This window comes from Calypte anna, chromosome 9, assembly GCF_003957555.1.
Source record: "Calypte anna isolate BGI_N300 chromosome 9, bCalAnn1_v1.p, whole genome shotgun sequence".
NCBI lineage: Eukaryota > Metazoa > Chordata > Aves > Apodiformes > Trochilidae > Calypte > Calypte anna.
Genome location: NC_044255.1, coordinates 11,759,351 through 11,831,439, shown reverse-complemented (window position 1 = coordinate 11,831,439; position 72,089 = coordinate 11,759,351). Strand labels below are relative to the sequence as shown.

Genomic DNA, 72,089 nt, shown 5'->3' with positions numbered 1-72,089 from the left:
AGGTTCTGCTGGTATTATGTCTAACCAGCATGTCAGTGCAACAGGGTTCTGTACTTGAGGTCCTGGTTACGTGTTCCTGCTCCTAAGTACAGTCACTCCTGTGTAAGTGTACAGTTCCTCCTGAGGGCTGGGATATTTCTGGCACAGTTTGAACAGCACAATCTCCCAGAGTATCTGAACGTGCACAAGCAGGGCTTTTTGGCTGTCCACTTTCTATTTAGCTATAACCTGCTGTACAACTGAGCTGTTGCGTACATAAACAATGAGCTCACTCAAACAGTTTTTACATATTGTAAGTTGTTAATTTTTTTATCATTCTCAATTCCTCTATCTGATATTTCAGCTCATCCTCTGCCTCCTGTGGCTCTCCCAGCCAGGCAGTGACACTGAGCAGTGCTTGCCCTGGGGAGTTTGAACAAAACCTAATACTGTGAAGGTTGTGTAACCAGATACCTACATTTCAGCAGCTAAATTCTGTCATTTTCTACTTCTGCAGCTACTCCTGCTTTTCAAGTTGTATAATTTTTTAAAACTTGTATAAAACTGTTTTTTATGTCACTGAGTATGTACAATGGAACCAAGGCACACTGCTTTTTTGTGTCAGCAAATTTCTCATTTGTTTGGGAAGCAGAATTTGTGGCTCCTGGAAAATATAGGTCTTTCAGTGGACTGAGGCTGAGTTTGCTGGCACTCTGTTTATGTCTGTATTCTCCTTGTTGCCAGATTAGGATAGAAAAGGAATACAAACAAAGTTGTTCAACACAGACAAGGGCTCACTGTGTCCTGTCCTCTTTTTGCCACTGAACAAACTTTGGAAAGGCCATGAGAGGGTAGTGAGCTAATATTTAAATGCACCAAGAATTAAAGGCAGCCATTGAAATGAACAAGAACTTACCTGTGTGTTGCAGTACAGATTTTTCCACAGGGAAAAAAAAAAAAAAAAAAAAAAAAAAAAAGGAAAAAAGCAAATAGGTAATGGTTTGGTGTTAGAGAAAGCAAGAGACAAAAAGGTAAAATCCCTGTTGAATAAATCAACTAAGTTTATGTATGGTTTTTGTCCTCCCTTAACAGTGTTCAACTTTCTAAGCAGTAAGATTGGTTGAATGAAATATTTCTGCAAAAGTGCTTTATAAGGAAAAGTAATAAAAACGAAATTATAAAAGGTCAGTGTTTATGAATGCTTTACAGAAGCTATTACAATGCAGTGCCAGAGTGAAACATCAACTAATCAACACCATTTAATCTACAAACACAAAATCTTTATGGCAAACATGAGGTTTTGGCTTTGTGGGGGGTTTTTTTGGTTTGTTTTTGGTTGGTTGGTTGGTTTGGTTTTTTGTTTTCTGTGGATTTGCACTTTAGTAATTATGTGAAGACATTTAGCAGAAGCTTTTAATCAAACAATTCCAAGTCACTGTCTCAAACAGGAATATGCAGCAGTTAAGTTTTTATCTTTTCAAGAAAATGTGATGAGCTGTAAACATCTGAGATGTAAGTTTGACTTCAAGCTGAATCTCGGCAAAATCAAAGGCAATTAGCTGCCTGGTCTGGAAGGCACCCAGCACTACTTGCAAATCTGGGTCTCAGCTCAGGTCCAGCTCCAGCAGTTTCCATCCAGGTACAAATTAGGGGAATTTTGGTTAATGTACATTTAAGATGAGAATTTGAGAATTTAGAAGTGCAAATATAAATATACCTGCTGATAATGGAAAAAAGCAAGAGAAGGATGCTAAAAATATCAGGGCTTGAAGTCTCAGTGTAATCAAGCTGCAGTCTGGAGGGGCTGGATAAAAGCGAGTGATGAGTGCTTGGAATTGTGCTTTGGTGCTGCCTGATTAAAGGTACGTGGAAAACTGTTGCGGTTCCTGAAGCTTCATTCAATCTTCCCTGCTACTGTCACCTTCCACTCCACCTGAGCTATTCATACTGATTTAAGTGTTTTTGCTTCAGCTAGGAGGAAGAGTATGGCATATCCACCCGGGCCACAACAACTGATGCTGTCTGCCCTTTCTGCTGCTGAGGTAAATCTCTATTGATAAATGCTTTGCAAATGCTTTCCTACTAACTCCCACAGCAATTCCACTAATAGCTGGTTGTTGTTACATGCTGTCAGTGTAGCATCAACAGGTTGCTCTGCTGAGGACCAAAATGTTTTGATATAAATCATGTTTTTGGCTGTAATATGAGGGTATATAAGAGGAATGCAATGAGTGTGATATTCTGGTTAGAACTACTGATCAAATGTCTATTTTCACATTAAAATGACAGAACTTTTTCTTTTTTCCTGCCCAAAAGCAAGAAAAAATAGCAGAATTATGAACAGGTTCTTGTTAATCCAGCAATTTTGTGCTTAAGTTTTTCATATTTTTCTATATGTTTTAATTCTCTAAATTACTAGAATTAATGACTGTATTAGATTTAGTTAGACAGTGCCCTGTTTACTTGACATTTATGCATCTGTAGAGCAGTATCTAAGTTTCTTCCAAGTTCCATCAATTCCTTGCTAATGGAGCAGAAGCCTGTGCAAAAGATTACTTCGGTTTAGAAGTTTACATATGCAGCTCCTGAATGAGTTTTTGTGCAGGACTGAGAATTTATTCCAAAAGTTTAAAATCTGTAGAAAGCTAAAAGGTATTCACATGAATCACCTCCTTAAAAGCAGTCTTCACTTCCTCTATCACCAGGGAAAAGGCACAGGGTCCCCAATAGCACTGCTATATGCACTATCTTGTGGCATCTGGGTACGATGGGGGTGTTGTGTGGAGTAGCTGCAGATCCTGTTGCCAGTCTCATAAACTGTTCCTCAATGACTTGTCAACACCTACCTCAGGCACAGCATACGTGGAGTATATTTGCTTGTACCTGTTTTCTGAATCTGTGCTGATTGCCAAATACTTTTCCCTGGGTTAGGGGGAGACCATATCACAGAGAGATGCTGCTTCCTTGCTGTCATCAATTCATCATTTAAATTAGGTGTTTTGAAAATGTTTAATTACCAAAGTGTCAATGCCTTTCTCTGCCCAGTCATGCTCTCCAAAATGATGGGAATCACAGACTGAAGTCTGTATAGAGTTAGAAGTGGATGGACAAACTCAGAATGAAGTCTCCTCCATAATGACAGACTGATAAATCACATCTGATTCCCTCTACAATGCAAAGAAGAAAAAAGCAAAGGAATGACCTAATTTAGCAATTGAGATGTATGGTGTGACAGAACAGTGTTCCTAAAAATGCACATAAAATGTAAATCCATCTTTCCTGCAAGTGCCTGGGCAACAGTTGATTTCTGTGACTCACTTAAGAGAAATTCCACAGGAAAAAGGTTAGGCTTTCTCTGGGATGAAAAAGAAAAAGAGTAAATTATATAAACGGTGATTGTAAAGCAAATCCCTGCCTAATATCCCTTCTCTGTCCTATATGAAAAGCAAACACAGCAAAATTTCAAGTGCTGCAGTAAGTTCTGTCTTTTGGAGGTGAAGAGCACACACAGCCACAAACAGCTCGGCTTCATGGGTCAGCCTGGGAGTGCTGGTCCTCTGCTGAAGAAGGAAGGAGTACATCTCATTTGAGGTTTTTGGCATGCTGGCTGAAAATCACAGATATTTAACCACTACCTTTTTCCTTACTCCAGTCCGAGATTGAGTAATCTACAGCAAAGTCACAGCCAAAACATCTTCCCTGCTGGGCTGCAGGGAGGAACAGCCTGACTGGAAAGTGTGCAGATGGGCTACGTGCAGCTTGAGTCCAAATGTACAGCGTTTGTTTATGGAAACTTATATTCAGCTGCACCATCAGCTCTTTTAATTACAGTCCTAGATCTTAAGGGGAATGAAATGCTAGGATTATGTTCAAGAACTGAAGAATTCTTTCTAACAGTTCTCAACAGAACTGTTGCATATTGATACACAGCAAGCCGGGCTGCTTATCAGCAGCAGGCTGAAAATATGAAGAGCAGGATTAAATTAACTACTCTTCCTAAAACAACAAGAATCTTAATCCTTTCTGATACTGGTATGGAAAAAGACACACAAGGTACCAAGAAGAGAAAGAGACCACAACTGAGCTTTTGCAGAAACCTGGCCTGTATGAGTTTTCTTGAATTTCTGTGATTTAGAGGGCAATTTTTTTTGCCTTTATCTTGTCTTCATTTCCTTTGGAAATTGCACCATAGTGCTCTCTCTGGCTTTGGTAGCTACTTCAAGTGTGGTCCAATTTAATGATTATATTTTGGTTTGGGAGCAAATGATTTCTACTCTTTAGATTAGAAAGCTGGAGAGGTTATTGCTATTATCTCTAGGGGGGGTGATACCCTTAAAACTGGGTAACATGAATAGCCTGTGGCAATACTAATACCTCACAACAACTTTATATAGTGATTTGAGGAGTCTTGATGGCTCAGTAAATATTTAATAATAGTCTCAATATGATCATTTAGATTGCTAGACCAGTGGTGCTTGGTAGGCATTTGCAGATCATCACTGGAATGCTGTGCATAACACCACTCCTTTGGAGTCAAACAATACCAAATTTACCGAAATCATAGCAATAATATCAAACTAATAATAATCTACTGGGATTACTTAATGTTCCCACCTGAGGAAAGATGTGCACCAAACACTTTTTTTCTTGAAAAACTTTGAAAGATTTTTATAATATGGATATTCTATTAAGGGAGGCAAGGTTGAAATAAAAATGTCCTTGCCTTTGGATGAGAAAATAATACAATTTTTAGTAGTTCTTAGTTTCTTGCACACAGTACAATTTCACAACTACTTTCATGGACAGTTTTGAAAACTGGAAACCATGGCTTTTATGTTATCTGGCAGCTTGTCATGTTTAATGATGGGTTGGCAATTAACCAAATTACAGACGCTCTCTATTAATTCCCCTCCTCTCCCTGATAAAGAAAGGAGAGAAAATAAGGGAGAGAAATTTATGGGTTGGAAACTAAACTACACAGATTTAATGGAACCGTAATGATAAGAAAAAAATTACTTATATACAAATATACAGAAAAACAATACCCTGTTCCTCCCCTCTTTTCCCCCAGTAATTCTCGTATCACCACCAAGGGTGCAGGACAGTCCTGGAGAAGTCCAGGCTGCACTCCTGGAGTCAGCAGCAGTTGGGAGCTGGAGGCAGGAACACACAGATTCAGGCAGGCATGGATCAGGAACAGAGGCAGAACAGATGGAATCCTCCCAGGATGCTGAACATCCCCAGGTGAAGAAGGGCAAAGAGGAAGGTGAAGGGACTTGATCCCCCATGATCCCTCAAATTTATACCAAGTATTACACGTTTGTGGTGGAATTCTCTGGTCAATTTTGGTCACCTATCTTGTCCACTCCTTCCTAAAGGAGGGTCACAGGTGTGACCCCTTTATTCCCTTTTTCTTTCCAGAGCATAGGATGTTCCTCACAACTGAGCAGTGGCCTTGGTTCTGCAGACCATTCTTCAGCCATAACCATAAACATCGAGTGTTATCCATCCTAGAAGCAGAGACTGACTGAGAAACTTGCTGTTGGTTTCAGCAGGTACAGCTGCTTAGAGGAGACTTAGATAAAAGCAAAATTACAAGACAGACAATTATTTCTATCCTGGCCCAAACCAGGAAACAGTATGTTGCCTTGAACAGTACAGTCTTTGGAATATCTAGAAGTAAAGCAGCCAGATCACCTCTGAAATTATACGCCTAAAGCCTACAGGAGCAAGATGTACAGCCAAGGTCAGGTGTTGCCAGCCTTGACAAGTCATCAGAATTATCTTAGCTAGAGAATTAATCTTCCTAAGAATCTAAACTATAGGAGCCCAAACTGCAGTCTCTGAGAAATTATTCCAAAGATTCAAACTAACCGTTTTTTTGGCTTCTGTTGAGTTGTGTACAAGGAAATAATTAAATTTCCAAATCTTTTGAAAAAATCCCTCCTGAGGAAATATTGGAAGATCTCAGTTTATTTCAGTCATTCCCTGAACAGCAGATAGGCAAGGTGTCTTGAATGCAGAGTGGATCACAGTTACGAAAACTGTGCTGTAATTCAAAGCTTGCCTGCTCTGTGCCCCTTCCCATGTAAGCTGAGAACAGTCGAGCTCCCAGCCTTAAAAAAAGGCATCTTTGCTTTTGCTCACTGGCCTAAGAAGTACTCTGAGAAAAAGCAGCCAGATTCAATGCATTTCATTTTGATGGTACACGGCCTGAAACCTAAAACCTTTTTATTGCTTCAGTGACTCCTGGACATTTTAGTGTTAAAGGTCTGAATCTGCTCCACTCTCACACTTGCCCTACAGTCACTGAGTGAAGTGATTAAGTTCACCAGTGTGAGTTAACCATTGTGACCCCTGCTCTGTAGAGAAACTGTTCTAGTAGTGATCTGAATGTAACCTCCTTTCATATCCCTTTTTAACAAATTAAGCTATGTGCACATGCAATGCAAGATGGAGAAAAGGATGAGAAAAAACCACAAAACCCTCAAAGACAGTGTTTGGCTCCTAAATGCTCATAAGCTTGGAAGCCCTTTCTCATACTGATTCAGTCTTCAGATCTTCTTGCTTTCTTGCATGTGTCAGGGCCACTGCTCACACACTACATCAGCTTTCCTCGTAACTATATTTAATGGTTCATTTACAGTATTTTTACTTTCCATGCCTTGTTTTTCTTGGCTGCCACCTCTTTTTGCCAGTAAAAGGTTTTCTTGTCAAGAGGCAAAACAGTTTGTTATTGCAAAGCTGTATGATATTTTTGACCAACGAGAGAGGCACTAAATTAAGATCTGTGGCTCTTAGTTTTTTCTCACCTTTGCTGTGGTCACCCTTTCACACAAAGCCTGCTGAAAAGAGGAACTTAAAGCTCTGTGCAAGGGGATTTCTGCAGCAGCAAAATAACCATCAGCCCATCTTGTTTCTTTCTCTCTCTAATCCAGCACTCCAGAAATTCAGCCAGAAGCTGTTCTGGGACCATCTGGGATTCCTCATTTAGATCATACAGGAAGTAGGAAATAAGACTAATTTAACGGCAATCTTGTTATAAATCAAACTAAATTACTAAAAAGACATACCTGTCAAAATTAGGTTTTGTCAGACAGTAGTTTCTATTTACCTTGTACAAGTCAGCTGGAGAGAATGAGATCATTGTGGACAGGCAGAACAGTCATAAAATATCCAGAGCAGGGTCAGGAAAAAAAACGTCAACCAAGGCCATTCCAGTAACAGAGAATATGAAATCTGATGTCTTCCCGAAAGGGAATACTTGTGGGACATGCTTCTCTGCTCCAGCGGTTTTCCCAAATTGCCGCTCTCAGAGTCTCCACTAGACGTGTGTGAAATCACAGAAAAAAGTAGGCTTTAGGGTAACTGTTGTAAAACACATCGTGGCCTCCCCTCGTCTGTTGATCATACACATGTAACAATATTCAGAGGCTTACTTCAGATGATGGTTTGGTGACATAGACATAAACACTTGTATAGATTTCCAGCTTCAAACAATTTCATATTCACATTTTTTCACTAGTTCCTCTAAATCACTCAGTAAATGTTTGAAATTATTTTTCTTTCAGACAGCTTTCTTGAATGTCAGTTTCTTTTCCATTATATTCTTTTCTGCATCCCTAAACTATAACAAAAGCAAGATTTTAAATTAGTCATTATGATTAATTGTCTGTTTCAACAGCTCTCATTTGAGGCGCTGGGAAGCATTTTATAGTGTATTGGGTGATGGGACTGAAATCTTTACAAGATCAACGCTGATCAACAGGGTTTACAAGATAGACTCTGCAGGATTTAATTCTCAGTTTCTCATGCCTAGATGGAGCTCATAAAAATGAATGCAATGAAAGCAAATAGCAAGTGGGTCAGACTTTGTGTCCACCAGAAGCCATGGTGGAGGCCTAAAGCATCTGGTTTAAGACCAGGTCAGCAGGATTTGTTCTCTTATGATGCTCACTTATTACTATAGTGCAGGACAGGACCTTGATGCTACAACAATCATGTCATAAATGCCAAAGGACCAGTCACAGAAAAACCTTGCGTGGCATGAGCACTCATGTCTTGCTGCTCCATCTCAGTAAAGGAATGTAACCCTCCTTGTAATTTCACAGCCACTCATTCAATCTTTTGAGTAATTATGGGATGACAGCTGATTATACCCTGGAAATGCTTGCTAACACTATTAATCTTTTGCTCGTATGGGCTGTTTATAGCTATAATTATAAATGACTGTATGAAACAAAGTAATTTCTCATTGGGTGGCTTGGGAAAGAAACCATGACAATAGCCCAAAAGATTCACTCAAGACCTCAATAGTGAAAGGTGCACAGCATCCACTGAATTCAGTGGGGGTTCAGCATCTCTGAGGAGTGCTCAGCACATCTTGGCAATGGTCTGGATCGTGCCCATAATGACAAGACTGGGTCAGCAACTCAAAGAAATGTTCTTATTGAAGCTGAGGATAAATTAAAGGGAGGCAACCAAAGACAAACTATTTTCAGGCAGTGAGAGTAACATTTATGCTGATTCCTTGGAAATTTACGTATGGAAGATTTCTTATTAGGGTTGAAGTACTTAATAGACCTTTATTAAAGGCTGCATATACAAACTAACTCAGGCAATGTAATGCACGTTTTATGCCATATTATTCCCACATGGGCCTTTTCATTCATAATGATGTATTTTTGAAAGAAAATATACATATTTCTTTTAATTCTCATGTTTCCTTGGCTTGTGGTCAAATTAAAACAACCACAAGCAACTAAATGAAGTATCTCTGAAGAACATTTTTTTCCTATGACTGAAAAGGAATTTTTTTTTAGCTTTCTATTGCTTTGTAAAGTTAATTTCTGTTAGTATTGTTCTATAATAACAAGTGTCTATTTTAAACTTCCATTATGTTTTTTTAAAATTCTGTTCTTGCAGTACTGCTGTTGGTGAATAGTTGACACTTCCTTCTGACCCCTAGCTTTAGCAGAACAATCTTGTTATTTTTCTTTCGTTTTTATTACTGTATGATGAAGAAGATCAGCGTTGCAAGATTAGGGAAGGAAGTTCATGTGACCTGCACTGGTCCTGTTTAGCAGGTGTGGAAAAGATCTTCTGGGGGGGCTCCACAATATGAGATTTTGAGGTCTGGGTGATCACCTCTGATGATCTCTCAGGATGAGAAGAGTTCAAGAACATATGAAGCACAGCAGTAGAACAGTCTGTGGGGTTTTTGAAGATAGTGAAATGGAAAGTAGCAAGATGATGTGAAGAATGTCTCTTATAAGAAACTTCTGTAGTTTAGAAGGCTATGAAAGGCTTCTATGAAAGGACCTTCCTCCCTCTGATTGCAGTGGCAATGAGATGAACTATGACTTTTTCCATTTCACGTGGCACCAGTTAAGTATTTTTTTGAAATAAAAAATTATTGGTGGTTTAGGGAAGATGGAAATTGCCTACAGACAATTAGGAAAGACATGAGGAAAAGGAGGTAGGGATAGGCACGTACACCCAGGGAGTTACCGAGGCTGGGAAAGAACTCTCTAAGCACTGAAGGAATGGAGATTACAAGCAGTTCAGGAAATTGTTATCTCCTTCAGAGGTTTTGTAGAATTTTGCCCAAATGTCTGCCAGCTGAATCCTAGATATTATTGTTGATTGTTTCCTCTCTATTTTTTCTCACTATTGTAGAACAAGAAGGCTCCCTGGGCTCCCATGTTCAAAACCCCACAACTAACAGCAATGAACTCTCCATTCCTCCTCTCCTAATTAGCAAAGAGAGCCATTTCTCATTACTAAATTGCTTTGTTGAAGAGAAAAAGGAAGGAGTTATTCTTTACAAAAAATGCTTGATCCAATCAAAAGTGCAAGGAGGGAATAGTGACAATAGCAAGAATGTGAGACTGTTTCTTGGGACATTTGTACAAATTTTCTCTGGAGCTAACTTATGTAGTATAACGTACATATATGCACATTAAATTTCATGCACCTTTTATTTTGATTTGAGAGATAGTTCCTACTTACAAGTTCAGGGATTTAAGTGCTGAGTACACTGTGACAGTAATACAACACTGAAGCAACTTGCAACAGCATCAGGAGAGATGAAGACCCTGCTAAAACACCAGCTGCCATTTCAGGCCTTGACTTTGGTATTTCTGGACAAAAGTAGCATTTCTAACACAAGTGTCTGTGGAAGCAGGGCAAGACAGAGCCCTTGGGCACTGCACAGCTGGTGGAGCTCAGTTCTGAAGTTTCACAAGCATTTTTCCTTCCATTGGCCAATGCCCTACTGAAGCCTCTGGGGATAGGAGATGTCTTAGCCACATCTGTCACTTTAAAAGCAGTGTTTTGAGTAGTTTTCAGCTCTGCTTTCTCTCTGGGGGCAGGGCTTGCATTTTCTAAGAACACTTGAAAATTAAATTAGCTTTCAAGAGACCACGGAAAATGACAAGAAAATGTAAAAATTTCTCATCAAAGTCTGGGTTTGGACTTTTAGGTACAAGCTGTGTTTCATCACACTTTCCAGCCATTATTTTCCCCATACCTTAGAAATCTGTCTTTGCACGCTCTTTATTTTTTTTTCATTAATGCATATTTACAGCCTTCTTTCTTTTAATTCTTCACATATGCTGTTTCCATGTACTTTTTGCTAACAAAACGCCTCTCAGGATTTCTCTTGGATGCTCCCTCCTCTTTATGCCCATTGGATTCTCCTTAACAGTGGTGCTTGAGAACCTGCATAGGCGTCTCTGCTGAAGCCAGCTGCTGCTTCTGACAGAGATGAGGTGCTGAGCTGTAGTTCCTCAGAGCACTGTGAACCTACATGACACTCAGCTACCGATTTTACTCTCATTTCTCAGCACTGAAGCTTCAGCTACTTCCTGTCCCGTCCATGGGAGCTGTGACATCATCTCCGTGGTATTCTGAAATGATGCCCAGAGGTCCTGTCTTTTTCCCCTCAGACTTTACTGAAGAAATCTGCCATTTCTTTAATGGATGACAGTATTAAGTTTGTTCTGCATGTCTCTTGTGATTTAATTCCTTCTCAATGAGTTCTTATTTTTTCAACTTTTAGTGTTGTGTTCTGGATCTGAGGTGAAGTTCGATCTCTGTGGACCTCTTGTGTAATGCTGGTTTACCTGTTTTCTATCTTAAAACTGTAGCTGTGGCATAATAATAATTTTTTTCCATCTATGTTTTTCATAGGCAAATTTCTTCAACTTGTTTTTAAATTAAAAAAAAAAAAAATAGAGAAAGAAATACTTTCAGTATCATCCCAGTCATGGCATTACTCCCTCTTGGTTGATGCAGTTCATGTGCCTATGTAAGAGCAGCAGTAGTGTAGTTCCTGGAAAAACGAGATGTGTGCACACATTCATAGATGTGTGCATAAATGTGGTCATACTGACTGCATTTAATATTTTTCCTTTGGTGAATCTCTGTGTGCCTGACAGAGATTGCAGGAGAAAGTAGGTCATGAGCCCAAGAACTGGAGGGTCTTTTCTGTTTCTGCTATAGTTAGCAAACGCAATGTCATCATTGCATGATTTACATTTTCAGTACCTCCGAACTGCTGATATCATGGGCCTTCTCCATTTTCCGAGTGCCTTCAGACCAAGGACCCAGTCTTTCCCTTTGGTTTGCTCTACATCCCTCCCTGCTGTGTGTGCTGCCTGGTCCAGAAAGAATGAGCTCTCCCAATTAACCGTAAAAGCATCTGGGCACATAATGCAGGCTTTGATTTCTGCTCAGGGTTCCAGACAAAAGCATGCAGTTCTTATGGTTGCAGTAGCCAAGGTCAAGTTTTCCCTTCTTTCTTCCCTTTTATTCTTTCCTCTGTGGCTCCAAAAAGCACATCTGTTAGGCCCATACAGACATTCAGGATAAAAAATGAGGTGTCTGTTTGATGATTATATAGGTGGATCCCAAATACATGAATCCTGCTTTCAGCACTAATCTTTGTTTTGGATTATGCCCTTGGTTCTCAAATAATATTTCCAAGGTGTAAATCCATACTGATTCCAAAAGGCTGCCATCTGCTTTTATAATTGTACATGGCTTTTAAACATTTAAGATATTGTTTACAGTATTTGTTTTAATATTTCTTATATTGCAGGAAGAAAAAGACCAGATGTCGGCCAGTTCACCTATGTCATCACCATGCTTGCCTTTGGTAACTTGGTGATTTTTTGAGTGCTTTTAATGATCAAAGTGTAATAGTTTTTAGTGTTAAGACGACACAAAGCAACTGTTTCTTTATGGAAATCTCAGTGCTAAGATGATAGAGGGTCTGATAGGTGTGTCCTTCACAAGCAGAGCAGGTGTACAGTGTGGTCCCAGTGCCAACGATGTTCTCTTCATAGACAAAAGGGTCAGGTAGCTTTTCTTGGCCCTTGGAGTTACGGCTTCAGGTGCTCAGTCTCTGGAACACCGTTAATTTTTCAGGAAAACGGCGGCCAACACAACTGGCAAGTTGTTTGTAGGGGAGTGAGTACAACTCCCCACACAGCCACACCGCCGGGAGCCTTTCCAACAGCTCTGGCAGGTACGGAGCGAGAGGCAAGGCGCAGTGCTCAGCAATGCTCGACCCGAGGCCGCTGCTGGGCCCGTGCCCCTGAGCGCCGAGCCCAGTCCGGGCCGGCCGCCCCACGCCCGCAGCGGGCGGCAGGCGCAGCACAGCGCACTTCAGCGCGGCCCGGGCGGCGGAGGCGGGGGAGGAGCTTGGCCTCCCGCCCCTCCCCCGGCGGCGGCAGCGGTAGCGGCAGCGTGCGCCCGGGTGCGGCGACCGCAAGCGGCTCCTGTTGCGCCGCTCGGTGCCCCGGCTGCTCGGGTCCTCCCACCACCGTATAAATCCTGGGGCGGGAGGCAGCGCCCTTTGCTCCTGCCCGCTGCGGAGGAGTAGGAGCGGTGCCCCCTGGCGCGGCGGCTCCCCAGGCACCGTTTTTTATTTCCCCAGGCACTGTTTTTTCCTCTCGTTTTTCACACCCTGCCCTCGGGGGCTGGCGGCGTGGGGAGCGGCGGCAGGCCAGAGGGTGCGGAGGGGGAAGATGGCGTGGAGCTGCGCCCGGCCGCCGCGCCTTCTTCTGCCGCTGCTTCTGGCCCTAGCGCTGCCGGCGGCGGCGGAGCGGAGCCCCGGGCCCGGCCCCGCAGGTAAGGCGCGGAGACCGGGGATACGGTGGCGGGGTCCTGGCCCTGCGGTCGCGCTGTCCGTGGGGTGTGTGTTCGGGTGCGGGGAGGGTGGCGGCGGTGAGCTGCCGGACGGGCGATACCGGCGGCTTTGTGCCTCCTGACTCGGTAACATCCGCCAGGAAGGGAAACCCCTCCCGATTCTGGTACGGAGGCTGGAAACCGCCGCTTTCACGATTGATTATTTATTTCCCCTCCCTATCCTTCTCCGCTCCGCACTTTAAAAATGACGCTGTGGGCGCTGGAGCGGGTTCTGCGGTGCAGGAGGGGGTTGCGGCGCCGGCTGGGGCGGGGATCCCCAGGTTGCTCTCGAGAGGAACCGCTTGGCTGAAAGTGATTTGACCGGCCGAGGTGGGTCATGGATACATAATACGCCTTAGAAAAAGAAAAAATAAATAGAAAAAAAATCCTTAATGGGAAGTGAGCCTCCCTGACTTTCTCATTCTTAGCCCTCCCCGCCCCTTTTCTTTTCTTTCCCTGGGACAAGGTGGTGATGAAGATGTTTTTCCAGGGCTGGGAAAAGCAATAGCGTCAGGCACCTCTCTTAAGCTGTACAACCGCTGATGGAAGTTTCCTACTTGATGTAAAAAAACTCAGCTGGATAATTCAGTGCCTCTTTCTGCTCCGTAGAGACTTGCTTTCTTTCTGCTTGTTGTGTTTTCTAGTAATTTTAGCGTTAGGGAGCTAAAGGTAGAAAGAAGTTTTTTCTTTTTCATGTGAAATAGAAGAATGGTTACAGGAAATTGCTTCAGAGGGAGGTGTCCAAGCACATGTGTCCAACTCTATGGCAAAAATAATTCCTGCTCTAATACGGAGTACTTCTGATTTCCATTTTAAGCCTGTGAAGGTATTTCATCACATGAAACCCAAAATATTTTCATTTCTTGGCTTGTTTACTTAAAAGTGTAATCAAGTTATTTTTAATTTTCTGCTGATGGGCAGAAAGAAGTTTGTGGGGTTTTTTGTTTTTTGAGAAGTTTCTCAGCAAGTTCTAGTTTTGCTAGGAAAGCTGCTGACTTGGTTGATAAAAAAAGTTATAAGAAGAAGTTGTTGATGAATACCGGTGTCTACTCAATGAGCTTCTCATTTCCAGTTTTCTTAATGCTTTGCTTCTTTTAGTAATTCAGGTGTTTTCTCTGAAGGCTATTGTGTGCACTGCAGTTTGCAGTCTGTCAGGGCTGTGTGAGCTTTACCTTTCAGTCTTCCCTGTCCCTCAGGAGTGCAGCCTAGGAGCGCTTGTTTTGAGTAAAATGTTGAGCTTGTCACTAGGGCAGTGAGATTTTAAGTCAAGCTCCTTTGGAAATCAGCTATTGCTGTCGCAGTTATGTTTTCTCAAACATGTCGATGCAAATCATGCTTTTTCCTTAACTGTGTACTTGAGATGTGGGATCTCAAGATGATATAAGTGGATAGTGAGCATGGTAAGGATTTTTATGTAATCCTGCTTGTGCTTAGAAGTGTGGAAGGCAGAGTGTGTAGTCCAAACAGCACTGTATGATTCAGCAAACCAGAAACAGACTGCTGTGTCAGTGTAAATAATAAAAGGGATGCTAGACAAATTGCCATGCTAAAAGCTCTCATACATTTATATATAGGTGTTCACACAGGAAGATAGAGATTCTTTTTAATGTAAACATGTAGCATGAATTGTGGAGGGCTCTGCTGAGTTGAAACCAAACCAGTCCTGGAGTAATTTCATGACCCCAGACACTGCCTGCTGTGTTTCTTGGTTTTGTTCTATTTTTAACCCTTAAATGTTTTCCTTGAGTCTGTGCTGTATTGCTTAAATAGGAGCAGCCCTTACTGTGCCTCAAGTTCTAGAAATGTTTTTTAATTGCTGGTCTCTTGGTACTTTGTACCATTTGGTTTAGAGCAGCAGGCAGACACAATTTATCTATCAGATTTTAGAGCAGTCTATTAGCATTGCTTGCCTCAGAAATAAGCTGCAACAAGAGTCTCTGAAACCAGCTGCCAAGCTACATCTTTATGTCTGAAGACTTCACTTCTTCACTCAGGCTTGGAAAAGCTATAGCAAGAGAACTACCTGTTGCACAGCAGTGGTTACTTGAGCAGTGAGCATTTGGCGTGGCAAACTGTGTTTGCAGAAGTCATTCCTGTGCGCCTTTGCCACAAGTTTATTTTTCAAGCAGTCACAGAGAAGAGCACCATTGAGCTTCGGAACAGTGACTCCTGTATGATGAAGATACAAGAGTTTCTGTGTTAAAACAGCAGCATTTAAATGTTTCTGTTGCGCTGTACTTGCTGCGTGCTCGTTGCTCATTTTGTAATGCCATCCAAGATGCATGGAGAAGACATTTGTCATTGTACTAACAGCAGACACTCCTCTTGGCAACAGATGAAAATGATGTTCTTACCTAAAGTGTTTTATTAATCAGCTGTTGGCATGGGAAATGGCTTTGCTGCTTTTGAATCTGTTGCCCGGAGCAGCTGTGGGGACTTGGCTGGCTGGAGCATGGCAGCGCTGAGGTGTTGGGGCCCTGAGGTGTTGGTGTTGAAACCACAGCAGATGTGGCTTTTGACGTGGGCCCCATGGCTCACTGCTGTTTGTAAGCATTCCTGAAATGTGACGGGTGGGTCGGGAGTGGATCAGTCCTGGAGGAGGCCCCAGCAGCATGGATGGCTTTCCAGAGCCAGCCGGGCTGGGAGGGAAGGGAACCTGGATGGCTCTGATCTAGCTGATTGCTGACTGATCTAGCTGTGCAAGGACTCACTTGGATATACAGCCATTTCTCTTGACTTTTTTGGAGCTCAGCCAAAATGGTTGCTGTGAGTGACAGTGCAAGATTGATAGGCTCTTTCCTCTGAGACACCTGTGCAAACGAAGGAATTTAGTCCATCAGTCATCTTGACATACTGCTTAGAAGTACTTAAAGACTGTGTCTGCTTGGTGGAGGAGAAGATATATGTATAGCACTGTATGCCTGCCTCCCTCTCTCTGTCTGATTTTCTGTTTCTTCCTTCTCTCTTGATGCTACTTTTATCCTAGCTTGCCACCACAGTATCTAAAAAAGCTATATAAACCTGTATTGGGGAAAAGTGCCCTCTGTTTCTTGGAAATGTTGTGCCCTTTTTGCAAGGACCGTATGAAGAAGCTGTCACCCACTTTACCCAGAAGCAGAAGGTAAAGGCAATGATCACTCATGTAGACACCTTTAGGCTCCAGTTTTGAAGTAAAACTTGAATAACAAATGAAACAGTATGTAATGGGAGAGTCAGATGTGTGTCTTTGGAAATTAGTTAAAAGTAAGTGAGTGTAGCTGCAGAGGTACAAAGCAGGAAAGTTTGTGTTTTTCCATCACTTACCTTTTGCTTGAAAATACTTGTCCCTGGCAGTCTGAGTTCTTCGTAGCACCTGGTTTAAATGCCACACAATGACAGTCTCTGTTACAAAATGGCCAAAAAAAAAAAAAGATTTATTTTTGTTTTAAAGACATTTTTAGGTAGAAGGAATAATTATCCTGTGAAGGTGAACCACAGTGGTGGATGTCGCATTGCTTCTCTCTCTGTTATGCAGCAGGGTTGGATATGATCATTGCAGTTTTGGCTATAAAAGGCATGTCTAATTAAAATATGAAAAAGTAAAACAGTTGTTACCTTTGTCATCAGCAATTGATGTTGTAAATTGCAGTGTAAAGTTATAGTGGAATTACCATCATGGTTTTCTGAGTCAGGGAGATTTGGTGTGAAACGTGTTCCTGTTGAGGACTTAAACTAGTGGATTATTTCTCAAAAATTTCTTTATGCTGGTGGCATATTCTGGAAAGTCATGATTTATGTCTGAGTTCTTGTTTTTTTCCTGTCACTGCTGCTTACTTAAGCAAAAGTGACTCAGTCTCTTTATGGGGAAGTGTTTAGTTTGTCTAGTTAATTTGTTTTATTAGCAGCATTACATTGTGTAATCAAAAGCAATATTTCATTTCTGTAGAGCTGTTAGTATGAAACAAATTATTTGACGTGTTGTTCAAGCGAATTTGCTTCTTCTGAGGAGTAAGTATTATTGCAATAAGGGCATTTTTATTTTAATTTAAAATGTCAGGTTTGTATAATTTTTGAGGGACCAGTTGCAAGGCAGGCTAGTTTAGAAGTGAAGAATAGTTTTGTTCTCTCTTAATTTAAATATACAGCTTGGCTCTCCCAACACAAAACACAACTTGACCAAACAGATCAGTTGCAGGAATGTGTCTGTATGTGTGGGCATGTTGTAGTTCTAGAGAATAAATGACACTTAATTGTCAGGCAGTATATGCTTGCAAGCACAGCCTGACACCACAAGTGGCTTTAGGTTGTTTTATAGAACTGCTCCTGGTGTATTTCCTTAAGGTGAATTCAGTTTTGAAAATACGAATTATATACTTGTCATGAGGGGGCTAAATGTGTAAAGTCACTGTTTTGTCCCACATACTTTTTTTTCCAGGACAAAGAATTCCTTTCACAATTTATAGTATAAGGAAAATGAAACAAACTACAAGTCCACTAAAGTAAAAGAGTAAATACTTCATTTGATGATCAGAGTAATTATTCTTCCTCATTTTCTGTGTCTGTGTGCATTTTTCTATATAATAAATTAATATAAGCACTGAAACTTAAGAAGTCTAAGTGCCTAGTAATAGTTGAAATAGAATATTGATAAATAATACAGTTGACATTTGAGAATTTTGTCCTATTTCTGCTTGAAACAAAATTTTTGTGGATTACCTATAATTTCTTTTAAAACACATGAGTATTTTTGTAATGGAGTATTAAGTAATTACAGACTAGTTTCCTTTAGAGTTCAGGGCTAAACAGTAGAACCCTGCTTTGGCTTAAAACGTTACATTCAAAGCTATAGGATAATTCTGAAGGACCCCACTTTATTTTAGTGGTTGGCCCACCATCTCTTACGGTCTGCCCTTTGGAAGTATTTCAGGGTTCCTTCTTGGACAAGCTGCAAATCTGTTGATCCACTGTGGATATTCTTAGAAAATAGAAATGGGGAAATAAAAAAAGGGGGAGGAGGGATAGTGGTGGTTGGAGGGAATCCTTTTTGATTGTAGTACTGCAAGTACATTTTCAAAGCTATCATGCATTATTTGTAATGAAAAAAGACAGAAAAATGGTAAATAGAAATAGGCTTGGCATTTAAGTGCCTTTCCTTTGATAATTAATACTGTACCTGTGAGTATAAGTCTTAAGGTCCTGAGTGAGCCCATAACGGGCTCTTATGAAATCAGCTCTGCCAATAATAATAATATCTGATACCAATTGCTTTTGTAATTTTCTTCTCCTTTTTTTTTTTTTTTCTTTTCCCCCCAAAAAAGTAGGAAAGTAGAAATGGTTTGTTTAGTTTTGTTTTCCACATGAAACTTTAATACAACAAAGTGTTTCCTTAGGCTATCCTAGTAAGCAGTTTACTAATTCTATTTTACGTCACTGTAGAGCAGTTGTACACATGTTAGATCAGAACCAGACCCATAAACTTAATAACTGAAGTTGCTAGGTCAAGTCTTTGATGTTAAAAATATTTTTAAAATCTACATTATACCTAACATGTCACAGTGTCTTGTGTCAGAAGTAGGACAGAAGTCTTGGTGCTATTTCATGGTTTTAAAGACTTGAATTGGTCAAGGTGGGGCACTGCCTGTATCTTGAGTGTGTGAAGTTTGAGTTACTCATTCAGAAGATGGATCTTTGAAGAAGTATGTTTTTTTCCTTTTCTGGAAAAGGAATGGTCTCTGTTTCTCCTTGGAGAAATTTTACATGTCCCATATCTGGACGTAGGGCCAGATGTGAAGCTCTAGGGCATCTTTTTCAAATGAACTGACTAACTGGGGTGGTAGCATCTTCTGACAAGAGCCATGGTGCTGGCTGAAGGGCGTTTACGTGCCTTCAGAACGGCTCCAGTCCCAGCTCCTGTTTCTCTTTATTGAAGAAAAATCTACAGAGAAATTGTTATTGCCAGTTTCAACTGCTGAATTTCATTGATGGATTGATTAGCTGTCAGAAAATGGACTTTGGCAATGCCTGGTACTGTGTGTGACTGCTTCTGTTTAAACAGCTGGATTTGCTAAACAACAGCTTAAGACAAAGCATGCTCTTCTCTAGATACATATTTATGAGAGACAAAGAGGGCAAGGCTACAAAAAGGCAGAAGCTGAGTAAACTTTCTCACTTAAGCAGCTGATGTTAATTGTGTCCTGCTCTCAGCTGTGCAGCTTTGCTGACAGTTTATAGCAGGGCCATCCAATCAGTGCATTCAAGCAAGACCCAGCCTGTGCCATGACTCCATCCACTCCCACTCTAAAGAAGATTTTTGTGGTTTGATAGCTATCTGGGCACTAATAAACAGCTGTAACCTGATCTGTTCCCTGCTTGTCAGGAATTCAGGCAGCTCTTATTGGAAGAGTTGCTTCATACATGGGAATGATGTCATTTACAAACAGATGATTTTGATTTTTTTTCATATCTGGGAACTAAGGAACGTGTCTTATCTTTGCTGTACTACAGAATAACTGATTCAGTAAACAAGGTCTTATCCAACTCCACTGAGGCTGATGGAAAAACTCTTGACTACTGCTGCTGGTATCTGGTTTTGTTCAGCTATCAAAATGTGGAAGTCTTGCTTTTGAATGAGTGCAGGCCTGAGCATCAGCCAGTGCTGCACCTGGGGCTGATGTGGTTGATTGATGAGGCACACATAGGTCTTGTTGATGTCTTATTGAGTGTGTATTCAATACTACTAAGTTAACAGAAAATAAATTAAGAAGTGAGACAGAACAAGCTTTCAAATATTTTCTTAAATCAGTTGTGTATTAATATTGGGAGTAACTGCTAATGTTTATGTGAAAGTCTGTGTACATATATATGCCTATACAGAAAAGCAAGTACACTGATACAGTCTGTGGGTGGTGGTTTATTTATTTATTTTTAGAACTGGTTTTATTAAAAAGCTGATAATTTCCAAGTAAACGCTTCAGATGCTGTATCTTTGTGACATCAGAGGTGATGTGATAAAAGAGAGGCAGTAAGCAGTAGCTCAGCAGGCTTCCTGCTTGGGTCTGCATGTAGAAGAGGGAAATAGCATTAAAGTATGGTAGAATTTCTTGACATGAGAAATCTTCAGCATTTTCATAACTAGATTTTTGAAATGCACAGTTGTTGCAACTGTTCATCTCCATGAATGGAATTAGATTGTAGACATCTTTTAACAACAGTGGGACTCTTGATTCATAAGCCTCTTTCTAAGTCTTCAGTTGAAATTCGGTTAGTAGGAAAGAGGAAAAAAATGTTAATGAAAATGTTAGTGTCTGCCCTGGGGCTGTGTGTTAGCAAGTGCTAATCTAGCATATGTTCTATATTATGAGAAGATTCAGAGCAGCTCTTGCTTAACATAAGCATGCATTTCTGCCAGCACATAAGGGAGAAGTCTTAACATGCAACGTTTACTGTTGCTGTGGAAGTTGCAACAGTACCAGCTATTCAAAAGTAATTGAAACTGGGAAATCAGACTAGAGAGGTTAAGAAAACTTTCTGCATTTTTTAGTTCTGTTCCCTGACTTGGGAGAGTGTTAGGAGAATGTCTGTTGCTCTGTAACTTCATCAAATTTGACAAATAACCTGGAGGAGCACAGAAAGTATTATCCACAGATAGCTCATGCATTAGGTGATCCCTGATAGCCATAAATGTCAGTTGTTGTCATGAACTGTTTGTAACAGTTTAAAGGCAGATTTATTTTTTTTTAATCTTTGTGTGCAGCTTGAACCATTTTGAGGATCAGGTGGTAGAGGTGATACCTGCATACCTACCTTCGTTCTGCGATAGCTATGCTTCAGCCATTGAAAGACAGACTTCTGTTTACTATGTTCTAATTTAATATGCCTGGTTTGAAGTGAAGAACGTACAAGTCCACTAATTTGAAAATTAAATAATGTTTGTGTTGCTCTTTATATTTTTCAGTAATACATTGTATTGAAATGCCGTGATTAACCAGGTTTGTGATACAGAGGAAAACAAACCAAACTTCCAGAAGAGGTCTGTACACAAAGGTCACCTTCAAAATCTGGCCTTTAAGATCTTATTGAAGTATTGGTTCTTAGATATCCATCTCTCACACAAGAATATCTGTTGGTATAGGAAGTCAGTATTTACTAGGTGTTAGGCAACCAGTGACTGTTGTTAACATGATGGCAATAATTATTTCCCCTTTTATTTTAAATCTTATACCTATCCAATCTTTCTTGAGTTTTTCAAGCATTTTTTTTCTCTCCTCCAAGCTTGTTTTTTAACAGCAGTCCAGCCATGCTATTAAATTGCAGAAGATCCAGTCTTACAAGGTGATTATGGCTATGGTTAAGGGGACTTTGAAATCAGTCTGCCTTGCCTTGCTGGGAGTGGGGGTGAGTAGAGGCATGAACCAAATTTGAATATATAATATAATGGTAAGATTAAATAAAATTTAAAAAAACCTCAAACCTCAGTTTCCAAATTTCCAAAGCAGTATTGTCAAAGAGTCATCTTTCTCCTCCTGAAGTGTAATGCACATTTATTTTCTGACCAAAGATGACCATGTTTACTATTTTAGCACAATGTCATATTTTTGAAGAATCCTGGAGAAAATAAACAGCTGTTGGATGGCTCTGTATTTTCCTCTGCCAAAAGCTGGTTGTTTTATTTGACCAGAAGTTTTTCTGTTGGGTTACAACTTTATTTGACTATATGTATGTCATATAAATTAGCAGTGGGTAGATATATATGTTTAAAGTTTGTTTTTCACATTGTGTATTTAAGGTTTATTTGCTGCTGGATTACATTAGCCAAGTGTATGTTTGCAGGTATAACTTATAATCATGGTTACATTGTATATGATGGGTTTCTTCTGTCTCCAGCTGTTTGACATCTTTTCAGAGTCTTTTTTTGAGGGACAGATGGAGGACTGTGTTGTACTAAAATTTTGGATTTTGAAAGTGCTCTTTGATAAACTTTTTTAGTTGGCTTAGCAGTTCTTTGGGTTTTGAACATGTCCTTAATCCACATTAGTAGGGAAGTTGCTGTTGACACCATTGATGACTAGCTGCCTGCAGCACTTCCACGTGGCTCAGAAACATATGGAAGAATTGTTCTTAGTAAAATAATCAAAACTGTGTGGGAAGAGAATGTGTTATCATGACTGTATTAGCTCTGTACAGTATTGGGTAACCCAGTGATTAATTTCAGATTTTTGAATGTTTTCTTTACTATTGTGGGCTTAAGCCTCATGCTGGATTTTCTTTTAAAAGCTCATTCACAGTTTTATAATTGAGAATTCAGCCTGTTATGTTACTCACTTTTATGGAGGAAACAACATCTGAGCCTATAAATTTTCCAGTAGGCTTTGTATCAGCCATTATTATTGATCTCACTAACTTCCAGGAGATACTATATTTTATATTTTCTAGGATATCTCCTAGAACTATAAATCTGAAATTGTAAGAGGTCAGTTTAATAATGACATTATTCCTAAATAGTGTTTGATAGCTACTGTTTTTAAGATGGGTTGTAATGGCTTAATGTGGTGCCATGCGCAGATGTCTTCTGATCTCACAACTCGTTCCAGAGAAATCCACGGTACTTGAATCCAGGGACTAAATCTCGGCTCCCATGTGGCTGTGAGCAGTGTCCTCAGTTTTGGCTGCTTTGAAGCTGCTGTACTAGTGCCTGCAGCCCCTGGTAGAAATTATGTAGTAATCTCTGTCAGTGTTCATTCAAGATAAACAAGAACCACGTGGGCGTGCGAGGAATGACTGCAGTTCTTTGCCTGCTCCTTTGCCAAGGTACAAGGAGAGAGGTCACTGCTACTTAAAGCAGCTCTGCCATGGCACTTCCTGCCTGAGACCTCGCCGGGTTGCCAGGCAATTCACTGCAGACAAGGGCTCTGGTTTATAAGTCTTTTCTTTTTTTCTGGAAATAAATATTTATGATGCAGTCAGATTCCTGATGGTAGCAGCACAGAAGTACAAATAAAAGAGAGATGTTTTGATAAACCTTCACTGGATTTCCTAGTACCTTGTGTGCTCTGTATGCAGTGTTATCTTTCACAACTTGAGTGCTAAAGTTTTTCTGATTTGCATGTAAATATGAATTCTGTTTGTCACTGGATATACTTTTCTTGGCCAAAAGTGTACTCTCTCAGGCTTGTTTTCAAAAAAGAACATCTGTTTTGTGATCGGAAAGCTGTCTGGAATAATTACACTCTACTAACTTCTGCACCCTCATATCTGGCATGAAGCTCTTCAGAGTTTTGTTTTTTTTTTTTCTCTTCCCCGTGCCTTCCTGTTGAACTTTAGCATTGGGTTTGCATTTCCTTTTTACACAAACTGACTTTACTTGTGGAAATAAATGCCAAGCTTGGTAATCCCCTCCAGTGACTGCCAAGATGCCTCTGGCAAGCTGTGTGCCTGGGAAGCCCAGCCCTGCTGGGCAGCCCGTGCCCTCTGCGGCATCCCAGTACCCTGCAAGTGTGGAGGCTGTGACCGCCTGCTGTGTTCTTGGTTTCATATATGTTTGCATTTTGGTGATGCTGTTGCTGCTTGTTGGCAGACATTACTGAGAGTGTATTTGCCCCCTTATGGGACAGTCAGACTTAAGAATCTGGATAGCTCAAGGCTTTGTGAAAGTAAGACCACCCAGCAGAGCTCCTTAGGGTAGAGGCCTGGGTGGAGGGCAAGGTTGGGGCTTATCCAAAGTGGATGGTAAAGCAGAAACAGTGCCTTAGCTGCAGCTAGAATGCATCATGGGCTTTTTGTGAAGACTGGGAATTTTGTGGCTCTCTTGCTGGGGAGTTCTGGGCCACAGTGGGAACTTGGGGACTGAGTAATTGCTATGCCTAGGTCTTCACTGCACAGCTGGAGCCCTGGAGCTGGCACAGCAATGCTGCTGGGGATGCTGGGCCACACTTAACCTCTCAGTGTGATGTTTGTGTGCACCCCAGCCTGTGGTAAAGGCTCTGGTGCTGCACTGAACCTCTGTACCAGCAGGACCCTTCCTGGAACCAGACCTGCTCTGCACAGCAGGGACATTGGTGGTGGCTGCAGCTGACACAGATGCAGCTGAGCACATCCTGAAATGGAAACAGCACTTGGATAAACTGAGTCCCCTGGGATCTGTGTTCAACTTGCACAATGACACTCTTGTGAGTTCACTAGAGCCACTTTGGGTTTATGCTACGAGACACAAATGGGACAGGTGTTCTAAGGGGTGACTGAACCTAAATGTAGCAAAGATGGAATGGATTTCTCAAACTGAGTAAAGTTAAAAAGAAATTAGCCGATGTATTTGTTGTCAGAAGCATTCAATTCACTCACTTCCCCAGGAAGAAAAAAATCTCCCATGCTAAGCTTTGTGGAACTCTGCCAATAAAACTGGTACAAGTTGTCACATCTAAATATAAGTCACAGAGTCCTACATGAATTACATTAATATTTTTGTGACGTCTTGCTAGCTGGAAGAGAATGGTGCTGCTTTCTTCATTTGGTTAATAATTCCCCCTATAACATGCCAAGGTGTAACTGTCATTTGATGCACGCTGCATTGTCTCTGCATACACAGTGCAGGCAAGGTAAAAGTGTTTTTCTCTGTCCTTTGGTCAGATACAGAGTACTTGAAAAATACCTCACAAAATAAATAAAGCCAAACAAAATAAAAACCAACTGCCACCACACCCTTCAAAAAAACACCCCTGTCCCCAAAAAGACTAAATTACTAAATTAAAGACTAAGTGAAGCCCACCATTAGCAAGTTCACAGATGACACTAAGTTGGGGGGAGTGTTGATCAGCTGGAAGGCAGGAGGGCTCTGCAGAGGGACCTGGACAGACTGGAGAGTTGGGCTGATTCCAACAGGATGAGGGTCAACACGGCCAAGTGCCAGGTCCTGCACTTTGGCCACAACAACCGCATGGGCAGCTCCAGGCTGGGGACAGAGTGGCTGGAGAGCAGCCAGACAGAGAGGGACCTGGGAGTCTGGATTGACAGGAAGCTGAACATGAGCCAGCAATGTGCCCAGGTGGCCAAGAAGGTCAATGGCATCCTGGCCTGTATCAGGAACAGCGTGGCCAGCATGTCCAGGGAAGCGATTCTTCCCCTGTACTCAGTGCTGGTGAGGCTACAGCTCAAGTACTGTGTCCAGTTCTGGGCCCCTCAGTTCAGGAAGGAGATTGAGGTGCTGGAGCAGATCTAGAGAAGAGCAAGGTGGCTGTGAAGGGATCCAGCACAAGTCCTGTGAGGAAGGGCTGAGGGAGCTGGGGCTGTTTAGTCTGCAGAAGAGGAGTTGTCTTGTCGTCACTCTCTACAACTCCCTGAAAGGAGGGCGTAGCCGGGGGGGGTCAGTCTCTTTTTCCAGGCAACTTATGAGCAAGACAAGAAGGCATGGACTTAGGCTCTGCTGGGGGACGTTTAGGTTAGATAATAGAAAAAATTCTTTACAGAGAGGGTGATCAGGCATTGGAATGGGCTGCCCAGGGAGGTGGTGGATTCTCCATCCCTGGAGATTTTTAAGAGGAGACTGATGGGGCACTCAGTGCCATGGTCTGGGAACCACAGTGGCAGTGGATTCAGGGTTGGACTTCACGATCTCAGAGGTCCTTTCTAACCTGGCTGATTCTGTAAATAGTCTATATAGAAGTTTGGATTCTACAGGGATTCTTTTACACTATAATTACACTTCTGCTGTGCTTAAATATTATTTAAGTACCACCTTCATCTAAAAGCCTGTGGTGCAGAAGAGACATGGAAATAGAGCCTTTTAAACCTCTTCATCTGTAATTTAAAAAAAAAAAAAAAAAATTGACCATTGGTAAATATACTTTAAAAAAACCAAAACACTTTTCCAATGTGAATAATACCTTTATAAAAAGAGTTTCCTGTTTGTTCTGTGACTATTTGCAAACCTGACTCAGACAATCTACTTAGATTGCTTCAGCAGCTGTGAGTGTAATACATGTTCTTTTGCAGCTGCATGCCAATATAAATGACATTATTTGTCTGCTCAGCTTTTTTCATTTTATATGGCTCAGGTTGAAATCCCTTATGATTTGGCACATTATTCTCTTTCCTCCTGTTCCACAAAACTCAAGTAACATACTAGACTCCATAGTGAATTCTGAAATACATGAGCAATGTGTAGGTGGAATTACTGTGGGTTCCATTCACAGAGAGGAACAATAGCCCATAAACCCCAGTAAATTATTTTTTGCTTGCCAAACTGTACTTGTATGTTGATTTAATACTTACTTTGACCTAGTGACCATGGGAGGAATGTAACACAGCCCACGTTTTGTCATTTACGTAATTTTGTCCAGTATAGATGTTTTGAAATCCTTGCTGTTAGCATTTCTCAGGAAGGAGTAGGTGTAAAATATGTCTGCCCCAAACCAAATTCTGCAGTTGTAGTCAGTGATTGATCAGCCACCTAGGAAATTTTCAATAATGGATTTACTTGGTCTGGTGATGCAGTCTGGTATGATAAGCTTTTTCCTCTAATTTGAAAATGTAGTGCTTGAACAAAAAATTAATCATAACTTAATATGTTCCATAAAGAAAAATCCTCTCTTCTGTCTTCAGTTCTGGTTTGGTCATAGTCTAAGATATGTTCTCTCTGTAGTGATTCCTTTAGAATTACTTTAGATGGAATAATCTTTAGATTAAATGATTTTGAAGATACTGAACTATTATTGCTGTGCTTATGTCTATGTGTGAGTGAGTGATCTGGGAGTGCATTGCACTGGAATCCTCTCTGTAGGTCCTCCTGCCCTTCTGAGATGTACTCATAGGACTGTCTTCTGACTCTCACCTACAGAAGACTACTAACACTCAAGTGAGAAAAAAAGGTGGAGTAATTCAATCTTCTAAAACAGTTTTCCCAATATTTTGAGGTTTTCAAGTTGATTGAGGAGTTTTGAGTATTTCCAGTTTCTTCTTTGCTGTGTATTGTACTGCAGGAGTGTCAGTCTGGTTCAGTAGGGCTCATAGTTATACTAGGACTGGTGAGCAAAAGGAGACAAAAACAGCTGTGGCAGCGTGTGAGAGATCTGCAAAATTGTGCATGGTGGAGGGGAGCAGCTAGAAATGTCTGTAGTTGAACAACTTGGACAATGTCAGATAAAAACTATAGGAGCCTGCCCAAGGCACAGAATATTGTTTTTTATGGAGTAAGTGCTGGGCACGTTGTCCTGTCACTGCTTAAGGGTAATCTCTGCTCAAGGAGTGATTAGGTAAGGATGAGGTCACAAAGTGGACCAGGTGTTTTGGTCCATCCAGGTCAGAAAACCTGTAAACTGAAACTGGTAGAAAAAGGAGATAAAGTGCCTTACATGTTTGTCTTATCCTTGCTGTTCCTCATGTACTCTGTTATAGCCGCTATTGGGGATGGACTGGCCAGACCACTGTCTGACATGGTAGGAGTGTTCTTGGAAGTGACCTGTTGGCTAGGGCTGAATCTGAGCCTTATTTTAGTGGAAAAATACCAGAGGCTCCTGAGACCAGTCTGCATAGTTTGCCTGCTGTGACTATTTTAAACAGACTTGAATTTCAATAGAACAAGTGTTTTTTTTATGTTGCTCTGCAAACTGTGTGTGCTTCTGTAATTATTTTTGCTTAACTGAGCAGAGGTACACTTGAAGTACCCTGGTACTTGCCTGCAGGGCATCACACGAGTAACCAGCAAGGTGCATTTCTTATGCAAAGTGGGAAGCAGATCATCTGTATCTTAATTTGGATGATGTTAAATAAAACAACATGGCAAGCGGTGACTGATTTGAGCACACTCAGGGTAACATCTCGGCTGTCTGAGGGTGGCTAAATCTGATGGTGGAGAGGCTAAAGGGTTAATAGGAATGTTTGTCAGAGCAGCCACTTCCACTACATGATACTGTGTTGGTGAAGATAAAGCCAGAGGATGTTTTTTGTGAATTGAAGCAGCAACCAGCACTATCTGGAATGTTCATCAGTGGCGATTAATTTTACTTTCATATAAGGATTGATCTCATGGGATCTGTTTAGAGGGCAGCTGTTGCTTGAACTCTGATCAAACTGGAGAACTTAAATGTACTCAGGGATCCAGGCTGGTCTGATTAAATATTTGGTGTTGGGTAGGGGTACTGTCTTTCCAATAGCTTTTGAGTTATGTTCCTTCAATTATGCAGCATATCGCATAGGGTGCTGCAAGGTGTTCATTAATTTAATTGGGAACCTGTTCAGTCTGAATTCATGGCCTCACTTGAACTCTGTCAAAAGCCCTGGAATATGAAAAGGAAATTGGTTGCACGGTCATTTGCCTGCATGAAGTAAGAGGACAAAATTAGCACTGCTATAATTTACAGAGGCTCTGAATAAAAAAACAGAACTGTTGTCATTTGTCTCTGCCCAAGGCCTTAAAAGCACTAAAGGTTGCCTGTCTGGGACTTGTTTCCATGGTTGGTTTTTTTGGTTTTTTGGTTTGTTTTGGGTTTTTTCCCCCTTTGTTTTCACAAAGAATATGAACCACTTGCTTTCAGGGGAGTTTCTGAGGTTGGGTGAAGTTCTCTGGTAGCATTCAGTCCTGAGATAAGAGATCACAGGATTAGCTCAGACTGAAAAGTAGCAAGTTACTTTGTGTTTTGAAGATTCCTTCCTGTCCAATAGTCATACCAGCTTTGTTTCCATGTTTTGAGCTAGTTGTTTATAGAGCAGATACATTTCCTTGCTTTCCGTTCCTGAGGATAGAGTTTTAAATACATCACCCTTGCCTATAGCAATTCTGGTGTGAGGATGTCTCACACCTTTAATACGACAGCATTTGCCTCCTCTCCTTGAGTTGGATGCAGGTAAGTCATAAAGTCTCACCAATCCAGTGCTGTTAAGTGCATATTTTGTTATAAACTGTGCTCTGAAAACCTGTTAATGCATGTTCCTTCTTTTTCTCCCCCAGATAAACTACTAGTATTTACTGTAGCAACTAAAGAAACTGATGGCTTTCACCGGTTCATGCAAACTGCAAAGCACTTCAACTACACAGTAAAGGTGTTGTATGTTTTTGTACTGAATTGTCATACTACACAGCCTTTAAGAGAGACATGGTGCAATAACAACTGAAGTATCCTTAGCTTCCTTGCATGCTGGGGCAAACTTAAAAGATTCCAGAACTTTGGGGTGGGTGGGGCATTTACAGGTGGCTTTGCTGCTGTCCCTGTTGCCCACCTAATGGTCCCCCTGTGAATTACCAAGAGAGAGTACTTCTTTAGCTGTTTTAAAGATTAGTAGCTATTGTTATCAGGGTGCTTGGTCACTTAAAGGTTCTGTCATGATTTGTCATATAGCCTTGCTTTTCAGTGTGGCTAATTTTGTTTGCATGAATACTTTTGTAAGCTGCACTGCACTCAGAGGGCTTTGGGTGTCCCCTTCCTCCTTAAACAACACAGGATCCCTGCTGTGGGGTGGGAGGGAAGGTCACAACTGAAAATTTCACTGTGTTTCCCAGGACCTAGAATTCTCTGAGAGGACAAAATGTTTTTATCATTCTGCCAGCTTGCTTTGCTCCATGTCTCTGCATGTCAGGTACTGAGGTTGGCCTCTGTGTGACCTTGGGGAAAAAAGGAAGACACTAACCTTCGTGTAAACTTTCCCCACAAATTGGTGCTGCAAGAGAAACATCCAGGAGTACAGATAGTGTTATAGAATTTTTCTCTTTACTTACCACATTATTTACACAATAAATAGGAAATTACTTGGGTCTCTGAAGTCTGACTTCTGCCACTGAATTTGGAATATTGAGAGAACCTTTCCTAATATGATAATACTGTACTAAAGCACCCAGAAGCCTGATCTCTGGATGCATCTGATAGCTTTGCAGATTTGTCCAAAATATCATGCAATGTAGTTCTCCCAGGTTTTATAAGTTCCAAAAATACTATGTTCAAAACCCACAAAAGTTGAAGGGTTTTTTTGTTTGTTTGTGGGTGGTTTTTTAGATGTAATTTGCTGTAGTATTTGTCTAGGGAGGAGTTTTGTTTCTAGGAAAATCTATCCTTTCCTTGCACAGAAGTGTTCTGGAGGGAATTCAGAAAGGCTGCAGTTCGCAGTTTGTATTAGTACTACACTGATCCACCAAGGTTTCTTAAGCTTCCTGTTCCTAAAGTGATTGTATTAAGTCTCATTCATAATGTTTTTCCAATACAAGATTTTAAAAAAATTACTACTTTTTTTTTTTTTTTCCTGAAAGGGACACATTTGAATAAATGGTAGTAGCAGGCAATTGCTTGATTCTTACTTGATTAAGAAATGTCTCATGTTTTTGCAGTGATGTCATTGTGGTGAATGCTGTTTCAGACATGGAAAACTTATGATGCTGAAAATGTTGGCTGGCTATGCTTTAATGTGTTGCTTCTGCTTTAACATCTGTTTTCAATAAGGGTCTGCTTTTAAAAGCCTCCTGGTTTTGTGTACTAGCAAAAAGTGCTTTTTTCTTATTCCAGGTACTTGGAAAAGGTGAAGAGTGGAAAGGTGGTGAGCTGCCCAACTCTATTGGTGGAGGGCAGAAAGTTCGACTGCTGAAAGAAGGCATAGAAGGCTATGCTGATCAAGAGGACTTGGTTGTAATGTTTGTTGAATGGTGAGCAAACCTGGCTTGTTGCCTTTACATTTTAGTCTGGGTAGGCATGCAAATATAAGTGCTGTGACATGCTGAAAGTTGCATGTGGTTTTCCCCCTTGCTGTTTATTTGAGAGAGTTTGCTTCCGTTTTTCTTCATTCATAAAAACTGTAGATTGCTCTTGGAGCAATTGTTACTTTTTTAATGGATTTACAGATGTAAGAGCTGTTCATAGTTCTGCTGCCTCCACGGGGTAAAAAAAATCTTATTGGGACCTGACAGGCTTTTAGGCGAGCATTTGTCCTCTCACTGTTTGGCTGTGGTGAGGGCAGGACATGGCTGCTGGCTGGGAGTGTGGAATGAGGAGGGAGCAAAAATCAAAAAGCAGCTCCAGAAATAAAGTGTCCAGTGGGAACCAGAGTGTGATCTTATTCCATGAGGTAACAGTGATATGGAGGAAGCTGGAAAATGGGCCTCTGAGGAAAGCAGAATTTCTTTTACATGTTAGAGAACTGAAACAGTTCCCCTGGTGTCTGTGCTGGAAGGATGGAGAAAGTGCTGCTGCAGATGCCAGATTATAGCTCATAGCGCAGCTATGCTTGAACATCCTCACTGGAGGCCAAATACGTTTCTTCCTGTCACAGAGAACAGGAAGCTCAAACATGTTAAAATCACACTTTTTACGTTGCTTCCCTCTACTTTTTTCCCCTCCTCTTCTTTTCTTCATTTGCTCCTGTGACATGAGCATGATTAGAGCAGCTAAGAATCCAGCTGACAGCAGCTGCCAAGCTCTTCCACACTAGCATTAACCAGAGCAGGGTCAGGGCTCTACAAGAATCTCCACAAAGAAGAGATGGCACCAAGTCCTGATCAGGGACATGAGGCCCCTGATTGCAAACAAGCAGCCTTGGGAGTTAGCTGAGTGCAGACTTGGAGAGGTTCGTGCATGGGTTCACGCTGCTGTTACTGAGTCATGTTGGAGTATCTGCTCCAGAATGTTCTTTCAGCTCTTAACCTGCTTTTAAAAAATCTATTTATTAAAAAAAAACTAAAAAAGTCTGCAAGAATTTTAGGGGGTTTTTGCAAGCTGGAGAGGTTCTGCAGGATTTTTACAGCAGACAGCATCATGAGTGAGAAAGTGGTCTGATGGTATTAGCTGGAAAGTTCATTTGTTCTTTTGCGTAAATGTTTAAGAAAGTTGGAGCAGCCTTTTCTTTTTTAATTTTATCTCTTACAATAAGTAGAAGATAGAGCTAGAAAACCGATGTCTAAATTATCTTAATCTCTTAATGAATGGGAGAGTACAGAGGACCATGTGTGTGGAAGTACAGATTCCATAGTCTTTCTTGCCAAGAAAAATCACAGTATTTAAGGCCTCCCAAGTTCCTAAGGTTCATAATCCCAAGTACATACTGATTTAAATCTGGTGGAACTGATTCCAAATAGAGAAAAAAAAATGTTTGCTGATTCTTATATTATGTTTTAATTCTAATGAGATTTTTCATTTCCAGGAATCCTGGTTTGCAGTTCAAATGTTTATCAGTGTAGCAGTAGGTTTGAAAAAGACAAATACAGTGAACCTCCTTTCTCTTTGAGTGTTTTTCATTATATTCATTGTGAAGCATTTGGAATATTAATCTGGGGGTGTGTGGAGAACTGGTTATTTAGCAAACTTAGCTTCTTGCTTTTTTCTTCTTCAGAAATATTTTATGTGGCTCACAACTCTGGTTGTTTTAACTTCAACAGTTTGGACAGCTTGCATCTAGGTGCAGAAAGAAAAATGCTTCTGCAGGTGGAATGCTATGGGGTTGGGCTTGTTTTTGTGAGAGCTTACTACTGGTTTACTTTGGATCATTTCAGATTGGACTGGCTAATGGCCAGTGTAGACTGGATAAAATGGTTGATTTCATCCAGAAGTTCTACAGTTTGTATAACACAAGGCTTTTGAAACCTCTCAGGTTTTTATCGTTTGGGCTTTTTTGTTTTTATTATTAATTTTTAAATTTTGTTTGGTTTGTTGGTTTGGTTTTTTTGTTTGTTTTTAAAAAAACTTTTTAAATGAGAGACAATGAGAGAAATGAGAGAATGAGGGAAATTGCATTTTTTTCATTGGTGATGGTGTGATCATGGTGGGGATACAGTGTAAATAACAAAATATCTGTGTGGCTGAACAGTCCAGTTAAACAAGATGAAATATGGGACTGGGATTATTGGTTACTAGTAAGCCCTCTCATGTTTGTATTTTGAGCTCTTGACCTGCAGCTCCAGTAGTACCAAGTTCTTGTTGCTAGAAAAGTTGCAAAGAAATATACATTTGATTTAGAGTATCTGAGCCACCGCTGGTGTTTTCCTCTGTTGCTGGGAGCACTGGGTGCGTAGCTGAGATGCTTTGCTGCTGCGGCAGAGGAGGAGGGATGGATTGGATTCCAGCCCCAAGCATCCGCCATCTGGGAGCTTCAGGAAATGGGACTGGAGTTGTGGAAACTTTCTGTTCTTTTTTTCTTTTTTTTTTTTTTTCTTTCTTACTCTCTACTTAATTGGAAGGATTTATGTCTTCATAAAGAAAAGAGTGAGTGTTTCCAGCTTGCCCAGGCAGCCTGCTTTTTCCTGGATGTATCCACACTTTTTCTTCCCTGTAAGATTTTGAAGCCCTGTTCTGCATCACTCAGAAGAACAGTATAAACTGTTAAGGTCCTGGGACCTGTTTTGTGATTGTCTTAGTGGTATAGACTTGAAGTGAATCCTCCCTTACAGTAGAATTGAGTGCTGGATAGACTGATCATCATCTAAGATAGCAGATAAACAAGGCAAATTGGCGGATTTATAGGTTTTAGTTTGAGTAGTTTTCCTGTTGCCTGGAGGGAGAAGTAGGAGCCTCACAAAGCAACTGGTGAGGAGACTGCCCCAAGGAGTGGAAGGATGGTGGGGGTCCTGCCTGGGGGCAGGTGTGGTAGCAGTCAGTCACATCTTGACAAAACAGAGAGCCATGTAAATTAGTGAAAAATGTAGGTTTGTGCAGGATTCCCACTCCTACATAATATCCATTAGTATGTGAATTTTACAATACTTGGTAATGCAGCTCTGTACTGTGCTTTGTATTATGAACAGTGCTAAGTAGCATATCCCTTCCACAAGCAGATCCTGTGGCTAGCCCAGCATGTTGCTTGACTTTGGCTTTCTTTTCAGAATGACAGTCATTGGCAGCAATGTTCCAGGAGTGTTTGGTTCCTTCCCACAGCCTGCCATAAGCTATTAAGTTAAAGCCTCAGACAAATCTCTGTTTTTGTCTGTCTTCAACTTGTCTCCTATTTCTTGCTTGTTCTTCAGGCTCATTCTGGCTTTGAATTGGGCTACACCAATTGAAAGGAAAAGGGAGGGAAGTGTATTCCTGTACATTTGGACAGAAATAAGGCAGTCTTTGCAGAACTGGGAAAGCTCCAAGATGTACAGTATTTCTTTTCATACCTTCTTCTGCCAAAGTTACAGAAAAACAAAACAGTGAGAGTTTTCAGAAATCCGTTTACTTTATATAGACTACATTACACACTTCCTCTCCAGGATTCATACTTAGCACTGTGGTAGAAATCTTTTCTTTTGCATTTGTAAGCCAGCTGTTGTTCATTTCACTCAGGGCAATTGCATGAAATATGCTTTGAAGAAAGTATGTTTTAAATAATCAGTAATGGTTGATCTGTTACCACTATTACTGACTAGTAGTTTGCAGTGCAAAAACTTCTGTGAACTGCAGGCAGAGGTGCTGCTGTCCTTTTGAGCCCAGCTAAAACAATGCAAGAACTAAATCTAGGTCAAGGTTAAACCTTTAAAATTTTGGTAGCTATTCCATTTCTTTGCCCTATATCAGGGCTGATGATTTTCAGTTATTAAGGTATATGTGTGGAATAAGAACATATCTGCATTCAGACAAGGAAGCTGTGAGGCTGAGATGCTACCATTAAATCCAAATATTCTGCTTCTTCAGCCAGAGACTAATCTATGACATGATTCCAGTATTACTGTGTCAGGGTTTCATGCTGTGTAAAATTAACCTTGAAGTGGTTTGCACATTACTGCTTTTATGTGTAGATCTCAAGTGCAAATAAAGAAACTTTGTACTTTGAGTAATTTAATAATTTATACATATTTTGAGAGTTGGGAGTTTGGCTCTTTCTGTTTTGAGTTAGTGTTGACCTTGAGCTGTGGGTAATGTCTGTTTTTAGAGATGAGCCTTCCACCTTTATCCCCGGTAGGAGCTGGCAATCTGATGAACAATAAAGGCAAGTGAAGTTTTTTGTAAATAGATATTGTGAAGTTTAGAGCCTTTTGAAGCCCTCTTCAGCACATTAAAGAGATTAAAAGAGAAATCCATATATTATTAGGATGCAACAAAGTTTAAGTTTATGGACAACTAGACTTTACTGAGAAATATTCAAGTACATTCTTGATAAGACTTCTCAGAAGTAAGTCATAGAATCACAGAATCGGCTGGGTTGGAAGGGACCTCTGAGATCATCAAGTCCAATCCTTGCTCCACCACTGCTGTGGTTACCAGACCATGGCACTGAGTGCCACATCCAGTCTCTTTTTAAATATCTCCAGGGACAGAGAATCCACTACTTCCCTGGGCAGCCCATTCCAATGTCTGATAACCCTCTCCGTAAAGAAATTCTTTCTAATATCCAACCTAAACCTCCCCTGGTACAACTTGAGACCATGCCCTCTTGTCTTGCTGAGAGTTGCCTGGAAAAAGAGACCAACCCCCACCCGGCTACAACCTCCTTTCAGGGAGTTGTAGAGAGTGATGAGGTCTCCCCTGGGCCTCCTCTTCTCCAGGCTGAACAGCCCCTCCCTCACCTCACAGGACTTGTGCTGGAGTCCCTTCACCAGCCTAGTTGCCCTCCTTTGGACCCGTTCCAGCACCTCAATCTCCTTCCTGAACTGACATTCAGTTCAAGTTGTGCCTTTATCTCTCTAATTTTCTTTCTACACAACCTATGTTCCTAAATTCTTCTTGAGCAGTTAGCCCTTTTTTCTATAATCAATAGGCTCTCTTCTTTACCCTAATTTCTTCCAAAATCTCCCTGTTCAGCCAGACTGGTCATCTTCCCCGCTGGCTTGCCTTCCGGCACACCGGGACAGCCTGCTCCTGTGCTTTCAAAACTTGCTTCTTGAAATACGTCCATCCCTCCTGGACCCCTTTGTTTTCAAGGGCTGTTTCCCAGGTTACATTCTGAATCAGTCTTCTGAATAGGCCAAAATCTGCCCTCCAGAAGTCCAACGTAGAGGTTTTATTGGCGGCCCTCCTTGCATCCCTGAGTATTGAAAACTCTATTATTTCATGATCATTGTGTCCCAGACGTCCACTGACCACCACATCTCACACCAGCCCCCCCCCTAGGAGGTCTAGTGGGGCTTCATCCCTGGTGGGCTCATTTACCAGCTGGAGCAGGAAATTATCCTCTAAACACTCTATGAATTTCCTAGACTGCCTCCTCTCTGCTGTGTGGAGTTCCCGGCAGACGTCCAGCAGGTTAAAGTCACCCACAAGAACAAGGGATGACAATTTCGAAGCATCCGCCAGTTGCTTGTAGAATAATTCATCACCCTCATCATCCTGATTGGGTGGTCTGTAACAGACTCCCACCAGGATATCAGCCTTGTTGGCCTTCCCCGATTCTGATCCACAGCCACTCAACCTTATTGTTACTGACTTCAACGTCTACAGAGTCAAGAGACTCTCTAACATATAGAGCTACCCCTCCACCTCTCCTACCCTGCCTGTCCCTTCTGAAGAGCCTGTAGCCACCCATGGCAGCACTCCAGTCATGGGAGTCATCCCACCACGTTTCCATGATAGCGACTACATCATAGCTTTCCTGCTGCACGATGGCTTCCAGCTCCTTCTGTTTGTTGCCCATGCTGTGTGCATTGGTGTACATGCACTTCAGCTGGGCTGCTGATTTGGCTCTTAACTTGGGCTGTCCACCCTTGGGCTCCTTTCTGGAGAGCCCAGTTTCAACCCCTTCAAACCTAGTTTAAAGCCCTCCTTATCAGCCCCACCAACTTACAGGCTAGAGTCCTTTTGCCCTTGCTAGATAGATGAAGCCCATCTGGTTTGAAGAGACTAGGTTTGATAAAATTTGGCCCATGGTCAAAAAACCCAAAGTTTCACTGGCGGCACCAATCCCTTAGCCACGTATTGATATGATAGGTTTTCCTCCTCCTCTCCTCATTCATCTCTGCTACTGCAGGAATTGAGGCGAACACCACCTGTGCTCCTGACCCATCAACTAAACAACCCAGTGCCTTGAAGTCCTTTTTAATTGTCTTAGTACTTCTTCCATTAATGTCATCACTGCCAGCCTGGACTACCAACAGTGGATAATAATCAGAGGGCCAAATTAGCTGGGAGAGTCTCCTACTAATATCCCTCACCCGGGTCCCAGGAAGGCAGCAGACCTCCCTGTGGGATGGGTCCGGTCCATATATAGGGCCCTCAGTTCCCCTCAGAAGGGAGTCACCAACTAAACTACCCTTTTTTTCTTTGTAGCTGTAGTTGTAACCCGTCTGGTTGACGGGGGGCGAACAGGAGACCTTCCAGACAGATCTTCCTCTTGTCTGTCCTCTGCCTGATTCTCTGAGTCCAGGGCCTCATGTCTGTTCTCTAAGGGCACTTGGGGAGATGGTGGGGGTTGAGAGGGGATTCTTTTGCCTCTCTGATGAGGGACCTGTTTCCAGTCCCTCCCATAGACCTGGTTTGCTCCAACTGCCTGATGGCAGGAGGGGCAGGGCTTCACTGTCTCCTTCTGGACTTCTTTTGGGTTAGAAAGGGTGTGACTCCACCAGTCAATTTCCCTTTCACTGTTCCTAATACTTCTTAGTCTCTCTACCTCCTCCTTGAGTTCTGCCACCAAGCATAGCAAGTCATTCACTTGCTCACATCACGCACAGACCCCACTCAAACCATCCTCTGGTGCTAACACGAGGTTCAGACACTCTACACAGCCAGAGGCCTGAGACCTGAACAGCTACGTGTCTCTTGCTGTCCTCCTTCAGGGGTTCTGTCTGTGTGGACACACCCTGCGTCGTAACAGCACCAGGTTTTGCTTTTTTGGAGACCATTGCTCCTTCAAGAGAGCTGGGAGGTGGCTGTGGCCCTCCTGCTTACCCCACCTATTTGCCCTGCCTGCGCAAACTGCCTTGCTAACTGCTGTGTCCCGTTCCTTTTACCTGCTCATGTTTGCCACGCTCTGGGTCACTGGGGCTCCACGGAGCCCTCTGTATCCCCCTGGGCAGTGCTGGGTGCCACCCCCTTATCAGCATACATGCCTCACCTGAGGCCACCAGCAGAAGGTGCAGCAGCTCTTCCCAGCCCTCTATATCCCTCTGGGCAGTGCTGGGTGCCACCCCCTTATCAGCATACATGCCTCACCTGAGGCCACCAGCAGAAGGTGTGGCAGCTCTTCCCAGCCCTTTATATCCCTCTCAGCAATGCTGGGTGCCACCCCCTTATCAGTGTACATGCCTCACCTGAGGCCACCAGCAGAAGGTGCAGCAGCTCTTCCCAGCCCTTTATATCCCTCTTGGCAGTGCTGGGTGCTGTCCCCTTGTTTGTGCCATTTTGTTTTGGAACACTTCTAGAGTTTCCCACTGAGGGTAACTTCAGTTTTCTTTTAGTCTAGCTAGCATACTCTGTTTCACCTGCTAGGTTTTTTATTTTATTTTTACTTTAGCACATAAACAGTTTTATAAAGGGAAAAATGTATTTTTTTTGTCAAAATACAGGAAATCTGAAAATCAATTTCTGGTAGAAAAAATATGGAGGAAATATCTTAATGGAGGAATGTTTAAATGTGGAAGATTATAAAAAAGAAGAGAATTAAAATTGAAGTGAAAACTGAATGGGATAAATATTTTTGATTGAAGTTTTTCTCCAAGAAGGGTTTAGGATTTTTTCAAGGTGGTAAAACATGATTTAATTAGTCTTTTTTCAGAATAAAGGGGCTGTTTGTATGATCTGTAAAATTACTTTCTGTTTTCAGCACAGATGCATTAGGGTTGAACTAATCAAATGGCCATCTTTTTTTTTTTTTTCTTTTTTGTTTATTTTCAGCTATGATGTTATCTTCTCAGGGGGGCCTGAAGAACTGCTACAGAAGTTTCAGGAAACCAATCATAAAGTGGTGTTTGCAGCAGATGGGCTAATTTGGCCAGATAAAAGGCTAGCTGACAAGTATCCTGTTGTCCGGAGTGGAAAACGATTCCTGAACTCAGGAGGCAAGTGTGGGTTTTGAACACTTTAAACTCTTGTTTAAACTTGGCTCACTTCTGCTGTTTTATATATTATTTATTTCCCCTCTCCCCCCTCACTTGGATAGCTCCTCTGCCACACTTAAAAATTGTTTGCATTCAAATTTACATCGCTTTTGTTGACAGCCACCTGTAAAAAAACCATGTAAATAAAGTAACCAGCCTAGTAAGGACTTGTGCTTTGCAATGAAATGCTGTGCAGAGCTGACCCAGTTACCATTGAGTCTACTTCATAAACAATACAGTGTCCAAGCCCTCTCAAAGCAGTACATCCTATTTATAGCCATACTTTACCTGGGTCACAGAATTTCCTGACTTGGCTACGTTGTTCTCAGGGATCTCTAAATACAGCGTAGATATGCAGATAGCTCCCCTTTACCTGACAGCATGATTTAGGCAGTTTATTCCAAGAGAAGTGTGAGTTACTCCTGTTAATCCCTATGACATGTTAGTTCTGGAGTCTTCCTTTAAATACCAGCTTTGGTAATAATTTTGCAGTTGATTAATACGTGCAGTGGTCCTGATATGGTTTAACTGCTGCAGAGCACAGTGTGTCACATCACATGATGCTGGGCAAGTTGCAGATCTGGGAGCATCCCTGTTCCTTTTCCTCTCTTCATTACCTCACTTATCTGCCATATCATTTTGGGTTTTCCTTGAACATAACATGTATTTATTTTGAGTTGACTTCTCTTTGTAGTTCTGGCAGTATTAGGTTCAGGCTTCTCTGCCAGCAAGAAGTGCTTATGAAAATGAAATGTTTTCCACAGATGGACTTCTTGGGAATAGTAGTAGTCTAATCTCATGCTTTGGGGTTCTCAGAACTATCCTAAACAGATCTCTGTTTTCTAATTTTTTTCCCTTAAAATAGCATTAGTATAAAAATAACCCTTAATGATGAACTGTTTAAAAGAAAACTGTTACATATCACAGGAAAAAAAAAAAGTATTTTGAGCTGTGTTGTAGGAATTTCATAATTTTTCTTTGCTGAATCCAAACCAATGAAGTTCCTGACTGGTGGGTACATTGGCAGGGTAGTGTGTTTTATGGAGATAATTTACATGTGTGTGATATTGCAGGATTTATTGGTTATGCTCCATATATAAGTCGCATTGTGCACCAATGGAATCTGCAGGATAATGATGATGACCAGCTGTTTTACACCAAAATCTATATTGACCCATTGGCAAGGGTAGGTAGTGATTGACTTTCTCATTTCTTTCTGCTTGAAATAACATTCTACTCCTCATAAAACATTGGGAGATAGAAATACAAAGAATGCTGTCTCTTTATTCCTGAGTGCCATGTTGATGGTTGTGTTTGCTCTCAGGAGGTTCCTACTGTCAGGGTGATGAACAGGTTTCAAAAGGGTCATGACTTGATGTATTATTTCAGTCTGTCTGCAGATCCAGGCAGGTTGCTCTTCTTTGTTAGAAGTAATAGGTCTGAAGTGTATGATTGTACACATCCATTTCAATGAGGGTCCCATGTACTTGGCAGTTTTGATGGCCAGGGAATGTGGCATTTTTCCAGGGTGTCATTGAACTACTTGCTGAGCCAGTGTTTTATATTTTGGCTTGCTGCCATTTCAGATCCTGGCTGCAGCTGCTTCTGACTTCAGCTTTTTGTGCAGATACATTCAGCAAAGCTGCATCATAAATTTTTGTGAAGACCTTTCTGTGCCCTGGCTTAACAAAGTTTTCTGTAGAGCAGTAGTATTAAAGCATGATAAATGTCAGAGGCATGGCCCTGATGCTGCAAAAAGAAGGCTAAGGGAAGATAACAGTGTATTGGTGCAAAAACAACTTTCAGAAGCTGATACTACAGAATTTTATGTTAATTTTGAGCATTTGTATACTTAAGGCATGTGTGAAGCTTCTGAAGTCATACATGTTTTTCCATAGAACATTTTTAAAACATCAGGCATGTTTAGATATAGATACAGAAATAGAATAGACGTTTTCAGTTGGAAGGGACCTACAGTGATCATCCACTCCAGCTTCCTGACCAATTCAGGGCTCACCAAAATTTAAAGCATGTTATTAAGGATATTGTCCAAATGGCTCTTAAATACTTGACAGTCTTGGGGTGTCAATCTCCTCACTAGGGAGCCTATTCCAGTGTTTGAGTACCCTCTTGGTAAATACATGTTCCCTAATGTCCAGTCTAAACCTACCCAGTGTGACTTTGAACCATTCCCATGCATTCTGGTTCAGGATCCCAGGGAGAAGAGCTCAGCACCTCACTCATCAGGAGACTCTAGAGCACAATGATATTGCACCTTGATCTCTTTTTCAAACACAAAGTCATTAGGCCCTCCTTATGGGACATTCTTTCCAGCCCTTAATGTTTGAATTGATTTTATGCAAGTTAAGTCAGGTGCTAGCTGTGCAATTGAGAGGACAGGCTGTAGAGACATGAGAGCTGATGCTGCAGCTAAGTCAGATGTAATTATCTGTCTGGACAGTTTGTTGTGTAGACAAAAAATGTGAACCTCTGAACAGGGCACTACTGCTCTGTGGTTCACAGTGCTTAGCTGGGTATTAAGGACTGTACATTAGCACAAATTCTCTGTATATTAATGCCCCGTGCTGTAGAATATATGATAAAATCTTGGAAGACCAAATAGGGCATCTTATCTTTATAATAATTTTTAATTATGTTTTAAAGATTACATACTTTGATCAACATAATAAAGCTTTAAAATGTCTTTGGTTTATACTGGCAAATTATAGTTTCTTTGGAGATCTATGACCTCTATCCTTCAAGTTTAGATAAAGCTTCTGCCTATATAAAACTGATTGCTGTACAGCTGTATAACTCAAGAATATAGAAAAACTTAACTACGTGAAAGCAAAAATTGTTTTTAGGAACTGAGTACATAGAGTAATTTTGCCTGATTTCTTGTAGCCACTGCAGTGTAATTGCAAGATTACTCTAAGAACACTGGCTTTTAGAATAACCAAACATCTTTGGTGCTTTTATTTCAGGAACGCTTTAACATTACTTTGGACCACAAATGTACAATTTTCCAGGCCCTAAATGGAGCTGTTGGTAAGTGTATGGTTTTAATGTTCTGTGTTATATTAACTGTTATTAACACTTTCTTTACTTAATCATGAGTGTGGTTTCTTAAACATAGTCATGTTGTAAAGACATATTTGGATGGATAGACCTGATTAACAGATTAAGTACAGGTCTTCCAAGTTTAATATTATTTCTCCTATTGGTAAAATGTTTGATTTAAAAGAGAAAAAATAGGTTTCAATAAATGAAGTTAGTAATAAACACAAAGTTAAGAACCATTCATCCATCTCTCTTTCACAAAATTAATTACAGGAGTAAGGTTGTCATTGAAATTGCATTTTTGCTATTCTTAAGCAAATGGCAGTACATAATGAGAGAGAATGTGGTATTATGTAGAATTTCCTTTATTCAGCTGCCATGAATTTAAATTGAAAAATGGCATCTCTGCAAACTTTGTGACTTACCATTAACCTCCAATAGTGGATAAACTTCATAGAGTCAGATCACATCTAAAATTACTGATTTCTCTCTAAATAATAGCTGCACAAAATTAGATTTATTTTTAAAGCAGATTTCATTCAAATACTGAAGGCTGCTGATGGCTAACTGCATTTGATGTAATCTTATTTAAAATAAATAGCTTAGAATTCAAGATCTAGTTAAAATGAAAAAAACCTACCAATTAAGTATCATTGGCAATGATAGCAACAGCAACATATATTGTATCAGCAAGAACTTAGTTCTGAAATGTTAGCTTTTGTTTATGAACTGTTAATGATGTGGGATCTCTGTTTATTTGCAGATGAAGTCCTTTTGAAATTTGAAGAAGGAAAAGTAAGAGCTAGGAATTCAGTGTATGACACATTACCAATCACAGTTCATGGAAATGGCCCAACTAAAGTGAGTGACAGCTTGGTTTTATTTTAATGCAGAGACAGCAATTTTAATAGAGGCAAAAACAATGGTGGAAGGGTCTGAAGCAGTTGTAGCACATCACCACTGCTCATTTCCAATTACTCTTAATAAGAATCACATGGATGAAAAACCCGTTCTAATAACTCTCCACCGTGTTACTCTGCTGTTACTGTAACTTGATATTATTGCTGAAACAACTCATTCTGCTCCCAAATTCATTGTAGCATGGCATATTAGAAGTGACTAAGCTTATGTTAATTTGTTCACTATCACAAAACAGTTCTTGAAACTAGTGAAGAATGTCTGTCTGGTTATCAAAAAGTCTTCAGGGGGATAAAAATCTAACTGAGAGTCACAGACTGGAGGGAAAAAACAGTAAAAGACCTGATCCAGCCTCAGAGCTTGGTGTATGTTTCTAGACACACATATAAATATATTGTATACAGGCAAAAATACATATATGCTGTTGTTGCATCGTTGGTGTCATTGATCACTGTCTGCAGTGTGCCCGTGCCCCATAAGCTTTGGGTTCATGGTAGAGTACTGTCTGCCCTGGGAAGTAGCTGTTAGGGCAGATTCTGTCCAAATGTAAGGATTCAGTGGTCCAGAGGACCAGGAGGTTTGGGCATAGCTACTAAGTTCTTCTGAATGCATGTTCTTTACTGTACTTCCCTATTTTCAGAAAAATGCCTCCCAGAATAATGAAATTAACTTTGGAAATCATTAATATCCCAATAAGTGCAGCGTCATAGTTTTTGCACAGTATTTAATCTTTAGAATTAGTGCATACAAGGATGGTGTTACCTGTTTGGCTTATAACTACTCAGTAGTGGTGAAATTAATGATCAGTTGTTTCCATTTTGCCAGTTATTTTTGCCTCAATTAAACCCTCAAGCTCTCTGCCATCACTGGCTTTGCTGACATTTTGCCAGTGCAAAGAAAGCTACTCGATTTTACAGCTGGGCAAGCAGTTTAGGTTGGAACTCATACTGATCTATGAAAAAAAAATCTCAGCATATAGTGATGTAGTTTTAAAAACAAATAGGAAACTCTTGCTATGTATCACCATGAATGTGATTTAGATTCCTATATTTTAAATTTAAAATAGAATTAAGAGGACAACAGCATACTAGGATTGGAAGAAGTTTTCATTAGTTAGTAAATAAAATATCATTACAGTAGCCCACAGAGTTAAACAAAAAATATTTGGAGTTACAAACTTTTATTTATTTATTTATTATTTAATCTTTTCAATTTGCAGATTAGTAAGTAGCATCAATCAGAGGTGCTTCTTTGAAAAGGACACCAAATTATCCTGGCATTCTGACATGAAATATTGTGGTGAATGCCTGGTAAAACAGACTGTTCCCCTTCCACATGCTTTACGAACACTTTTGTTCTTTCTTTTTCCTCAAGTGCAGTGGCTTTTTTTGGTGAAGTGGGGGTTTTTTTGTTTGGTTTTTTGTTTGTTTTGTTTGTAGACTTTATTATACATCTCTGAAATTAAGTTTAAACAATCGTATTTATAATCTATTTAGAATTATTTTCAATATACATAAGCAAACACTCAAAATATGATAAAATGCAGACTGAGTATGAACTGGAGTGTATTTTCTATGCAAAAAAAAATTCTGTCCTTCCAGTTTTTTATAAGGGCAGTAAATCAGGAATGAATAGCAATATTCACTTAGGCACTTTCCCAGACGCAGGTGTTCCCTTAACTGTTGCAAGTGGCAGTAGACTGAAGTTCTGCACAAACTTACCATGGAACCCAGGAGGACAGGGTAGGCCAGGCAGTCCATAGACAGAAAAAGTAGATTTTGTTGTTGTTGTTGTTGTTTTTTTGGGTTTTTTCAGTGCCAATTCAAAATGTGTGAGGAAGCTAGGTGCTGCTTTAAAATTTATCCCTCTGCCCAGCTTCTGAGCCCTGGCACAGCTTTTCAAAAATACATTGTCTGGACTTCTATTTCTGCATTTCCTATGTGTTTTTCATATGGTCACTCTTAGTGTTTTGTGTAAAGTGTTGATGATTTCCAGATTTGGGAAAAGAATTAAACCATGATGGGTTGTGTTTTTTTGGCTTGTAATCATACCTAGTGGCTTTTGAGAACCCCACAATCTATGGTCTGTATCTTTGAAGTCATTGTAGCATTTCATTTGTATTTGTTATACTTGCAACAAATACTAGGTTTAACTGAAGCAATACATGTAGGTGCTAATTTTGCTGTTCTGCAAATAAAAAGAAAAATCTTTTACCAAATACTTTTGTATGCTTGTTTTTTTAACCTTACATTTAAACAAATACAGTCAGTTGCCTTTAGGTATGAGAAATTCAGTGAGTAAGCCTCAGTTCTTTTAAAGGCGCAAATTTCTATCTGCATTTACCTTTCATTAATCTGAATTGTTCTTTTATTTTCCAGATACACTTGAATTATTTGGGAAACTACATCCCTAATGCTTGGACACAGGAAACTGGTTGCAATATCTGTGATTTAGACTTACTAGACCTGTCAACAGCAATGGTAAGATTACTATCTACTGGAACAAAACCCTTTTGAATGCAGTTGTTAGGTGTATAGTTATTTTGGAGTCAAAGGAGTTTCAGCTTGCAAGATTATGCTTTATAGACATCTCAGGACATCTTTTCTGGTATCTGAAACTAGAATTTTTACATACTGGGAATACTGATACTTTTAAAAAATGCTTTTATTTATGCATATTGGTTTCCCTGTTGTTACTGAAGATGACCCCATCCCTCAAAACCATCCAGATCCTTACCTCTGTTCACAAAGAGTGAATGAATAACTTTTGAATCATGCAAGATTCAAGTGAACAATTTCAATTTTTTAGGATGTAGAAAAACTCTTTAAATATTCCAGATTTTTAACTGCAGACCCACAAAAAAAGATATGCATCAGTTTAACAATTTTTGTTACAAATAGTTTAATAGTTAACCCTAATATGGTTACCAGTTACTATTTTCTGAGATGTAGAGAAATAGTCAAAACTGCTTTACCTTGGTAAGGAATGATGCAGATATCTGTACTGTTTATGGGAGTGGGTTTCTGTAGAATAAAACTGATGTAACTGAGAGTCAGATATCAATTTAATCCTCAGAATATGTATAGGACAGACATACATATACACATGGCATGTATGTGTATATCCAGTATTTGGGAACTTTAACTTGTGACTATTTGACTTCAAGCATAACGTCTGAACTGTATTAACATTTCAGCTTTAGGCAGAATTAATTCTAAGATCTGCCATGTGGAAATGTAAGGGTTGTACTAAAAAGAATGTTCTAATAATTCTTAGCAGACTGCTTCCAGCAGCTGTTTAATTTCTCTTCTGTACTGAGGATTTGAATGACATATGGTCTTAGAAGGCCATGTTGAGACTGCTGAGAAACGGTGTCTTGGTCTCTTTGCAATAAAAGGACGAAGTGAAAGACTATAAGAAGCAGCTTATGAACTGGAATGTATATTGTGAAAGATCTTTCATGACTTGTAATAACTTTAAGATTATTTTTTTTAAATTTTGCCTTGATAATACTACATTTGAATAGTGTTCTACTGAAATGGTGTTTGCGCTCCTAATGTAAATTTTACCTGAGGAACAGAATTTATCTAAGCTTTTGGGCAGCAGTTATATTGTAAAATCAGTAATGGGGAATAACTTGCAATGATTTACTGGATAGCCTCCTATAGTTTATGTACATCTGCTTGGAATGTGCATTCCTTGCTGTAATTCATTCTTTGGACATCATTCCACACTCACTCTGCCAGCAGAAATAATGAGACTTCTCCTTGGCCTCAGTGTTTATTTCAGACATTTCTGAGTGCAAGCAATATTTCATTTTATGAAGGTGCTTTCTACTCAGGCCTGGATGGCTGCTACTTAACAAGATATCTTCAGGAAAAAGAGCAATACCAGCTCTGCGTCTCTAATACTGCTCCTCATATTGTTTAGTTTAACTTTTTGCATTCCTATCTTCTGAGAATTTTGCTTGTTCTTCTCATAAGCAAGTGGAGAATCAGATTTGTTCATGCCAGCTATGTTTTGGGCTTTGAGGTCCTTTGGGTGAATTCTGTCATGAATGTGTCCTTGACTCTATGATCTTGGATATTGCAGATTCAGTGTCTTGGGATGGGTTTACCTATAGACCTTGACTTCAGCAGTGCAAAACAGATAAACTCCACTGTAGAACAAGGAGCTCAAATAATACTGCTTTCCATTCTTCCTTCTGTCAAGGTTGAGGGTAGGTGCATGCAAGGCAGGGATCTGTGGAAGCATTGCCATGGATTGTGCAGTTTGGTCTGCAATGGGTGAGCAGAAGAGCCCAAGGCACTACTTGGGTCAGTGTGAGTAGGTGGGAGCTGTGAAAGGTTGAGCATCAAGATGGTATGTGAAGGAGATGAGAGCCATGTGCATGGAGTCTCTTGCTCAGTCTTAATCCTCTTCACAGAACCAGGACCTTCTGTGCTCTGATCACAGCAGAGGTGCAGAAACACTCAGTAACACAACCTCCAAATTGACCTGCAAAGGTCCAAGCAGGGTGCTGAAGAATAAGTTGAAGTACACACTTTGACTCAAAAAGTGTAAATTTTTGCCACCTAAGTTGAATTGAACAACAAACTCAGTCCCCCTAGAGCTACTTCTTAAATCCTAAAGCCTGTTACTGGTGCAGTTGTATTTTCTGATTATCCCTATAACCTTTGCAAATCCAGCCTGAACCTGCTTCCCTTAGACCTGTAGAAGAGGGGAAAATGGCTTTGAGTTGGACAAATATGGAAAATAACTCATTGCAGCAGTTCTGGCATGGGTAGCACAAGTGCACGTTCAGTATCACGAAGCCCAGTGGCACACGGCGCCTTCCCCATTCCTCCCAGTCAGCAGCACCAGTTTGTGTGCCAGCAGCTCCCAGGAAAGAGTTGCCAGAGAATATCACAGTTGCTTTTTTGAAGACACCTCATTGTACTTGTCTTCATCACCTGTTTTGAAGTGCTTAGATGCCTGCATGAGTATGTATGAGGTTTGCAGATGAGGTGGTGAATAGGAGGTAGCCAGGGTAAACATTGGCATCCACTGTTTCCCATCTGGTGCACTTGCCAGAATGTTTCTGGATTTCCGATGTAGACGGTGACAGTAGAAAAGCTCAACATGCACTGATGGTTTAACCAGACACTTTTTAAGTGGGTGTTGGTTTGATTTAGAAAAACTAACTTGCAGCCTTTTACAGTCATATAAGGTTTCTCTCTGAGCCTTGTTGTGGGTTAAATGTTTATAATGGCTGTTTTAGAGGTGGAAAATTTTTTTGTTTAATCGGTGCATTTCTTTGTGTAGGAGTCAAGGCCTTTGAAGGGTAAATTTTTTTGTCTCACAGAATATAACAACATATTTTAGAAGTTACAAAAGTGCCGTCTGGCTTTATTTTAGGGGTCATGATCTCTGTATAAACACATACAAACAAGGAATCAATACCACTGTTCAAAATATGTGAATTCACATTGAAATAAGTTGGATAAAACTTAAGTATCCTTGCATGCAAGGGGAGAAGCTCTGGCTAGTTCATCAAAGTTCTTGATGAAATCAGTGGGCAAGGAATTAATGCAGAGCCCACTTGTACTAGTGCATATGAGTGTATGGAAGGGTATTGCAGTCTTTGGCCTGAAGTCCAGATGAGTAAAAATTTTGTGATATTTAAGTATTTAAAAAAAAAACACATGGTCTTCATATATTTTCTTGTATATGTAACTTGTAAAGTAAATGTATGTTACTTTAAAAAAATGAATTTGCTGTGCAGTCATAGATGTGTTTCCTTAAATACTTTTTTTGACATTTTAATATTTTCTTAAACTAAGAATAAGAAACCCATAATACATTATTTTCTACTTCCAATTTCTTTTATTGGAAACTCAAAGACTTTTCTAGCAATATCATGGCCATTTTCTTTGCTTTTTAGTGTAATCAGTGAAAAGCAAGACAGGGCATAGCACTTATGAGCTAGTTGATTTTGTTTGTTTGAAAGCTGTGTGGCCTATGTTGCTACACCATGACTTGAATTGCTTTTTAGTATAGCTAATCTTAGAAAGGAGGCAAGTCTTACTGGCTGTGTCAAAATTATCATTTCTTTTAGGAATATCCAAGAGTAAAAATTGGTGTTTACATTGAACAACCCACTCCTTTCCTACCTAAATTTTTAGACAGACTGTTAACTCTGGATTACCCAAAGGAGGCACTCAGTATCTTCATTCATAATAATGTAAGTATGATTTTACTGTTGTCCAAAGCTCCAATTTTGGAAATTACAGTATGAATGAAAGTGTGTGGAGGAGTATATATGCATAGTTTAAACTGCATAGGAAGAGATACTATTTCAGAGGTTAGTATGCAGAAGTGGAAGGATACACAAATGGAAGTGTGGCAGTCCTTACTGAAGTCCATTTAAATTAACTACTTAGATTCTTTCTCTTTAATGAAAAAGATGGTATTTTAAAGTGTATACTTCTGGAGAAAATATTAATTGACATTAAAAAATGGAGTAGAATAAGAATAGAATGGTTCCAGTTGGAGGGGACCTGCAACAATCATCCAGGTCAACTGCCTGACCATTCAGGGCTGACCAAAAGTTACAGCCTCTTATAAATAACAATTATCCAATAGTTGACATTGAATTTACTTTTCATCCTGTTGATACCTGGGTGCATTTGTGTTTCCCATGGTACTCCTTCTGGGTCCCATGGAAAAAACTGGTCTGTCTAGGTGTGCTTTGAAAGCCAGTACAGATAAATTACTTTTTTTTAATATTTTTGAATGCTTTTTTAGCTAATTACATAATGGTCTGGTGTTGCTGATACTTCCCGAGTGACTTCAGTCTTGCAGTTTTTATGAGGAGGGGACTGATAATGTGTCTTTCAGAAAAAACTGGGCTGGCAGAGAAGCAAGAAGAAAATGTAATTCTGCCTTTTTTCACTTGTGCATTACTATTGATAGAACAAAGGGCCTGCTTAATACAAGTAGAGCTTGTCTTTGAAGTATTCACTGTTCTTTGCTAAGAGGATGCTAAAGGTATAAATGGGAGATGCCACCATTTGGTGCATAGATTTTGGTGCTTCAGCCAGAAGTTATATGATATTTGATATATAAAAGGCTGAAGAGCTTTTCTGTCAGAGAGGAGAGGAAAACCCTACCCAATATTTTAATTATTCTGACATCAGCAGTAAAATGCAAAAGCTGCAAGTGGGGGTTGGGGGTTGGAAGCATTCATTGCATGCAGCTGAGATCTCTTAATTAGAGAGGGTAAATATAAATTGAAGAAACAACCATTGTGAATACATTTTAAAGAAACAATGGCTATGACTGTCCACCTGGGTACAGGTGGCAGCTTCCTCTTTAAAGCCACTGTAGAGTGGCAAAGAAAACTCCTGTGCAGCACTGAGGCTGTAGGGTGAGTTTTAAAACAAATATTGTAAAATAACTATCCTGAAAAAACTGCTGCATAAACTGTCTCTGAGTCTTGTGTCGTTGGTCTGGAGGTACAGTTTTGATTTATACTGCTCACATATTGATTCTTTTACTAATATGTTGTTTACTAAAATTTTGGTGAAGAAGGCTTCATTTTAATGACATATACTTCAAATCCTGTTTGACATCTGTTTGCTTAGGATAGGTGACAATCTGTTCTTTGGACACTTTGCTTTCACAGCAATTTGTACTTTTCTTTCACAATAAACAATGTTAACGTGATTACAGGAGGTTTACCATGAAAAGCACATCAAGAAATTCTGGGAAAAAGCCAAGAACATTATCAATAATATAAAAATTGTTGGACCTGAAGAAAACCTGAGTCAAGCAGAAGCCCGGAACATGGGAATGTAAATTCTGATTTATAAATCTGCTCTAATGATGCATGCACTAACATTTTTCATCTACTGTGTATATTGTTTTGCATCTTAAACACTAACTTTACACCTTGAGATATGGAAGTGGGAGCTTTTGTAGTAGAGCAAGATCTAGATGTAAAATATGAGCTGTTTAGTATTTTATGGTGTCTGTTTTATATAAAAAGCTGTTGGTCATTGTGAAAACATCTCTCTGGTTTGGACAGCTTTGAAAGTCTCATCTAATGAAGGCAGAGGCAATAATAGAATACAGAGAAATAAGAATCAAGCTATTTTACTTTATAGTTTCTCAAACATGGGTACATATTAAAATAGGATGAGTCTAAATAGAAGTTTAAGGAATTTTTTTAAAAGAATGGTACTGAAATAAAATAAGTGGTAAAACACTGCAAAGTTTAATAAAAAGTTTGTGCAGGACATTGTATGTAGCTGTAATTTAGAAAAAAAAAGGAAGGCTGAAGCAGGTGTAAATATAAGTAGAAACTCTAATTGCAGTTCATCTTCTTAAAATGTGTTTGATTTTATTTCTTTATCAAAAGCCTTTTCAAGCTAACTAATCAGAATGATTTTACAGAAGTATTTCTTGCATTGCATATATATTTAACAGTTGCACTTTTATTTGTCCTATTTTGCTCCTACTTTTTTTTAGATGTTACATTTAAGTTAAAATATGGTTAAAGCTTGACCTGACCATGCAGGTGACAAAACTATATGTTTTTCTGTGTTTGAAAGATGCATTAATATCCTTCGAAATTGCTCTAGCTAAAGTTTCTGCTTTCAGATTTTCAAAGGCAACTGATGCTTTATCCTATCCTCGGCCTTGCTGCTTTTTCTTGTGTTGTTTTGGGTTTTGTTCTTTCCTCCCCTCTCTTTCTTACTAGGAGATCCAATGCTTTAGCTTTTAAACCTGGCACTTGCCAGGCTTTAATCTCAACCTTGTGTCTCGTGTCAGACCTGCCTGTCAAGGGCTCTCATTAGTGGCTGCAGCTCTGGCTACTCCCACAGAGCTGCTGATGGATCTCCTGGGGTGACTCTCAGTCAGATTGTGGAGTTCACAGACCAGGATCCCACAAAGACCTAACGTATCCCTTGAGCAGGCCTCATTCCCACATAATTCTTCCTCTCCATTTCCTTCGAAATCTTGCATGTCAGAGCAGAGAAATTATTTTCAAAAGGCCCGTTTCTATTTTATTCAGCTGTTCATGGCAGCAGTAGAAAGAATGAAGGAGTAGTCCTGAGTCTCCTTGGTATTCTTGGAAATGTGTTTGGATGGGGTTTTGTTGTGCTGAAGCCAGTGGGAAACTGATAGTTGACTGAGATCCAAGCCTCTCCTGTAGCCCTTCTAGGAAACACTACAGATGTCCAGGGGTAGTGTAAGCAGCCATTGATATGTGTACATATCTTTTTTTTTCTATCCAGTAGTCTCTAAAGGAAATGTACCATATTTGCAAACTTTTTGAAGTAGTGTTTCGTGTAGCTGAGGTGGACTTTCTGGTGTTGCCTGTTCCTCTTTGTTATAGAGACACCATAAGGCAGAATCTTTAGTATAAACTGTTTCTATACTGTAACTGAATCTCACTCAAAGATCTTTAAACCTGTTATCTTTAAGTCAATAGGTTCTATCAAAAATGTGACAGAAGTTTTAATATGATAGATGGCCTTTGTTTGATCTGTGAGCAAAAAATACTTAAATACATACTTGCACAAAGTAATTTCAAATTCTGTTATATGAGGCAGGGAGATAATCGTATGTGTGGTATGTACCACCAGATACTATGATGTGTTAAAAAAATGTAGTTCTGTAGTACAGAATGTTCATGGCAAAGGCAAATACTACAAAGATTTATTTGCTTTCAACCCATCAGCTGGCTTCCAACATAATAACTTAGTGTGTTTCTCACTAATACTGCAATGGATATGACTTGAAGAAAAGAGTGATTATTCAAACCTGTTTAATTGCTTGATTTACAGGGAATGATAAATTCAGTCTGCTGGTTATTTTTCTCTTGCCTTTGTCTGTATTCTTGACTGATAGTTTTGTTCTATCTGCCCCAGACACTAGCATTCTTTTTCCAAATTAGCCAGTTTATTAATAATGCAATATATGAGAAGAGCACTTAATTGTGGTTGGGGTTTTCTGTGGGGTTTTTTGTTGCTGTTGTGTTGTTTGTGAATCTTTCCTGGCCATGTGTGAGTTAACTATGTATTTTCATCTTTTTAGGGACCTTTGTCGCCAGGATAAAGCCTGTGACTATTACCTCAGCATAGATGCGGATGTCGTGCTGACAAACCCAAAAACTTTAAGGATACTGATAGAACAGAACAGGTGTAGTACACATCTTGATCGTACAGACTTTCTTTCTACTTGAAGGGGTTTTCTGGGGCCCATTCAGAGAAAATAAGGTTCTCTGTCTTCTTGCAGAGTTAGGTGGTCTTTTTTTACCAGTGGTGTTTGATTGCCATGGTTCATAGTGGGCTTGGAGGCCAACAGTTCACAAAATGTTTTGTTCCTGTCAACCAGCAAGTCCTGGTGTGACTTTGAAATATTTCAAAGTCCCCTGAAGAGAATGGTGTGGTGTAAATGGGTTTCACAAAATGAGTTAAGATTTCATTGACTGATTTCAAGCTGGTCAAGCACAAAATGTTAAAAAAACAACCCCAAGCAACAACAACAACAAAAAAGAAACAAAATTGCACAAAAGCTCCCTGTAGTTTATTACATTAGTATTACAGTATTCTTATTTTGTTTTTAAATAATGGAAAAGTATTGGAGATGCAGCATCTTTAATGATCAGTATCTCCTTTTATTAATTAGATCTCTTAAGTTATACAAACTGTAACTTTATCAGCAGCAACTTTCAGCAAACTGAGCCTGCTACTTCACTCCTGACAATTTATAACTTCTTTGCTAGGTTGGTAGGTGGTGATTGCTTCATCATAACAAATCTAGGACTCTCAAATGTATCACAGAAAGAGCAATTATCAGTGTCTGGTTTGATCTGTTAGTGAGCAGATTTATCTGTTGGTCCTATGCACCGTATTCTTTGTAATATTTTCTATGGTAGAAAGAGGCTAAAAGCCAGGTGAACTAGGTGGAAGAAACAGCAGCTTTGCAAAATAGGCAGCCAGTAGGCAGCCTCTGAAACAAAATGTCATTTATCCTTTTTATTCTGATCTACTTAGCTTTCTCCTTTGCATTCTATTAAATTTTTGGTAAGCTGAGTCTCACTGTGTGGTTGGGTTTTTTTCTGGTTGTTTTTCCAGTTTTTCATGTCTTTGACTTTGTGATGATTTTTGTCATTATGCTATAGGCAATATTTTTCACTTGACTGAAAATCAATCACCTCCAATTCATGGAAATCTCTGCTTCTGATGATGTTACTGGGCAGTGGATACTTTGATGCTGTTTCTTCCAGCTCAAGTTCAGAATAGCTGCTCTGAGATTTGACAGTCATCAGCGTTTTGACTATAGTCTAAACTGAGGAAAGCTGGTGTATTTTAATGTATACTCATATATTACAGCAGATCATATTTTCTTATTCAATATGTCACTTCACAGAAAAATAATTGCTCCACTTGTTACTCGTCATGGGAAGCTTTGGTCCAACTTTTGGGGTGCTTTGAGCCCAGATGGCTATTATGCTCGATCAGAAGATTATGTTGATATTGTCCAAGGGAACAGAGTGTAAGTAATTGCAAGCTAATTTTTGAAGGCAAGTCACCCAGTATGGTTGTTACAATATATTATTACATTTTCATGCAGTCTGTTATTCCTGAATAGCTTAGGTTAGTCCTACTGTTGGGCTTTTTCTATTTAGTAGAAATGCATTTGTTTTCCATTTCACAGCCTGAATTTTAAAAGCAAAGTATTAAACACAATGAGTTGGTATTAGTAATCAACACTGACATTACCTGTCTGGGTGTGTCTGGTTACTCCACCAGTGCATAATAGAGGAAACGGCAAGACAAACAGCAAACCCAAAACTTTCTATCCCCAGAACCTCAGTCCCAAGAAGTGGCTGTCACATTCATCAAATAACTTCTTTATCTCACCAGGGCAAATGTTTCATCAACTGAACAACTATAATTTCTTCATGTGTTTCTTCCTGTATATTGTATCAGATATATCCCAAGGAACTCTTGAGATATGCTTTTGTCACACACCTTTTTGGGTCTTTCCCCTAAATGACTGTGATGCAAGTTATTCTGAACTTGGCTTTCCCATGTGAGTTTGCCTTTTCATTGCCCTGGAGGAGCAAGAAGGTCTGAAACAGATTGGCTGCTTGCATGGGGCTGGCTCATTTTCAGCTCCACTGCAAGATGTGCTCATGGCGCTGGTAGGAAGGAAATCTGCAGGAAATCTGCTGGGAGGTGTCACTGCAGATGGTGACAGCAGAGCTTTTTGTTGATATTGGCACAACTGACATAAATACATGGCTTGGTGTGGTCTGGGGCTATTTGTGTGAGCTCAGTGAAGTCTTTAAACTCACTTAAAAATCTGGTTTAGAATTGCTTTCTCCATCTGGTAGTGTAGAATAATAACATAAGAGTTAGACTGATTGCCTTAGCTATGGAAACATGAAGTACATTTGTAGTCAGAAATCTTCAAAGAATTTGACCTTTATGGTTTTTTTATAATACTTCATAGAATTTGACTTACTGCTGACGCCTACATGTGAGATGTCCACGATGTCCAGCTGTAGTTTTTCAAATGTCTTGGAAAACTTTCAGCTTCATTTCTTTGAAACTCTCATCAGCAGCTACAGAGATGCAGATTTGATAGAATAGGCAACAAATCAGTTTTCATAGCTTTAAATGATTTGCTTTTTCTTTTTTTTTTCTTTTTTTTTCTTTTTTTTCCCCCCTTTTTTTTCTTTTTTACAGAGGAGTATGGAATATACCTTACATGGCTAACATATATTTAATTAAGGGGCAAACTCTAAGATCAGAGATGAAAGAAAAGAACTACTTCATGCGTGATAAGTTGGATCCTGATATGGCATTCTGCAGAAATGCCAGGGAAATGGTAAGGTGTATCTATAAAAGCTTGCTTTTAAATGCACAGACTTCTTTGTGTCCTGCTACATTTGACTGCTTCACTTGATTGATCTTGGATATTATATTTTTACTTCTAATTCAAAGTACTAGCCAATTTTGATGGTATAAAACATTTTATGTGTATTTAAATTGTTGAGAACAGGTTTTTGAAAGGCCAGTGCAGTGGTGCACTGACTGCATGATGGTTTTTATTTAAATGCACTGAAAATTCCTCTTGAGGTTAAAATATCTTCCTTGTTGTCACAACCTCAATAGGATGGAAGAAGGCTCAACTTCTTTACTGTATATGGCTTCAAACTTATTGATGCATTTAGAGAATCTCTATTATGCAAGTTTTTAATATAGCGTGAAACTTCTAGAAGAATCAGTTGGATTTTTTTGCTATTTTATATTTTAAGTAGATATGTGTTTAAACTAATGACTGGCAGTGTTGAAATAAAAAGCCTAAGTGATTTATGAAATTGTATGAATCTTCTGAGGCAGCATGAATTACTTACTAATTTTTCCAGATAGGTTAAAACTGTATCAGAAATTTTTAACTTGCATTAGCCTATAAGCAATAAGAAAAAACGTATTTATACTGTAAAAATATAAATATATAAACCCACATTTCTACTGATATTTACACTAGTTTCAGCACAGAAACAAATAAGACCTAAACCAGACCTATTTCCAGACACTATAGCATTGAAAAATAAATTTGCTGAATTGAACAAGAAAAGTTGGCAAGTATTAATTTTTTTATTCCCTCATAACAAGGCATGATCTCCTTTGTTTGTACTGATTCTTCGGAACATCCCCGTCCAATTCTGTTGTGTTCAAACCTTGTCAGCATCAGTTATTGCAAACCTGTGCTTCCCCTGTGCTCATGAGACTAATCTGACTGGCTCATCAGAAAATGGCTTTCCCTTTTCCTCTCTCAGTCTGTGCTGTAAGATGGTCTGGTCCGTGCTTGGTTTTTGTGTTGCAGCAGATAAGAAGGGGCTGGTGGAAACAGCTTTGACATGTGTTTTAGGAGCTTTGCTTGGAGATGCATGTTGTCTGTAAAGGCATATCAGCTTTTGGTCAGAGGCTGCAATTTCCTAATGTCACCGTGGAAACCTAATAGTCGGACAAAGAGAGAGATTATGTATCAGAAAACTGATGTGATGATTCTCCTTCATTTTAGACTTTACAAAGGGAAAAAGACTCCCCTTCCTCGGAAACATTCCATATGCTCAGACCCCCAAAGGTGTTTGCTTATTTTTTTTTTTTATTAATGAGTTGTTATTACATGCAGTATTATTCTACCACAAGAAGATGCTTCTCCTCTGTCCACTCACTCTGATGAAATACTGCTCTAGCTTTCTCTTCAGTCTTCTAAGGTTCAAATTTTTGCCAGGGACAGGTTCTTCAGCTCAAAACCCAGTGGAGAGGCTGGTTGTTTTCTCAGGGAGGGATCTCAGTGCTTCTGAGGGCAAGCTGTGCTGAAGCTGTGCTTTGTAGCTGCAACAGTTTCAGCAGTCCTAAGAACTGAAGCTCAAATCACCAGGAGGTCAGTCAGGCTGGCTCAGCCACCACACAGGGCAGTTGTGAAATGAGTCTATTGAGTCTATCTAATTTTAAGCTGTTTTTCTTGACCCAGACCCTCCTTATTCTCCTTGCTGCAGCTATTTTATGATTTGGTAAAGTGCCCAGAATTGGGCACGCCTTTAACATAATGATCATCTTTCTAACAGTGTAACTCTTTTTCAGACTGAAACATAACAGAAATACCAAAATATCTCAGTAAGAATGCCTTCATCTGCCGCAAATCTAGAAGTCACTAACTTCTGAAATGAGGTTTTAGTCTGAAAAACAGTGAAAAAAGAAAAAAAGAAAAAAAGAAAAAAAAAAAACAACCACCAACCACAAAACCTAAATTTCTTTAATAGAACTATTTTCTACTATTTTTAATCAAAAGAGTTCTGTTAATATCTTCTGTTAACAGTTGATAATGAATTTGTATCTTATTACTCTTTATATCTCCTACATATTTTTAGGTGAACATACTTCACAATGCTCAGCTGAATATTCTTACATGCTGTATATACCAATATTTCTTTATTTCAGGCCAATCACCAGAGGACCATGTAGTGGATACTCTGAAAAAATATTTCTTTTTCTGTCTTCTGGTAGCCCTCTTATTTTGAGTTTATTCTTTCAGTTTTTAAACAGAAACTAAACTCTAGATGCTGGTTTTCTTGTATTAATGTTTTCAGTTTGCTTCCACTGTGTCTCCTTAGTTTTCTGGAAATCAAATCAACCACTTCTCTGGTTTTTCTTTTCTATAACCACAAGTGAGTTTACTTTCTGAGCAGTATTTATTTTGTTTTAACATGTTTAGAAAATAAATTTAACCAAATGCATGTAAAGAAGAAATTTTGCACTACATGGTGATTAGAATCAACCATTCAAAAACTAAAAATGCTGAATGAACAGTATATGTATAATGTGTATGTACAAGTGTGTGATATATATGTTATGAAAGTGCAGGCATAAATGAACAGACTTTTGAACAAAAGCACTTTTGCTGGGGTGGACAGTTTTGCTAATGACATTTTCTCTACTTGGTGTATAGGGTGTTTTCATGTACATTACCAACAGACACGAGTTTGGAAGACTTCTTTCTACAGCCAATTACAATACCTCCCACTACAACAACGACCTCTGGCAGATATTTGAAAATCCTGTGGTATGTTTTTGATGAAGCAATTATTGGAAAATATTACAACATTTATGAATTGTAAAGGACTTGGTATATAAAGACTTTGCATGGAGAACTTTTTAGAAGTATGTACTAAATATTAATTGTGTACTAAAAGGTAGTCTGTACCACCTCTTTAAGCAAATAGCAATATATTGTATCATCAAGCCAACTGATGACCAGAGTAAGGAGTTGGAGATTGAACCCTGATGTTCAAATTTACATGATTTTTGACATATTGTCAACAAGTTTGTTTATAAGAAATTATTTATTGTTTCCAGTGTGAAATTTCAGTAGAGCAAATGAATAGAACATAAATTAATTTTGTCGTTTATAAATTCATTTGTTCTGTCTTAATGTTTTAATATAATTTTTTTAGGACTGGAAGGAAACCTATATAAATCCCAACTACTCAAAGATCTTCACTGATAATATAGTAGAACAGGTGGGTATAAGTGGGTTTCTTAAAATTTGTGGGATTGACTGGTAATAAATTGGTATACGGTAACTATTTCCATGGAAATGCTGTTTTGATCTGTGGTTGAAAGATTTTTTTTATGTTTTGGAGGAGTCAAAAATAATTGCTGGATTGCTCAGAATAGTATAATAATTGCCTTCTCCAAAATCCAGCTGTGTTTTGCTTATTTATTTGAACTAACCTAGTATCACTTGCAGAAGGCCTAACAAAATCTCTGTGGCAGATTCCTGTGTTTTCTAGTATCTGGCAAAAGCAAGCTGTTCTAGACACTTTTCTTGGGGTGTGCCTTTCCCTATGGATTCTCTAAGCTCTGACAACCATGAATCCAAATGAAGCCTTTTACTTTATACAAACAGGTCTTTTTTTCTGGCTGCCTGGCTGCTGGCTCTCGTGTAGCTGCCCTGGACAGAGCACTCCTATGATGATAATTGTTGTACTAGTGCTGGATGATCAATTCTATGACAATTAGGGACAGTGATTTAATGAAATTTGCTTCCTTAGAAAGCAGGGATAAATTGGTTTTAAAACAATGATAAGTTTTAGACTTGCTTTCTTAATAGCTTGTAATGAAGAAGTTTGTTATTTAGAGAAGCTGTGACACAGAATATGTGGGTACATCTAACACATGAGCTGAGTCATGGCTTACAAAGTAGTTTGTGGGTTTTTCTTTGTTCTTTAAGAGTGTGCTTGTAGATTTAATTATTTAGAGGTATGTGAATAATTGCTCAGAAGAGAAGAGCTGGTATTTTCTGATGACCAAGAAAAGTGAAGATATCTTTTTTTTAACAGTTGAAAATAAAAGATAGCTGTTAAAAATTAAATCCACTGAAAGCTCAATATATTTTTTTAAATGTTTTTTTTTTTTTTCTTTTGTAGCCATGTCCAGATGTTTTTTGGTTTCCCATATTTTCTGACACTGCCTGTGATGAATTGGTTGAAGAAATGGAACATTTTGGACAGTGGTCTGGTGGAAAACACCAAGTAAGTGTCATATAAACATGACTGAGTAGCTTTACGCTAAGAAGTCACCATGTATTGCAACAAACAAACATGTCAACAATTGCCAGTGATCCAGGACATCTGCTTTGTGGTATAAAATGTGTAGTTTAGTCTACCATGAAGATTGTTGCACAATAGATTTGGAGACATTCCTCAGTTAACCTTGAGCTAGGAAAATTCAGTGTGTGGCTGTTACTCAGCAATTATTCAAAGCTGATCCTGGATAAGTGTTGATAAGTGTTCAGAGTTTTACTCATTTACCTCTTTGATACTAATATATTACCTCTACAATATTAATTGTCAGACTTGTCCCCCTAATCAGTTACCCACAAATGTTATGTTCTATTGGGTTTATGTTTGCAGAAAGTTCAATATAATTGCTAGTTACTGCTAAAATTGGAAGAATGTTTGTGATAGTCACAAATGTGGTACCATGGAAAAGAGATAAATTGCAGACATTATTTTACTTAACGGAAGGAGAAAGAATTTTACACCTTTTTATCTTCACATTTTTTTCAAAATTAATCACAATGTCAAGTTGAGGTCTGTACTCTCTTGATCTGATAAAACGTTTTTAGTTGCATCTGTATCTCCCAAAATAAAATGCTTACTCCAGGAAATCCTTGTTTACAGGCAATATATCCGAATATTAATTCCCCCTTTAAAAATTTTGAATTTTTGCTCACTGATAGTAAGCAGGTTTTTCTCCCACAGCAGTTAGCTGTGAAATTCAGTGTACAGCAAGATCACATGTGCCTACTTAGTCCAGCATTGCTTTGTTCCAGTTTTTTGATTCTGCAGATTCCAAATAAATATTCGTAGAAGTGCCAGCAATATTCCATGGCCATAACTGAATGATATTTATAATGTTGCCATTAGGACAGCCGTATTTCTGGAGGTTATGAAAATGTTCCAACTGATGATATTCATATGAAGCAAATTGGATTGGATGCTGAGTGGCTGCATTTCATAAGAGAGTTCATTGCACCGGTAACACTAAAAGTGTTTGCTGGCTATTATACCAAGGTATGTGTTTAAATTGTTTGCAGATAGTTGTTGCATTAGTAATTCTAAGCACTTTATTGTATATATTTTCTTTTCTTTTAGTTGTGGAGTTTATGCATGATGTAGGAATAGATACAGATGAATATTGTTAATAACAACTTTAAACAAAAAACAAACTTGAGAACTGTGTGAGTGTTTGGAAGTTTACATCTTAAAGTCTTACTGTATATTTTGTTTCCTGACTGTATATTTTATTTCAGGGGTTTGCTTTATTGAATTTTGTTGTGAAATACAGCCCTGATAGACAACGGTCACTCAGACCTCATCATGACTCCTCTACATTCACAATCAATATTGCTCTCAACAAAGTAGGAGAGGACTTTCAAGTACGTTTACCACTTCCTGACTTAAAAATTGTCCTTTTTTTAACTCATATTGTTTCAAAAGTAGAGCTTAAATGGATATATTCAAAGACTATGTTGATAAGGAAAAGATGTGCATCATAAATTGAGATGTTATTCCTTAGGTTTTGTTCTTGTTTGTTCGGGTTTTTTTGTTGGTGGTGGGGTTTTTTTGACAAGTACTTAATTTGCTTGATTTCAGGATCCAGAAGGGGCTTAAAGAAAAATTTTGGAGATGTTAGCCATGTCATTTTTAATATTTCTTAAATGCTTCATTTCTTTAAAGAGAAAACCAATTTTTAAGAATTCTTTAAATAGTCTCAAGTAGATTCAAATGGCTTCTTTTTTTTTTTTTTTTTTTTTTTTTTTTTTTTTTTTTTTTTTTTCTTTTTTTTTTAATGATTCTTTCGTAGATCAGCCTCAGAATGAAAATTTTCAGTTGTTGTCCCTGGTTGTTGTTAATTTTTTTTAAATTCAAATACAACATTCCCCACACTACAGAGATTGGCAGAGCAGTGCCAGGGATATCCAGCTTTGGCTTGTAGAGAAACTTTGCTTGTGTTGTTTGTAAACCTCTATTATTCAAGTCCTACTTAACACCTCTAAGTGTGTTTAGAACACACACCTTCAGTTTTAAAAACAACAGCCAGATTAATAAATAAATCTTAAAATAAGATTTGTTTAAATGCTGCCCTTGATAGGGATGCAGTCCTGCAACAGGGGCTTTGAACGCTTTTTGTTTCTCCTTAATATCAACTACAATAAAATTATTGAAGATCTGTTTGTCAGAGCTGCTGGTTGAAGGAATTGTTATTCAGGGAATGCTAAAGCAAAGCAAGAGGAAATCTCTAATTGCAAATGCATGTCTCATCTATTGCTCTGAAGGTGGTGTAATTCAAATAATCTTTTTAGTAGGGGCAGTAAAAAAATATTGTTAACAGTCTATTACCAGTAGAAAAATGTTTTAAGCTGTGGATGAAGAACAAGAAACTCAATTAAAACAGAAGGTAAATGCCTGGGGTTTTCTTTTGTTTTTGCTGCAGGGAGGTGGATGTAAATTTCTTAGGTACAACTGCTCCATTGAGTCTCCCAGGAAAGGATGGAGTTTCATGCACCCAGGAAGACTGACTCATTTACATGAAGGACTTCCTATCTTGAATGGCACAAGATACATTGCAGTATCATTTATTGATCCTTAATTTTATTTTTTTGCCCTCTTCAGTGGTGTTTGATTCTTTGCATAAACATTTATTTATAGATGTCTTCTGGAAGATGGTGATAAAAGAAACTATAAGTTACTGTTCCTAGACAGCAAAGTTACTTTGGGCTAGAAGAATGAAAAAGGAAAAATGTTCTAAAATTATTGAACATTTCTCAATATCTGCTCTGAGCCTCGAGTCACAAAGTAACCATGTCCTGCTTATGTTTCCATTCTGCTGTCTAAAAGAGTAGGTAAGGTGGGAAAATGGAAAAGCATGTTATAATGAATCCATTTCTGTGTTGAAAATAAAAATCCTGAACAACCCTAGATACAAAATTACCTGAAAAATTTGTAGTTTTCATTCCGAGTAGTTGCACAGTTACAAGTTTTTGTGGCGTGTATGTTGCGTGCCAACAAAGACAAAATCAGATGAATCTTGCATACAGTTGCTGGTGATAAGCAGTAATTCCACATGCTGGCATATGCTGAAGGAAAAAGTCTCAGTAGTCTGTATCCTAACTAATTTTTAATATGGAAATGTATGGCTCTAGATGAAAAAAACCCCAACCATTTCAGAGATGGAGCCAAGGATTAAATTATTTACCTAAGAAAAAATGGTTTCTCATTTGTTTTAAAAACTCACTCTGAAAATTTGCTTTTCTTCACCAAGTGACCTTCATTTAAAATAAATTATTTTTCTAACTGTGTAATTGCACCCAATTGATAATGGAAATTTGATGCTTTTTTTCAGAAAGCTAATTAATTATAATAACAGGATGTTTTATAAAGACAATTTTCTACTCTTAGACTTACTTGAATTTTGTATCAGGAAAATGGAATTGTGGCAGTCTGTCTTTTAAAGCTAGGGGTCTTAACTTACTGTTTATTTTAAAGAAATCGGTTTAAGATATTCCTACTGTATCTACTGTTTGTAATTTAAAGAAACTTGAAGTGAACTGTCTCAAAGTCTACCATGCCAAAATGCACCATGTGTTGGAAAAACTTGTGAAAAATAAAGGGTAATTTAAAATTAATGTAACAGCTTTTGCTTGACAGTATAGGTAGTTTCTTTGCATGTTGCATTTTTCTACAGAAATTATATTTATTGATTAATGATTTTAAAGGCATTGTAGATATATTTAGATTGCAGGTTTCTCTAAGTGTCAGATTTCTGTTAATTTACTCTACTACTATTGAAATTATTCCTCATCTGAGTTGGTGCCTATGAACTTAACAAAAAGTGTGTTACACTTTCAGTAGAACCCCCGTGGGATGGATTTTTCCTGTTTTCTGTACCAATCTTCCTTTTTTTTGTAGAGGCTTTTGGTGATATAAGCAGGAGCTCACTTTTTATGTGCTAATATTTGAAAAAACTGTACATCGTATTTCCTAAACAGAAACTTGGGAGAGAAGTAGAAACATTATTCTTGTCTTGAAAATAAGCATGTCTGCATATTTCCCTGTTCTGCTGTTTTGAAGAGTGGGTTGTAACCATGCTTATAGTTAGGCTGGAGCAATACAACAAAATTGTAGGTTTGTTGGAAGGGAAAAATGTTTGTTTACGATGCTCACATTGCTATAGTCCTCTGGGGGTTTTGTTGGTTTTTTTTTTAATGATGTATTTGCAAAGGCACACAAGCTCACACAGTATAAACATCATTTTCATGACTAGGAAATAATTTTAAATTTACTTTTAAAAGCACTTAAAGACTCTTACATCTCCTAGCAAAGTCTGTCTGGGGGCGTGAGAGATATATGCATCAGGAGGAAAGCAACTTTTAATTCCAGCAGTGTATAAGAAGCCTCAGGAGTACAAGGACATAAAGGTGCTCTGCAACAGATGAGGCATTTGCAAAGTATTTAATTTGTTCTGCTTTCATCTAGCTCCATTTTTCACTGTTAAGTTCTTGATGAGACTGTGGTGTGTGTTATGGGGAGGCTGAGCAGTGTGTTGGCAAGAAAATTTGGTTTTAGCCAAAAGGAGACTGAGTATGGCTTGGTTTTATTTCAGATTTATGAACTATTTTGACTGATACTCCTAGAAATGTTCACAGCACTCAGTAGTATTTTACACATTTAATCTCCTTTAACAGCACTGTGCAACAAGTCATTTCAATACGTGTTTGTAGCCTCATTTTTTTTCCCAGAGGATTACTGTTTCCCTCTTACTGTGAGCTAATGGGAAAAAGACTATGTCAAGCCCAAAAAGAAGATAGATTTTCAGTGAGATAATGCTAATGAAATCTATTTGATTGGTCCTTTTTCTTCTGTAATAGCTTTTCCTCTACATCTGCTGTACTCATGGAATAAATATTAATTTAGTGCAAGGCTTCCACAACAGATTTTTTTTTTTCCTTCCAGCATGTAAGGAAAAAGGAGCTGAAGACATTTTAAAGTGATATAAAAGTCTACAGTAGAGCCTTATCATTCTTTCCTCCTACATCCACATATTTTTTTTTGCTTTTGGTTTTCTGCCTAAAGAAAATTGTTCAGATTTTTCTTTTCAGCTACTGCAATGGGCTTTTTAAAGAATGTATGCATTTCAGTTTCCTTTGATTTGTTTTTGACATGGTCTTCAGTGGCTTCAGTTCTGAAAGAAGTAAATAGTTTCTAAATCTTCACTTCCCTGATTCCTCAATTTCCTGCATGGCAGAGTAGATTGCTCTGCTCTTTTTGTGAGTGGAAGGGAACCCAATGCCTGTCTCAGCAGTTCTCTGGTAGTCAAGTGTCATATCAATTACTTGATTTTTATTATTATTATTATTTACTTGTGGGATTTTTTTATTCCATAGCAGAACATTAATTAGAAGGCAGAGGCTTTATAAAATGCATTTGTTAAATTTGTATCGACAGATCTTAGAGCTGAGATTGGCACTGGCAGAGTTAACTATGGAGTTTCAGGGATAAGTAATTTATGACTGACAGGCAGCTCCAGTTGTTCTGTTTCTTCCTCCTAGCTGCTGCCAAGAAAGATGGTCTCTGACAAAGTTCATTTCCAACCAACACTAAAATTGAGAACTGATGCTGTGAAGGATTTTTTGTACCCAAAATATAGAAGTCTCACTTCAGATGGCTTTCCATCACGGTTTCCCAGAACTTTCCTGTATTTTAATATAAGAAGTGACTCTGGATCTAATGAAGCAGTCCTGCTCTACAGTACTGAAGAAGCTGTACAAATCAAGCATTCAAGAGAATTGGAAAGAGATGCTTTTATCATCTTCAATGAAACGTTTTATTTGCTAGTAGTATTTTTTTTCTTTCTGCCTCCCCTCCCACGCTTGCAGTCCCACCCCATCTTCCCACTTGATGTAGCTTTTAAGATTTTTATAAATGCATCCCACTTATGGGATGATTGCTGTCTTTATGGCTTTTTGGGATAGGGGGGAAGGATGGAAATGAAGTGAGGGTGGGTCGAGACTCAGGAAGGCTCAGAATTCACCCCACAGAATTGCTTCCTTCTGCAGCTATGGACACAGAGCCAGCCAGTTTATTCTTTTGACACCTCAATCCTAAATTTTGTGATGGTAATTTAGTGCTTTTGGAAAGTTAATATCATGGATTGAGCTCCACTTCAGAAAAGCTGTTTTGGCTGTATTTAAAGCAGTGCCTCTAGGGATTATTTTGCACAAGAATCAAATGTGAAATAAAAGCGTATTTGTTTTAAGGTATTTAATGGAGTAAGGCACCAGTTCAAAGTGAGGGGTTTGCTCAGCATGCTTAGAGCATCTGTTGGCATCAGTGCAACTTTAGAATTAGCAGAGCTGAAAGGCTGCCTGTTGTGGAGGATGTTTGGATGTTTGGGGCAGTGCTGTGCCACCTCAGCAGCAGAGAAAACGGATTTCTTGAAAAAGCTTGCTTCTGTTTTGGGTCTTGAATATTGTTTCCTCTGCCTCTAACTTCCAGTTTTGGATGTTTTGGAGTGCCTGAACTTGGCAAGGAAAATGCAAAATCGCATAGTAACAAATTTATTTGGGAAGTAGTCTTTTGGCCTGAAACCAGGACTCTTCTCTCTCCAATAATTTTGCTTTGTTGTCAAAGAAATTGTTCAAATACTGATGGCTTTTCACCATTTTGGCTGTGTTGGGAGTGGAGAGCAGAGAGAAAAGGAAGGTAGCAGAGCAAATTAAATATTAGTTTCTTCCTACTACAATGCCTATAGTACAGATAGGGTTTGAAAACTTTGCCTTTTCACAGCTTCAGTTGGAATGGCAGATAATCTGAGCTTTAAGCCTGTCAGATATTTTACAACACTCAGTACTTGAAGACATCAGGACCTACCCTTCAAATTGGACTTGATGAACACATCAGGCTTTAAGTTTTCTCAGTGTTGGCTTGATAATCTCTCAGGATGTAGGCTTATCCACTGGCAGTGTGTGAAAAGGAGGTTTGCAGCCTTACTGGTTTCCGTATTGGTTTAGAGCAGTAATTTTCGATTTTAAATCAGAGCACATTCTATATAAATGTATAAAATAAAGTGTATAAATGTATAAAATAAGTGTATAAAATAAATTATCTTCTCTGTATAAGAGCATCAGAACAAGCAGAATAACTGCTCAAGTCTTTCTTCCTTAAAGTAAACTGGTGACTGATAACAACCTTTATTCTTCTGCAACAGACAGAAGTGTCCAGGTGCATCAGGTAGTATTTGAATGGTAGGTCTTCCTCCAGTCCCCTTGGGCAGCAGTGTGGATGGAGAGAGGTAGAGCAGGTGGGAATACCTGAGAGAGGAAATTGTATCCTGTTCCAGTTCCCAGTTGCACATTTACTATGCAGAAGTTTCATTTTTGCTCTAGCTGGGTACAACTGAGTTGCCTTCGGGATGTGTATAAAGAGCTCAGAGAAAACAGAACTTGCTTTGTAAGAGTGAACTCCTCTGGCATTTTAGCTCCTGAATTGTAGCAAGTCTCTGAGATTACAGGAGAGAAGGATTTTTTGGGATTTAATTTGTTTGGCTTTTTCCCCCGGAGAATTCACACTTGTATGTGGTGGTGACTGAAGGCATTTCAGTAAGAAGTGGTGTCCCTTAAGGAGTGTCGTGTCCCTTAAGGAGTGTCGTGTCCCTTAAGGAGTGTCATGTCCCTTAAGGAGTTTCGTGTCCCAGAAGCATATGGCCACTGCAGCTTTTCAAAGGAAGGTTCTCCAGCATGAAGTAAACACAATGCATGAGAAGCTGTGGCAGAAAGTATTGAGTATAAGCTCCTGACACCCAGTTTTCACTCGTGGAAGTACTGGGTGAATGGAAGAAGTGGACGGGTGCACATTATGACAACAAACTTTTGGTAGAGCCAAATTTTGAAACTCTGAATCACTTTTGTAAACTGTGATTCACCAGTGAGCTATTTCAAGAGTTTGGTCATACTATAAAACACATACCCTATAAAGTAAGACAGATCCTAGTATATGAAGTAGTGTTTTGCCTTAAGACTTTCAGATCTCACTGTCTTAGACTTGTTCTCACTGTGCCATGATGAGCTGTGAAGATCTTGAGATGGTGACTTGCAAAACAGGAAATTTTCTGTTCTCTTATTTCAATCACAAGCTTTAATCTGTGTGAGGGCATTTTACCCGTATGAAGTATGAACTTTTTGTTCTTCTAGACTCCTTGCTGCATGTCCCCATCACTCAGGCATACGTGAGCACATTGTTTTCCATCCAGCCTGTTCCCTTTTCGTGTATTGTGTGTTTGCCAGATGTCAGCTATCCTGCAGGGAGGGAAAAAAAAAAAAAAGCATGGGTAGCCAATGACTTGAATAAATGCAGGCAGGAGCAAGGAATAAAGGAAGACAGAGACAAGGGTCTTTAGTTTAAAGTGTTCTTGTAGTGTAAATTTTACAGAGCTACTTCTGTGGTAATGAAAGATGCCTTAGGATCAGAATTTATGAGGTATTATATATCAGATATGAGAAAAGCATAGAAGATATTTCTTGATTATCCGTTTTTCTTTTTTTCTTTCTTTCTTTTGTAGTTTATACAACCAGGGGGGATGAGATGGATGCAGAGAGCTGCTGGTGAGTGCAGCTTTTACGATCCCACAGGGAGCCTTTTGTCCTGAGGTGACCTCTGTGGTGTTTCCCTGTCACAATGGGTGTTTGGTGAGGGGTTTAGAGCCTTCATCTCATTGTCCATCATTATGGACCTGTGTGTATGGACACAAAGCAGTGCTTGATCTTTTTTGTATCCTGGCTTTACCTTGGTCTTGTTCTGCAAAGAGGGTTTTTTCCATTGTGCTGCTCAGACTTGAAAAAATGGTTGTCCTGAGAAATTATTTAATTCTTCCATATTAGTTGTTCAAATAGTGAAAATAGGAAAATGTGTTCTTCAGCTGAATGCAGAATTATAGGAAATGCTGTGCATTTTTGTTATTTGGTAGATGTGATCTACATGAAGCTGGGTAGCACAGACTTGAAAGGCTGAATAGAAATGCCAGTTTGTTTCCAAAACAGCTGAGCAGGTGTTCCTGAAATGTTGTTTGAGTAAATAAATGGATGTGGTTTTGGCAAATTGTTGCGATTCTTATTTACTTTTAGTCTAAAGGGAACAAAAACGCATTATAAAGCTCTAGCACCATTCACATGTTGGGAATCAGAAGCTCATTTAAAAATAAAAATAAATTGAGATTATATTGCAGAGGAGAGGAGAAGTTTTCAGCCATTAAGACAACAAAACTACTACCCATATGGGGTGTTTTATGACCAGAACCCTGAGAAGCACTTTAGGAATGTTATTAAAATACCACAGCCTGAAGATCTATCTTTATTTTCATACAAATTTAAGATTCTTTAAGAACAGTTCTAAAAAAACTGAGTGGCAAGAGCTCCTAGTTAGACTCTGATTTGATGAATGATATAAATGTGTAAACATGTGAGAAGTGAACACTTTCTTTCAGGGGAATAGAAAAAATATATAATCTGAGCATTCAAATATTAAGAGATTCCTCTAGACAAAATATAGGAGGTCTACAGTAAGCGAAGTTTATTTTTGATGCTGGAAATACCCTTAGGATCCTTTAGAATAATGGATTTAAATATGTATATACAATAAAACTTTTTGCTAATGCAAAAGGAATTGGTCATATGGGATGAAAAATATACCTCCTAACTTCAAAGAAATGTTACAGAAGGGTAGCTTGGGTTTATTAGAAGTAACTCATACATAATGCTGCTACTGTGTACTTAGTTTATAAACATAGGTTAGTTTTATCTTTCCCATATGTAAAAATACTGCCTCTGCTCTTTCATTTTTGATGTGTTTATCTTCAAGCTGAAGATTTTATGTGCAGCATGCTGCTTTGTACTGCTACTTCTTTAGCTGACAAACAAGCCAAGGAAGTTCTTTCAGACTGAATGTCTTCCACATACTTGCTCATGATAAAATCTTGTAGCAAACTTTACTGGATTTTATCTTTTCTCTTTTAACTATTGCAGAAGAGATAAGACTGTATATTACTCATAATAAGAATGTTTTTCCTTTACTAACAAAGTCTGCGGATCAGGAAAAAAAAACCCAACTTGTGAAGAAAGCTGGTTTGGGATTTAGGTTTACTTTTCACAAGGAATGAAATAAAACTTTTTTTTCTCTCAATAATTGAGCCAAATGGTTGTATACAAAGTAAAGTTATAAATCTTCATGTATAAGAAGTGACTAGAAAAAGTGCAAAACAGTGGAATTGAGTAAGTAAGAGACATTTCATATTGTGGTCCATCATTAATGAGAAAAATAGCATTAAGTCTACTGTTTTTTCAATCCAGTCACCAAACTATAATGAAAGTGAAATACACTGGTTATGTCAGAAGATTCTCTGCTGTCTTTTATTTTCTGAACTAAGGAGCTTAATCTTAAACACCTCTACTGTCATTTGACACATTTGGTCAGCAGAAATACTGAGGATTATTCATGAGGCAAGTAGGTTCCCTGTACTCCTAGCATTAATTTACTCCTTGTTTCCTTGTCATTAGATTTAGCTAACTTTGCTTCATCAGTTTTTTACTTTACTGTGTTGCCTTCTGTGTGTGTTGCTTGGTGAAATGTCTCCTGGTACATGCAGAATACTAAGCATGACATTTCTCCATGTTTTGTGCCAACTTCTTTCTTGAATCCAATATTTTCCTAAATGCCTGTGGTCCACTGGCAAAGTGATTACAGAGATGCTTGTGGTCCTTTCCTTCGACTTCATTAAACATTTCACTGGATTTCTGGAAATTGGTTGTGGATACAGAGCTTCTTTCTGCATTCCCACCTGGCTTCAGTTCAACAGGTTGGTAGCCCTCTGAACCTTGATAAAGAGAATATTCATACTTTTCAGCTAGCCCTCCAACCTCTGAAGTCTTGAATTATGAATGTTTTTCTTTGTAGTAGAGTCTTGTGGGAAAGAAGAAAATACTCCAACAGCACAGCCAGTGCCATGGGCAGTATAAATGCTACTTAAATGTGAAGCATGGTTTGTTCATGGTATGTTTTTGCAGGCTCCAGTTCCTCTCTTTGTGCTCATCCCTCCTTCAGTTCAGAAATAAATGTATTCAAACCAAATGCTAAAGAAAACCTTTCCTCTCCTTTTTAGAATAGGCTGTGTAAAGACCTGCATAGATCCTGGACTTACGGATTTGTGCAGTGTCAACCTTGTATTTATTTGTCACTGAGTAAAATACTTGAACAAGCATTTTAACTTTTTGAAATTAACTGCTGCCCTCTGCAAACTGGAGTGCATTATACTATGGTTAAATTTAACACATGAAGCTCAAAGAAAGCGTTCTGCAACCTTTAAGTGTGCTTTTTCTGTGCTTATTTTCTTTAGAAGTTGGGGCAGAAGGCTATTAAAAATCTCACATTCACTACACCTAAGCCAAGAATAATAGCAACAAAGAAAAAATGCCTATGATTTAGGAGTGAGTTTTGGTAACAATAACCTTCTGTCTGCTAGGCTTCTGGTAACTTAATCTGCTATCATGCATATGTATTGAGTAAATATGTCACAACAACATAATTTGTTTGGTGGCTACTTAAAACTGCTGGAAAGATTAGTCTTAAAAACTCAGTTAAATGAAAAGGAAATAACACTAATCTCAACACAATTAAAGTAGCCCTATGTACAAAGAGTACGATAGTGATATCTGGTTTTGGGGACATGCCTGCAAGTTTCTGGATTTCTGCACATCTGACTCAAGCTCTTTCTTGGAAATGACCTTTCCCAATTTAGCTGCATGATATGTCTTTTCTATAAACTCTCTTCTGTAATTTGTTGGGGGACGTCAGAGTGTTTAACCTAGTTTATAAAAGTGTGAGCAGAGACAGTGGAAAGAAAAAGTGTTTTGTCTTTATATATTT

The 72,089-nt window shown here is 39.1% G+C and overlaps 1 protein-coding gene across 2 annotated transcripts; it reads left to right on the top strand.

Annotated features, from left to right (window-relative positions):
- The first annotated feature begins 12,698 nt into the window (after window positions 1-12,698).
- PLOD2 (procollagen-lysine,2-oxoglutarate 5-dioxygenase 2) lies at window positions 12,699-63,318 on the top strand. 2 transcript variants are annotated; one of them, XM_030455987.1, is made up of 20 exons: window positions 12,699-13,116; window positions 29,090-29,181; window positions 30,633-30,769; window positions 38,859-39,022; window positions 40,135-40,247; window positions 42,046-42,109; window positions 42,885-42,982; window positions 45,418-45,519; window positions 49,137-49,262; window positions 50,753-50,874; window positions 53,123-53,227; window positions 54,461-54,586; window positions 55,786-55,927; window positions 57,128-57,190; window positions 58,559-58,672; window positions 59,064-59,129; window positions 60,039-60,143; window positions 61,041-61,187; window positions 61,427-61,552; window positions 62,611-63,318. In XM_030455987.1, exons 1-20 carry the CDS (start codon window positions 13,014-13,016, stop codon window positions 62,764-62,766), a joined length of 2,271 nt encoding a protein of 756 aa, XP_030311847.1. In that variant the 5' UTR covers window positions 12,699-13,013; the 3' UTR covers window positions 62,767-63,318. The 2 variants fall into 2 exon arrangements, with proteins under 2 accessions (XP_030311847.1, XP_030311848.1); XM_030455988.1 differs by lacking the exon at window positions 57,128-57,190.
- Window positions 63,319-72,089: the final 8,771 nt, after the last annotated feature.

What these genes read in the sequence shown, in the direction of transcription:
- PLOD2 (XM_030455987.1), top strand. Translation starts at nt 13,014, where the DNA reads ATGGCGTGGAGCTGCGCCCGGCCGCCGCGCCTTCTTCTGCCGCTGCTT. An exon ending in ATGGAAATGGCCCAACTAAA is followed by an intron (nt 42,983 to 45,417) that starts GTGAGTGACAGC and finishes TTTATTTTCCAG; the next exon opens with ATACACTTGAATTATTTGGG. An exon ending in ATATGCTCAGACCCCCAAAG is followed by an intron (nt 57,191 to 58,558) that starts GTGTTTGCTTAT and finishes CTTGGTGTATAG; the next exon opens with GGTGTTTTCATGTACATTAC.